This window comes from Ostrea edulis, chromosome 6, assembly GCF_947568905.1.
Source record: "Ostrea edulis chromosome 6, xbOstEdul1.1, whole genome shotgun sequence".
In the NCBI taxonomy this organism is placed as follows: Eukaryota; Metazoa; Mollusca; class Bivalvia; order Ostreida; family Ostreidae; genus Ostrea; species Ostrea edulis.
This window is the reverse complement of record NC_079169.1, coordinates 83,880,376-83,952,464: the sequence shown is the minus strand read 5'-3', so window position 1 is coordinate 83,952,464 and position 72,089 is coordinate 83,880,376. Positions and strand designations below refer to the sequence as shown.

The following is a 72,089-nucleotide window of genomic DNA, read 5'->3' as shown; positions in this document are numbered from 1 at the left end:
GAAAAAGGGAGTATAAGTGTGAACAGGACGAGTGCCGTCAGAAATGACTCCATTGTCTCGAAAATTCCTTTTTACAAAGACCTAGGAATTTCAACTTTCGAAAACTTTTCTTAATTTGTGTAGCTCGTTTTGAACTATTGTAGTGTAGTGTGGGGTCTCCGAAACCACCACAACATTGAGATGGTTCAGAATCGCGAACTTCGTCATTATCACAGATGTTTGGCGAATTCGGATGGAAGAATCCTTAACGCTGACACTGTATAAACTATACGATACTGGAATCGTCTACTATCAATGGACAACATTACTAAACATGTGTGAATCAATATAATAAGTCTAACTGGACATCACAAATGAAGTCATTATCTGAATCTTTAAATTCTAAAGAAAATACATTATAGGTTACTATTGTGTGACACTGGTGATTTCAGAACAAGTTGCTTCATAACTATAAGAAGTAGTGGCTAGTACATGTAAAAGTAAATTAACTATTAAGTTATGTTTATATAAAGATATTAAAACAAATTTTAGAACCGAAAATTAATTTTCCACGAGCATTCCAAAGTATCTAAGATCTTTACTTGCACTATGAAGATGTGGTATACTTTCAATTAGAATAGAAACGGGGCGATACAAAGGAGAAGAATTAGAAGACAGAATATGTACACTGTGTTCTTTAGATTGTGTCCCCATGGGGGAATAAATGGGGCGGCCCTTCGGAAGAGACCTAAAAAATCGAGCCCCCGTGTCACAGCAGATGTGGCATGATTAAGATCCCTCCATGCTCAAAGGCCATAAGCGCCGAGTATATAGGCCTACATTTTGCAGCCCTTCACCGGCAATGGTGATGTCTCCATAATGAGTGAAATATTCTCGAGAGGGACGTTAAACAATATACAATCAATCACTTTTAATAGATTGTGTAGAAGATGAGTCACGTTTTACTACCTTGTACTGCATACTTAAATCTCAGGACAGATTTTTTACTACTTGTACCCCACATTGTGTATGTCAACTTAGATTGTATTATATTTTATTAACAAATTTCCCTCGGCAAACGACCCAGTCTATACATTCCGCTTACATTTACAGATATTCTTTGATTTACAGAAAACACTATGCGTAATTATTATCTTTGTATTGCAATTATTTCTTTATCTCAGTGACATATAGATCCGATGGATCGAGTGTTTTTGAATTCGCATTTATACGATATGATGTATGTCATTATAACTACTGACTTGCTGTAACAATGCGTGGCAGAAGAGTGCTTCAAAAATGTCACCGTGACTACACTAATCCCAACACAATAATTTTTTTAAAGGAAAATTTGGTGTCTAAATCTACAAGTCTTAATCATGAATGATCAAGTCGCGGTCTTCGCTCAACAACACCTACTTTTTACTTCGACAAGAACTGTATATTTTGTGCAAATTTTCCGATAGGGAACGTGGCGTTAATGGCTTTTCTATCCGAACTGTAGATTTCTCAAAGAAACTTATATAGATATTTGTAGACAAAGAAATGAGAAATGGTAAAAAAAACAATACCCTCGTCCCGGCTAATTTGTATGCACCCGATTCAATTTATCACTAAATATGTAACGTGAATTTTCTAACTCGTAAGCAAATCCCAATACCCTAAGCAAGTTTTTGTCGAAGGTCACGAAAAGTAGGTCAATCATTAAGGTCACAATGTCAAAATGTTTGGTACCATCTAAAGGTTTTGTCACAAAGAAGACATATATTAAATATGAAAATACTGTCATTTACCATTCAAATGTTATGGCCAAAGTTTTGCGGACTGACAAACAAACGAACAGAGCAATCACGATTACGGGATCATACACAGGGGCGGATCCAGTAATTGCGGTTAAGCGGGGGGGGGGGGGACGCAAGTTTATGGGGCAAGGGGTCTGGGGGCCGCCTTGAACTCCTGCATGGATTTTACAGATTTTATAGGGCTTGAAATATGTTTCCTAAGTAGTTAGTTTTACTATTTTCTATCATTTAGGATAAAAGTGAAATTAATAAAATGACGTAAATTTTAAAGTTTTTTTTCGGGGGGGGGGGGGTGTTACAAGTTCTCCCAATAAAAGTAATTAAATAAATCAAAACATTTTGTCATTTATTTCTCGGAGAGTGGAAGAAATTATTACTTCTTTTATCATTTACAATTTTCTAAACAAAATACCATGATTTACCTTAATTTTGAAAATTTATGGGGGGGGGGGGGGGGGGGGGGGCTGCGCCACCTTAAATCCGCCACTGATACACTCATGATTTTAAAATCTCAAACTGATAAATAATTTTTATGAATTAATTATCACTTCTTTAACTGTCTCATATAAATAGAATCTCATTTTGTGCCAGAATCAATGTTTACGAGTTTCATATTAACTCTTCTCATTTTCATCGATTTTTCTTCCAAAATAAGGCTTTACGCCTCATAAAGAATTCATTCATTTGAAATTTTGGTATGAATAAAGTAGTTTGTGAATGTTAACACCGTTCCCGATGATTATAGCAATTATGTTTCTTTTATTTCTTTCATGTGTGAAGATAAATGATAAATCCCGGTTTTCGGTGATTTTTTATCAAAATGTACGATTTCCCCCCCAAAATACACGTTTCCCCTTTGTTTTGTGCTCTCGATTTTTTTTTATATACGCTAGAGCATCCCTTGAATCACCGAGGTGATATCAGGTGCCTAGGATGAGTAATCATCCTATTTATTTCTTAGTACATGTAGCTTGCCTCGATTGTTGAAAAAATATATACGCAGATCATTCTCTTGAGAACCGAATAGGTCGGGATACATTAACATCATGGATTTTGCTAATGCTATATTGCTACATAAATAAGAAAAGTTAACGATGGAGACGCTGAAGCAATCTCGTTTATCATAAAGCTAAGTTACTAGTTTGCCGTTAACGCCTATGTTGAATAAACTATCTAAATATGAAGCATATGTGGAAGACTGTGATGTCTTTCATGTACCCAATCCTGACTCATGTCTATCACATGTAACGAAAGTGTGTAATACATAAAAGACCCTTCATGTATCTAAATGTCGAGTGGAAGGCCAGAGCAAGATATTTTGCTTTAAATACAGGGGTGCAGGGGTTTCAACAGTCTCGTTTAAAGTCAGCACTTTGCAAATTCTATGATCGTTATAATGATCTAGTTTGCCAATGCTACCTATCATTGGGTCCAATGCTGTCTGACTGGTTCATATGAATTTTTAGGACGTTCTTGGCACACTAATAACTCCGTTTACCTGATCAAGATATAGGGATCAAGGCGGGTGTGACCGGTCGACAGAGTTGCTTACTCCTCCTAGGCACCTGATCCCACCTCTGGTATATCCATGGGTCCGATTTTGTCCAACTCTCTATTTTGTATTGCTTATACCGTATAAGTTTTACATTATAGGAGTTGTGAGATAGATCACTGATAGTTATCTTCACCTTTCATACATTCTGTCTCATATTGGTGGGTTAGGATTGATTGATTGAATATTGTTTAACGTCCCTCTCGAGAATATTTCACTCATATGGACACGTTAGCACTGCTGGTGAAGGGCTGCAAAATTTCGGCCTATGCTCGGCGTTCATGGCCTTTGAGCAGGGAGGGATCTTTATCGTGCTACACTTTAATTAAAGTTTATGCCCAAGAACACATCCTTGGAGGACGCGAAAAGAAATAACTCATACAGTGGATTTGACAAAGTTAATATATACAAATTGACGCCGTTTTTCTAAGTAAGAATGAATCCATTTGACGAAGTCAATGGATAGATTGACGCCGTTTCTTAAGTAAGAATGGCACCACCTATAATTTCCATTCTGCTATAGTGCGGTCGCCTGAACTGTGTGGTCTAACGTATCTTGTTCTAGACACAAACGGAGGTATATACCTATATATTGATTCAGGCTACTAAATGCACTGGGATGAAATTACCATAGTTAACACTTTGTGATTTCTTATTTGTAAATTTATGAATATCTTTAGTGCGTGATCGAATTTTGATATATCTCATGAACCTGCCTCCAGTTTTCGTTCTTCTTCGCACACGAAAACTTTCTGCATAATCTGTCAGAGGTAGGTCAATTGCTGTTGCAAAACACATCATACGACAACTAAATATCTCTTCGTGTACGAAAAATTCCATGAACGACTACTCAATAAAAACAAGAAAAAGGAAAATCAATAAATATATCTAATTTGCAAAGAGTAGCTACTTATTCATTCCATGTAGTAATTAAGCTTATCTATAAATATATGTTTTTGTCTATTGTAGTACTACCGACAGATATACTAGTATTGAGTATATCTGAGTTTTGGGTTGTCACTATAGGGAGAATAGCAACCCTATCGCATTAAACAAAAATGGTTGATATCTTTTATTATCGACATTTTAAGGTCAAAACGATGTTTTAACTTCCACAAAGGTACAATATTCATCCCTGGGTTTATGTTATCTAGCTTACATCTGATCAATCGCTGAAAAAACTACCCGATATTTAAATGTGTGCACTTGCATATAGACATACCCTATATTGTTCACAAAATATACTCGGCAATATTCATTCACACGAAATATTTTGAAGTTATAATTGATGAAATACGCCGTCCTGCATAATGCTTGAATATATTTATAAACACATCTGTATACCAATGAAAAGAATACAAGATCTGTCCCACTTAATCGCATCCAATGTTCTTTGTTTGCGTTAGTTTGCTTATGAAACAGTATGAAAAACATATTCCAAATACACAGTACAACAGAACCTTTAAAATATACTGGCACGTAAGCCAAACGTACATGTATCCCTCAATTAAAAGCCAATGTGTTTTCCCCTATTTTACATTAAATTGTTATTAAAAGTTTTGAATTGCATGATATCATACACATCCCCAAGATATTCACGGCTGATTGAGACAGTAATGCATACCCCCTGAACACGTGCACGAATTCACGCAACAATAGTTCCTGCCTCTCAAACGTATTTGATGTTTTTCAGATAGTGGGATATCAAAATGCATTTATCGTATTACGTAAAGTATGTCTAGGCTACCTAACCAAGCATGTGATAGTACAGTGCTTTTATTGCAGGATTGAAACATCGAAAGAGCACTGAATGTCCTCAAAAGGCACAATATCTCATCTCTATAAACGCCTTAGACTGACCGGTACAACTGCCGACCAACCTCGAATTAGCCGACCGAAGGTTACAACGCCTCGTCTGGATCGTTTCATGCAGCATTTGAGAATCGGTTTAGAACTATACAAAACAGTGCAAATGAGACTCCTGTGGCACATACGTTAAGAATAAACCGATATTCTGTGCTGAAACATATCCCCTCTTATAACATCAATCCGCGTCGCAATGTGAACGTCTGACTCCAATGATTGCAACGACACATTCCAAATGTTTGCTTTGCAAAGATGCACCCCTCATACAGACGTCAGCATGTTTTTTGACATCGCCGTGAACATCATACCGAGAACTTCGTGGGGTAATATGACAGGTTCGGTTGGGTAGCGTTATGGTGTAGAGCGGAAACTGTAGTGTCCACACAGGCCGCTTGGTCATTATTGAAGGCAATTTGAAAGCTAAGCCGTATATCACATTATTCTGTAACCTCTGTTCGTGCAATTTGTTTGTCAGCACCACTTAATTGTTCAACACGATAATATCCAGTGTTAAGGTAGGTCCCTAGTCCTGTGATTTCTCAAAAATTTGAGTTTAAATACTTAGATTGTTCATTTGAGGGTATGATAAAAACCAAAAAATGGGGGGGGGGGTTGTCAGTATAATGAGTAAATTATGGTATTTTTATTACGTGTACCCCATTTGTCAAACGGCAATATCAGAATTCATTGAAGAAGTCCTAGAATATGTCCATAAAATTTTGTTTGAGGTATGATGCTGCAATTTTTTCCTCAAATATGAAATAAATATGTCTAACTAAATAATTAAAAGTGAAATTTTAACATAGTTTCATGTTTTTTAAGTAATGGTGGTACAAAATTGAACTCAATACAGGCCTTCGGCAGTCAAAAATACGGCACTGCAACACCACTAATATGAATATTTTAAAAATTTGACTTGTGATTTTTCATTCAAACTCACATATTATGTTCATATATGAATGCTTGTTAAAACATTTTTAAAATTCTGCCCTTTCTCAGCATAATATTTTCACAGCATCTCAATGTATATTTACAATTCTTGGCCAAAATAGCCATTTTGAAGATGATTTTCACATAATAGAAGATAACAAATAATATAACAAGATAACAAATATATAACAAGTGCAGAGTTGTTTTAACTAATTCCTCAAGTGCATGATTGCATATCATGAATTTTTTTATTAATTTACTGATAATTTTAACATGTAATACCCCTGTATATCAATTAAACAAATATGTACCTCTGGTTTTATGTGTGAATTAGATGACAAAAAATGGAAAGAAGATTGGAGCCATAGTCTACTTAAATATAAGTGATGAAGTATTATTGTATTCATTTTACTAAATTAAAAAAACATCCAGGTAAATGTAAAAACAGTATAAATCCACCCAATAATAATAGTACATGAACCAATACCGGAGTTCGATCCGGACATGACGTCACGCTACTAGACCCCTACTTTAAGTCATCTTGTAAAATTTGAAACCTTAATTTCATACCATTTTAATTGGCCTGTAGGTTTTACTTCATTATCATTAAGAGTATTATAAAAAATATTTCCATTTTTGTATGAAATTAAAGAAATTAAATGTGTTGGAATAAAAGGTTCTGTTAATTTACTCCGTTCATTAATCTTTTTATGTTTCATTATTTTCTTTACTACTTTGGTCACACTTAGATATTCTAAAAACAAATTGGTTTTTACTTTGTTATATATTGTACACAAAATTGGTACCGTATAACTTTTACACATAAATGTAAACTTCTTGAATTCCATTATTTTTCCATCATTGTCTAATAATGAATTAAGAAACTTAAGAACATTATTTTCACTCTATGTCTTCAAACATATTACTTTATTATTTACCTTTATGTTCTCGTTATACCAAAGAACACTAGACGACAATTGTTCTTGAGTGATGCTATCATCATGCGCAGAACAATTAACACGTTTATTCCAGGATTGAAATACACCAAACCAAAACTGATTCTTAGATTTCTCCACTTTCTGTAAAGCATAAAGTGGCCCTAAAATAATAACTTGACTGATATCAATATCTGCCCCTATAACTGACTGTCATTTGGCAGAACCCTTGAGTAATTTTTTAACCCAGGAGATTGTAATTGTGTTTATGAAATTCTCAATATCAATCATTTTAAGCCCCCCCCCCCCTTTTCATAAATTTGCGTGACTACTTTTTTCTGAATTTTAGAAATAGGACTCTTCCATAGGAATTCAAACAGAATCTAATTTAGTTATTGAACAATATCTTTAGATGGATTGAGTAAAGCAATAAAGAGATTTACAAGTTTAAATATAGCAAGTCACCTAATTACAGTGATACGACCCATGGGGTATGATTTCGTTTTTCACAATGTTTTAATAGAATTCTAACGCTTTTTATCTCTCGGTAAAACTAGTTTTTATCATATCTTGTAATCTAATGTCAAATTCTATGCCCAATACTTTAAAAGACTTATTTCCCCATATAAGATCTGTTTTATTTATCAATATTTATGTGCTTTGTGTTTTACTTTCAATCCATATAACTTGTGATTTAGAATAATTTTCTGATAGTCCTGATATTTGTTTGAACACATTTAATTCATGAATAGTAGTAGCCTTCAAAGATTCCTGGTTCCATTAAAAACAAAAGAGTGTATCATCGCAAATTCACTCGACTTGGCAGCATCAGAAAACTGAGTTACCTGATACAAACCAGTCCGTCTCCATAAGTCCATTTTCTTTTACTCGAAATATCTAGTTTAAACAACAACTAAACACCCTAAAATGTTTCCATATCTGTCAAATAGAGAAGTTATAGATCACGGTAAGAAATTGGCACTCTGACGCCTATGAGGTGGACAGTGCATAGGTAAGGTTAAATGTAGGTCTTGCCCTGGGTATATATGTAGAGTTTCTAATTTACTGCGAGAAACAACGTGGCAGTTCTTTTTATAATAAGTCATATGTTTTAGTGTCGTCTGATATGTTGAATTTCATTTTAATTGCTATTTTGATAATTTTGTCTCTGTTGTATGTCGTTCGAAAGACCAGTCGACAGAGAGGAAAAGCGCTACCTGGACCCAAAGGTTGGCCCGTCTTCCAGATTTTCTTGGAATCTGAACTTCCGACTTTACATTTCAAACTTTATGATTGGACTGAGAAATATGGAGACATTTTTCAATTCGAATTCCTGGGCAAGAAATTCGTCAGTCTAAACTCTTCTGAAGTACTGAGAGAGGCATTTAACAAAGAACCAAATGCAACCATTACCTCGTTTCGGCCGCCGACATTTACAGGAGAGTATCAGCTTGGTAATTATGCCGATGTTGGATTTTCATCTCCAGATCCATTGTGGACAAAACGCAGAAACCTTACTTACCAATTGCTCCGCGCCTACGGAAAAGGGTTATCTATCATTGAATCCCAAGTCAAAGAGAACCTCCAATCCATGAAAAAGGACATTCAATCCATAGAAAACAAAAACGTGGATCCCAGCAGCATTGTGGAAGAATTCATACTTAGTACAGTGGAAATTCTGGTAAAGTTAAAATTTAAGATATCCCTGCATGTTATCGACAATGGTGCAATGTATGAATTACCGAGAATCACAATTATGTTGTAGAGACCATTGAACGAAATTCTGGTAAAGTTGAATTTTACAAATGCCTGCCACGTTGTTGACTCAATTTAATGATACGATGACACATTCTTAATAACACAATTTTCAGAAATTCCTACATGTTAACAACTATTTTACAATGTATGAATTACTGATAATCAGAAATATGTTTTTTTGACCAATGAACGAAATGCTGGTAAAGGTGAAGTTTCGGAAATGACTGCCACTCAATTTAATGATCTTAATAACCCAATTTTCTTTAGACCATAGGACGAAGCTTTGGCAAAAAGGGAGAACTGCAAAAGATATTAAAGAAACTTGATCACATTATCAACATAACAGTCAACCCCGGATATGATATTTTGTATGGATTTTTGCCGTTTCTACGATTTCTTCCTCTCCCGATATCCTTGAAGATGAAAGAGTTTCGTAAGACAAAACAAATTATGATGGACTATCTGGAAACTTTGTCGGTAAAGTAATTCTTCTGTCAATCTCTCGCATTTCATTTTATCATCAATTGTTATGAAATACTAGATTGATAAAAGTAAGAATAAAACAATCTGATATATTTCAGGTCTCAAAAGTCCATGGCCGAATAATAAATTTCCTCTTGGTTGATTGAAACTATCTTCATGTAATGATTATTCTATAAATGTTGCACTGAGAATATCTACCAGAGTGATTAAAAAATAATTTAAAATTCTTACCAACTTTATAAAGATTTTATTTGTATGGTTTTGTCACATATATATATACTTATATATACTTATCACTGTTCGTTATCTTCACCTTACATGGTGATGTCACTAGTTAAAGATGAAGTGTCAAAGTAGGATATTTTAAGAGATAGGGATATCGCTCGTTGTAGTAGGGTTCTTTATTATGACAACACATAGCATGACAACCATCTATTTTGTATTGCTTGTAAGAGTTATGAGATTGATCACTATTCGTTATCTTCATCTTTCATTTAGATATGCGAAACAAACCAAGAAATTAAAGCACGTATCAAAGAAAACCCTCTACCACTATCCCGATTGTCAAGTTTATCTTTTAAAAAATCATCAATAAAAATCACTTCGCGAGGATAACGAAGTGATAACTCTAATAAATCCTATATGCAATACAAAATTGAGAGTAGGACAAACACCAACCTCAGGAAACACCTTATGTGAGACCAGGTGCCTAGAAAAGTAAGCATAATCTGTTAACCGGTCAGACCCGCCTTGAGCCTTTTATCTTGATCAGGGTAACGGAGTAAACCGTAGTCAAAATCGACATATAAAGAACCACCTAATATTTGATCAATCTGATCAAAATGCAGACCTATTTGAGATATATTTGATATGAAACGTGTCAGACAGCATTCGTCTTATATCGTTATATTTGGTTATATTTGCTAATAATAATTTATATTCACAATTTTCCCCACAGAATATAAGAAAAACAATTCTGGTAATTTGCAGCTTGTTTTTGCTGTACATTAAAAATAAAAAGATAAGAAAGAATACCATTGAGTAAATTTGTCATTTATTGAAATATGAAATGACTAACAACTAATATTGCATGTTATATAATCATACATAACAAAGAATTGGCTGGGCTTACATCAGAGAATTGACTAATAACTACAAAATGACTAGATCGTGTTTAAAACAGGCTGACTAGTCACATGACACAAGTAGCCCAGCCAATAAAACATGTACAAATGCTAAAACAATAACTATAGCAGAAATCTGGTGCATGGAAAGGGCCATAAAGCAAGGAAACATGTTGTATGCAGAATAAGCTATCACGTATCGAATCAATTTGGAAACACACATACCATATGCAGATAATAATAAATGTAAGGCAGTGGTAAGACTGTTATTTCAGTAATAGGACCTTTAAGTTTTCAAATATATCATCATCAATGTATAGAGCTCAAAGCTCTTTTTGACCGATCAGTATGGAATACTGTGGTGTTCGTGTGCGCTCTGCTCTTAATTTGTATTCTTTATAGGATTGATGAGATTAATGATTGTTCGTTATTTTCACTTTTTCATAGTCCAGTTGAATGTAATAAAGAGTTTGTAATTATTTATTACTTTTGCAGAAAGAGGAAACCGTGGAAAAAGGAATCTATCACACACTAAAAGACATTATGAAACAAAGGGATGAACACGGCAATCAGTGGTTCACAAAAGAAAATCTGTCGAATCTCTTAGTAAATTTAGTAGCCGGTGGTATGTATTATCTAATCTCACAACACCGACAAATAGGTTGACGTTATGACTTTAGAATCACCAGATTGTTTTCAGTTTGGTTTTTACTTTTTGCTGTATATAATAAATGCAGACACGATTTCAATGTCCCTTTCACATTTAACTTTATGTTTGTCAGACCGTGGTCATTTTAATGTTGTAAAAATAAACTCGTCATATCTCTGAATGCGCTAAATTTATACAGTGACAAAACTGGGCCCTAATCTTCGAGAGTGTCTTAGGAATGAGACTTGTCTTAGAATGGTCTTCGGACATGCTTAAGTCACAATATATGTTTTCGATTGAGTACTACGTTAGGATTGGTGCTAAGATCGGATTCAATCTTAGGACGTCGAGCAACATGTCTTAGGATGATCTTAAGATTGTCACAAAAGATATGATAATGATACTAGTATCTGAGTTCATTCACCGTCCTAACATTTTCTGTGTCGTTTACAGCGTTAATTCTCCAATCTCTCTTTTTAGCGGCGTTTGTTGCGATTTTAGTGAGACGTCTAGAGAATAAAGTCCTATTCTCTTATATGTCATGTAGCAATATCCGCAGCTCCTCGGACGTGAAGCTTTGATTTCGTGGCATGAAATTTTAATAAAACCTAATCTTATTGCTTATTTTTGAAACATTGTTCATTACTTGTCCTTAATATAACAATACACATGTACATTCCAATCATGCGCGTCTTTAATCATATGTAAACGCGCAAATAAAAGTACTGAGCAATTATTAACAAACAATAGTGGTATATTCATTTTTATTTATTTTAGTTTGAAATATTGTTTGTCTTACTTCTCAGTTCACATTGTATAGAACACAAATGTCTTAGATAATCATTCATTTTCACCTTACATATCATATTACAATTGGTCATTTTTATAATACCATGTAATTGAAGTTGATGGATTTTTGAAGTTTGTAAATGGCAAGTTTCAATTTGCTATTTCAAATTTATAATCATGATATTCTTTGATATTTTATACCTGAATGAAATGAAATTCATCTTTTAAGATAATTAGTTTAAACAGTATTTCACTATGTTTAACATAATAGGATTAGGCAGAGCCTATATAAAGTACTTGTAATGTCCACATTATGATAAACGTGAGAGATTACAACATATATGATAATATATAATATCTGAATTTGTATGATGTAAAAAGACAATATATCATACAAACTGCAATGAAAATAATAATATAGGGCATTGATACTTCCTATGCATAATAAATTAAGCAAACAGAAATGAAAAAAAAAATACAAAAAAAGTTATGGGGGCGGGGGTTAATGAGAAAGAAAGATAAACACAAGATTAGAACCGACAAAATCAAATCAAATAAAAGAAGGATGAAATATGAACAAGAGGGGGAGGGTACCGAGTGAACAGGAAAAGGTCAGACATACACGTACATATACACACAGAAATACACACAGAAATACACACAGAAATATAAACATATATATATATATATATATATATATATATATATATATGTAAAACTTATACGGTACAATTTTGATACACCAGACATATATATATATATATATATATAAAGCACAAACAAACAATTATAACACCCAACCTTACGTTTACCCCTAGGATCTAAACGATACATGTGAAAATCAATTAATTAATATATAAAGCACTAAATAATCACAACTAGGTACTGAAAATTTTCGGCCCAGCCCGGGGTCGAACCAGCAACGTACGGCACCCACCGCCTAGCAAGATTGTCAAACCAGTGCGTAAGTATATACATATACACACATACATACATACCCACCCACCCACACATCTCATAGCAACGTAACGCAAGACTACATACACGAAAGTACTATGACGTCACAGTAAGTACTATAAAATTGAAAAGCAACGTCAAAGTTGATATTGCGCGAAAACCATTTGAAAAAAGTAAGAGTCTAATAATAAAATGAACAATACTCACCCGACGTCGTGGACACATCCTAAAATATGACTATGTGTACAATTAAATATTTGGTAAGTAATGTAACAGAATTTTAGAAATGTTTGTTCACAAAACAGTCAACTTCTGGCCTAGGTGAATACAAACAAGAAATATTACAGTAAGTAGTTAATCGTAAATACATCAATATTTTTATAATCAGTTATTATAACACGTTCTTTGTATACAAGACATTAATTATTAAAGACAAAAATGTTCCTTTTAGTTTATTCCGTGTGGTACACAAGTATTCAGTTTATTTCTTCCATAAATTTTCTCTAAAGCACCGATAAATGTCATCTTTGTAAATTATTTCAATTCCTATTATAGAATAATCGTCAATACTATGAGAATCCGTATAGAAATGAATAGCAACAAGGTCATCAGTTTCTCGTCTAATAAATGACAAATTGAAAACATGCCTTTAGTATAAAGTTACCCCAGTTTCTCACACATATACAATTTTGTTGCATTTTTTGCAAAACACTCCATAAACTACATTGTTGGATTTACAATTGATATAATTTTTGATATGATGTTTGTTACCGTTGCAGTCCTCAAATTGATTGGTTTTAATGACATATTGACATAAAGTAAACACACATTATAATGTGTACAATAAGACGCACCTATAGGTGCATTTAGGAAATGCATCTATCAAATGTTTTGCTTTCCGGAATGTACATCTGTGCTATTAGAAAACTTAACATAAACATAATGATATTATAATAAGTATTCGTTATTTTCCTGAATGGAATTATTTGTTTCATCTTGGATCAATATTAGCATAATTTTGAAAACCAGGATACTAGATTATTGAAAAACAACTTTTCACAAAGTTCCCTTTTGCTTTAACAGGTTACCTGACAACACGAGGGACAGTAATGTCCATGATACAAATCCTTGCTAAGAGACCAGAACTTCAGAAAGCTTTACAAAGAGAAGTGGATGATGTGATAGGATTTGACAGAGAACCTTGCCTCTCTGACAGGCATAAATGCCCGCTTACCGATGCCGTCATTCTAGAAACACTCCGTTACATTTCACACCTTCCTCTGTCCGTCTTTCATGCAACGTCCCAGGAAACCACAATCGCTGGTTACACTATAGAGAAGAACACAGTAGTAAGCTAACTTTACATTGATCAAGTTGTTTTCGATTCATGACTACACTGTATATAGTATCTATTTTACAGTTTCTGATTCTAGATTATACCAAACGTGTGGGCAATGCATCTCAGCGAGAAAGAATGGGAAGAACCATTTACTTTTAAACCGGAGCGCTTCTTAGACGCGGATGGGCTTTTATTACCAGCCAATGGCCCCATCAGGAAAAAGTACCACTATTTTGCTAAAGTAGATATAACTGTTCCCACATACTATGCATTTATATGAATGTGTAAATTTGTTTTGCATTTTCAGATTTCTTGCATTTGGAACAGGGAAGAGAAATTGTATTGGTGAAGTGTTTGCAAAATCACGCATATTTCTATTTCTGTCAACTTTAATGCAACAGACAACGATTTTCGAGCCCGATGGAAAATCATTATCGGATCTTCGACAGAGAGAAATGCTTCCTGGTATCGTTTTACAGCCTCAGCCGTACGAAGTTCGTTTTGCTCTTCGACAAAAGTAACATTTTCCATAAACAGCATGTAAAATGAAATTTCAATCACAACGTATTGAATGAATTAAAGAGACATGGATAATTCTAGATATAATAAAAGGAAGTGATATAACTGAAAAAATTAATGGAGTTTATTTCAGCAAGTAGAAAAGATTACATATGGATAAGAAAAGGATGATTTCAGTAAGGTGGATAACCATTACAAACATCTTATGTCTTTGCTCTCGCTCAATCGACTGGAACAACTCTACTTGAGACCACAGTTATACTTATTCTTATACAGTCCATCAGCTTTTCATAAGCAGGTATTTTTAAAACATAAGGATTTTATGATACCGTATAACAGGTTTTTCCCCGCGGGTATCCAGTTTCCACTTTGTTCGCGACGATTTCCGAATCGCGGAAAATAAATCAGCGTAAATTTGATACAAAGTTTTATTTTTGTGATAGAGTTATATAGCATACAGTTAATACAGTTGTAGTGCGGTGAAAGATCAGTGTGCTTTGTTTCTTACAAGCGCCGGGTAACAGGTACATGTATGTAAGCCTCGTTGTTTATTTAATAGATGACAAGCTAATAAAATGGGTCGCGTCCATGGCTTCAATCAATGTATTATCATACCTGAACTAATCATACACGTAAGGTATATGGTTTATGACGGTATCAACTCTGAAAATAATTATCGATAAATATTTTGCGTTAAAGCTACATTAGCTGGAACTTTATTCAGTTGATATATCGTCGGAGTTCACTGCAAAATTGTCTGCAAATCGACTTATTTACGTTACTATGAAAGGTGAAGATAACGAACAAAGATTTACGTTACTATATCGCCGAATTGTACACATTTTCCTGAGTGTAAGGGTATGCAGCACAGGTTTGTTATCAACTGAGCGCGTCCTCCGAAATTGACGAGGTGAAGGTCGATATTTCTCCCATCTGGATGGACACACTTAGAGGGAAATGCTGACAAAGCTCTATACTTACATGCAAAGAAAACCCGAAATCGTCAGAGATGGATTTAAAGAAGGAAGAATATAATCCATATTGAGATTTGATTATAATTGCGGTAGTAACTCAGAAATTGTGTAAATCGTTTCATTGACTGAATTTGTGCATTAAAAATTAAGAGGTGTACGTACAAATGCTGGCTTTTTAAATAATCGTGAATTATATTTTCGCTATGAGTTTGAAATAGTGAAAATGTGATTTGCATAAAGAACTTGACCCACGATATGACATTTTTGGCCTACCAATTTTGGAAAAATTAAAGCACACCTTATACTAAATCTAAAAGGATATTTTTCATCCATAATGTGAACAAAGTTATATTGCGCAATCGTTTCCTGACACCGGATGTCTATCACAATACGATAAATGCTCAAACCAACGGCAGTTTAACGTTTTCCGGGAAAATCGCAACATTTCGCAAACTTTAGTCTTGAAATTCACCTTGGCCGCGTGACTCCGGACTCGATTTTTAAAAATAAAATCAAAATACAGAGTTAGATTAACATTTTTAAAGAACAAAATGAACTCAGGAACAATGCGGCCATGTCCACGGATACTGGAAGTTAATGTAAATATATAGTATGTGCATGTATAAAAAAGGAAGGGTAGGACACTCTTTTTGAGGCAAATTCGGGTTTGGGTTATTGTGGGCGTTTCTCAAACGGCCTGACGCGATAAATCGTTCACATATACCTTACTTTCAATATCTGTACGGTTTCGTTCCGCTCCAATGCCGTTCATTTTAAGAAAAATATGTTTTTACACCTCCAAGTGCTTAAGAATTTCGCTAGACTGTCTTACTTCCCATTTAATCGCACTGAATCGAAAGGTAAGTTCTGATTGGTCAATAATAAAATTAAAGTCTGAATTGACACATGTTATCTAATCCACAAATACATATGTAGAAAAAATAATTCTCAGGATTATTACTTCATGATGGTATTAGAGACTAGTGGTTAAGTACATGAGCCATGTTTGTTTTTATAGTTCAAATATTCTTATCATTACTTCAGAACCAATAAGAATGGCATTATAAACTTACAAGAATAGATATGGGTTACCCCATATCCAAGAAATTCGACTTTTGATTTACTCGTAGCAAATACTGTGACCAGTCTTGCTTCACTAGCAAACAGTGCGCACACCTGTCCTTGACCTTTTAACCTTGAAAAAAATATGTACAATTACATGAACAATACTAAAGAAGGATAATTTAAAATCTTGTTTTTCTATTAGCTGAAAAATACATATATAGAGTAATGCAAAAATCAAAAAGGTGAAAATCACTTTGTAGATATTTACTATGATACCCCCCTCCCCACCTAATTTTATTTCCTAGAAAATAAATTGCCCAATTAGGTTATTTCTTTTTTAATTGAAAAAATGCCCACCCCAAAATCAAATGTGTGTCCCCTTTCTTGATAAAAAAAAATATAGTAGAAATATGTCATTTCCAAACCTTTAATCCACCCCTCCTATTTTTTATTTTTTAAAAATTCTCTCTGTTATGGTTACATTTGTATTTTCTAAACCTTATGAATTCATAAATTTTGTACATGAGGATCACAACCTATGCACTTATTCAACAAGAAATGTATACATTGCCTTAATAAATTTTATTTATATATTGGAAAAAAAACAACAACATGGGAATCATTTTGAATTGAAGGGAATTTCGTAAACGAGAGACTTACATAAACTTTTCTGCGTAAACTTTTCTTCCATGCAAAAGACCTAGTACCTCATCTACGCAATACCGAGCTGTCTTGGAGTGAATATTGCAGATGTAATTTTTTTCACACGTGTTTCTTTACTTTGTTCACTGACAACAAGCAGAAATCACATAAATTGCAATATGAATGTTGATAAGTTGAGTACCTTTAAAAAAGAAAAACAAAACTTCGTCACTCATACATTTCTTACATGTGTTATATTTTTAGAAGTTGGAAAAACCCACATATATGTATTACTTTAAAGGACACATTTCATGTTTTCAAAGTATACAATATTACATGCATTTTGTCTTCTTTATGCTTATAGTAATTAATTCTAATAGTTCGTTCGCCGAAATTTTGCGATAATTAACCACAATACAGACTTAAATCTAAGCCCCGATTTCAAAAAGTCAAGTTAATTAGGTAGGTAGTCACGTGGTACAGTAACGTCACATGCGCCCTTCGGATTGTTTGCAAAATCGCGCATATTTCTATTTCTGTCGATTTTAATGCAACAGACAACGATTTCCGAGCCCGATGGAAAATCCTTAACGGATCTTCGACAGAGAGAAATGCTTCCTGGCCTCGTTTTACAGCCCCAGCCGTACGAAGTTCGTTTTGTTCTTCGGAGAATATAACTTTTTCCTTAAGGTCACAAACTACCAGGAAATGGAGGAAAATTCGCCTTCAGAAGCCCATGTTTTAATTTTCAGATTTTATTACCATGGCAACCAATTTTCAAAAATAATGTATATGGTTCTTGAAAGCACACATGTGAAAGATCTTAAAGGTCCATCTTGACATCTGATGCTAGCCTGGAAATGGGTCGAGATACACTCAGGCACCTGCCATCCTGGAAGTAAAAAAGCAACAAAAATGAGGAAAATATACCCATTTTCAACCCCTCCTAATTAAAAAAAAAAATTCCCAGTATAATGACAGATATCAACTTTCAGCAAAATTCCAAACCTTTCCAACAAGGCCAAATTTGCAATAGGGTCATTGAGTCCTTTTCGAGATATTTTACATCAAAGATGCAGCATGCTCTTTTCAACTTACCGTTTAAAGTGAAAGTAGAATTGCCCGCCTAGAAGTCAAACTCTCATACATCTCACAGTCACAGTTTCGAATCCCATAAAAAGGCACTGGATCAATGTAGAATGGTCACCTCCCTATATTAATACAGATATCAATAACAATGAAACTATTTAAATTCTATAAAATACTCTTTTAACATATTTACATTTTAACCTGGTCACTTTAGCTTCGTATTGGCAATTCGCCAGGTATATTGAGACTTAAACAGTATACAAAAAGAAAGGACTGAGCCACAAATACAGCTGTAGCCAAAAATGACCCTTAGTCAGCGCTTGATATTATTTTCAGGGACAGAAGTCCCGAATATATGTTTTTCAAATATGCTATCCTTTTCCCGATATCGTTTATATTGATAATATGAATATCCTTTATTTATACATGATAGCACAATTAGTTTAAAACCTAGTTTATATTGTGGTTCTGAAAACATATACAGACAGCAGTATTATACAGATACAATATATATTAGTACATGAAGGTATGTTATATACATACCCTAGCTACATACATAAAACTGAAACAAAGAAAAACAAATCTATATGTTTTTAATTTCCATGATGAAAAAAACTAAGATAAGCGGATTTAAAAGTTTCAATGTTGGGTAATGTTTTAAATATTCTGGCATTTTATTCCATAACTGTGAACCGTAAATTGTAAAACATCTTTTTTTTTTAAAATATTGTGTCTTTGCCCTCTAGATATATAATGAGTTACTTTGACTGCTAATTTCGTGAACATACTGAAAAACATCTAAATAATTGGGAGTTAAACCATGTAAAACTTTGAAGACAGAATTGATAGTTGTATATACAAAATAGTCCGACAAAGACGCCCATCTAAGTTGCTGTATCATTTCTTTTGAAAGTGTATAAAAATTTCTATTCAAAATCACCCAAGCAGCTCGCTTTGGAAGTTTGCATAATCTATAAAGACCGTCCTTGTTTTTCATATTGCCCAAACAGTACTACATTAATTAGATTGAGGAATAGACAATTGTATCAATTTTTTCAATTATATTTCGGAACAAGAATGACTGTAATCTAAATAACAAACCTATTTTGCTTTCAAGTTTTTTAAAATAATATTTCAGACCACTTGAGACATCTGTCAATAAAAACACCAAGTAGTTTTGCACATGATACATTTTCAATGGCGATATTGTCCACTTTTATCGATAGTTTTCTACAATGTCTTAATCTTTGTTCTGCACCCATTATCATGCAATGTGTTTTCTTGAGATTGATTGTAAGTTGTTTCCCTATCCATTCCCAAGTATTCTAAAGATCACTATGAAAGGTGAAGATAACAAACAGTGATCAATCTCATAACTCCTACAAGCAATACACAATAGATAGGTGGGCAAACACGGACCCCTGAACACACCAGAGGTGGGATCAGGTGCCTAGGAGGAGCAAGCATCCCCTGTTGACCGGTCACACCCACCGTGAGCCCTATATCCTGTTCAGGTAATTTGTTTCCTATAACATCTATACTTTTATCTGAGACATCTTGATTTGTATCATCCGAATACATATAGGCTGCAGAGTGTTGTAAGCAATCTGGATAATCATTTTCATAAAGAATAAAAAACAAAGGACCAAGTATTTATTCTTGAAGTACTCCTGTTGTAATTTCTAATTTGTCTGGCATTCCATTCCAGTACATCTAACATATTGTGATCGATTTGTCAAATAAGATTTAAACCAATTGTATGAATTTTCACAAATTCCAAACAACGGTAGTTTGTGAAGTAATACTTTATTTACTGTGTCAAAAGCTTTACTTAAATGTCATAATGTATTAGTTTGAAGTGTTTTAAAACTTAAAATAATCTAAATTTAAGTATTGGTTACCAATTACATACTTGTAAATAAATAATACAAACTAAATACTCATATAAAATACATGTACACATTACTAACCAGCACTGCACGTTTCTATTACTGAAGTATAACCAGAGTTACCTCACCAGTTAGAATGCCTCCTACATATCTGTAATGCAGCAGAAATCGCAGAATCGCTCCAAAACGATTTTAAATTCACCAATGCATTAATTTAAGCTGAAAGTGAATACCACTAACATTATCGATAATTCGTAAGTCCTTAACACTGTAAAAAAAAAACCAACCTAAAATAGTATTGTAAACTGAACACTTTGAAATGTCACTTTTTTTTATTCAAATTGACTGCCATTTTACCAGAAGCTGTCATCGGATCACCCTGCTGTTTTCCAAAACGAATGATCAAGGAAAAACCGTTACCATATATTAAAAAACAGTGAAACGTACCTTTCGCAATGAGCTTGAAGACAAAAAGAGTACGCGTACGATTTGCAGTGGACACAGAATTATCCTGTAGGATTGAAAGACGAACAGGCAGAGATAATTTCTGCAGTGCAGTGCAATCTGGTTAATTTTCTTCATTCCGACCTCATGAAAGCAATTTTCATTAAAAGAAGTATAGTAAACCTTCATATGAATTTAAATTTGACGCTACAATGTTGACATAACTTAATATTTCTTAATTTACAGCGTTTATGTGAAACTATAACTTAATTTTCCTGTAAAATAACGACATAGTAAAGATCGTAGCAATATTTTCAGTAAAAAGTCATATCTCCACAATTGGGAGCTGTGTGCCTACGCAATGACAAACTCTGGTAAAATATTAGCTGGGCTGCGTTCAGGATCGTAGCGGCTAGCTCGGTGGCTAGGTATGGTGGCTGATATTTGCCGTCATCTTTTCGTTATTTTGAGACGAAAAGTAGCTAAAATTATTACGTTGTCGTCTTTTCGTTATTTCGGGTCGAAAAGTCTCTTAATATCGTTTTGTTGTCTTTTTATCTCGAAATAACAAAAAGACGATAACGTGAAAAATGGCACAAATCAGCCACCATACCTAGTCCCTAGGCTAGCTGCTACAATTTTGAACGCAATCTGGTAAACAGTGAAATTCGAACTCTTAGGTTTTAATAGTTCTCCTTCTACGCTAATTAAAATGCAATTAATGACGAGTCAGTTGCAAAGGTAAATTTTTGGTTGTATACTAATGATATGTGACGTGATTTTATCAAAACAAAACAAAAATTAAAATACTCGTCTTCAAGGTCAATTCATTTTTTTCTTTATTTTAAAAAGCCGCAATGTCGAGACTAGAATATGAAAGGGAGAGAGAGAGAGAAAGAGCTATATAAATTCATATTGTAATGATTTCTTATGATGTTCTAACATAATTGGGAAGTATTGAAGGTCAAACAATAATCGCAATTTTGGGAATCCTCGTTATGTCTAAATAAAGGAACTAAAGGTTAAATAAAGGAACTCAAGGTCAGAGCCTTGAAACCGGGGAAACGAATTTATATTAATCAAACAAAATTAGATATCTTATCGGGTGAATTTTGGCGATTAGGCTATGGAAACTGATTTTAACTAGGGATTTATCCTGGATTCATTCCACCTGGACGGAATGATTTCAAACGGTGCATCCAGGATTTGTTTGTGCTCTTTCTCTCTGCATCGGTCCATATTGGGTTATGATCAATAACAACCACTTGCATGTCTTGCCAAATGTGAGCTTCTTTGTTGAAATGTTCCCCTACGGGTTCGGTCACAGAGAGAGAGAGAGAGAGAGAGAGAATCTTGAACGTGTTATGGCATGGAATGAGTTGTTACCGGATTTAATATTTCTCGAGCCTTGGCGAGGGAAATATTCAAATCCGGTAACTCATTTCATATGTCATAAGCACGAGTGTTATAAGATTCTATTTATCACACAAGTATCATTAAACGCACATTTTCTGTCTATTTTACAACCTGAATGTCACAGAAAGTATTGGCTTTCAATTCGATTGTGACGTCGTCGCTTAGTCACAGTTTGAAGAGACTTGAAATTATTTACACTTCATAAAAGACATATAGTCCTCTTGGAACAACCTTGGTGACAAAAACAAAAGTTTTTCAAACTCTCTACACCAGCGTCAGTAAACCCGCTTACAACGAAACCCATTTTTCTCATTCAGTACAACAGTGTATCATTCTTGTTAACAATGTAGATTATTGATACTTGTCGTTTTTTCGTGGTGTGTGATATTGGTTTATGTCGTGGCCTTTTCAGTGATATTATATACTAGCGGAAAAAAGAAACTGTGCATTATTTAATATATGAAAAAATAATTTAAAAAATAACAACGAACAAATTTTATTTTTTGTAATACTGCTAACGAATGTATTCGTTACATTTCATAATCCATTAATGTTAACGTCGAATAACGTCAATTTCAGCACACTCGAAAGACAGTGGTATTCGAACTTGAATTAACAAAGTTTTTTTTTTTTTATAATTTATTCTTTTTTCATATTCACATAATCATCTGTAATAGTAATGAAGATACATATTAATCATTTTATACATTCTCACACTCTTTCACACTACTAGTTCAGCATTATTGGTAGAATACTTCTTATTCTAGGTTACAGATCAAAAATAATTTTCCAGTTTTCCCAAAGTCTGTCGAATTTCAAAACTTCACATGATTTAATTGCTACAAATTTTTCAACTTTGTATTTGAAAGAAAGATAATGTATCAGCCCAGTAATATGAGGAATTTTGTTTTGCTTTGAACAATTGAAAACATATTGTTTGGTATACAGAATTATGAAATTAACAACTTTATTACACAAACTGAAAGGTGTTTCACTGAATTAACAAAGTTAATAACGCGTGTGACAACCATTTGCATTCACGCATGCTTGACAACGGTACCTCATTGATGCCACTAAAGTGTTCAGAAATGCTTTAGGGATTTTGTTCCAGATGTTGGTTAAAGTCTGGCCTAAATCAGCCAATGTCACTGGCTGATTTGGTAAACGGCGTAGACGTCGTTCCATTTCATCCCATACGCGCTCGATCGGCGATAAATCGGGGGAAACAGCTGGTCAAGGCAAGACATCGACATTCTGTTGAACAAAAAAGTCCCTGACTACTGCTGTCTCTGTATGAAGAGTATCACATGGCGCTGAATAATTTCGTCTTGATAGCGTACGCCCGTGAGATTTCCATTGACAATTTGTAGAGGGGTCCTTCCACGTGCTGATATTCCACCCCACACCATAACGCAACCTCCACCGAATTGTCGACGTTTCACGAAACAAGCGTCCTGGTACCGCTCCCCAACGCGACGATACACTCTACAACGGCCGTCACTGCTATCCAAATGAAATCTGGATTCATCAGTGAACAGAATATTGGCTCAGTCCTGTATTCTGAATCGCTGATTTCGTCTGCACCACGCTAGTCTAGCGATACGATGACGTTGAAGCAGTATTGGGCGCACCGCTAGACGTCTTGGTCTGATGTTGTGCTTGCGCAGGCGATTACGCAGTTCTCGGACTGATTGGTCGAAGTCCAGGAATGCAACGAGCAGTCAAACTTGCTGTCTGGAAACGATTTCGCAGGTGCACAAGTCTAATGTGGTTGTCCTGTGGACGCGATATTACACGAGGACGCTCAGAACGTGGTCGATCCCGAGTGTTACCAGATTGTTGGAAACGTCTCCATAAAGACTGGATGGTGTTCCGATGAACTTCAAAGTGTCTTGCTACGATATTTTGTGCCATGCCAGCTTGAAGCATCCCAACAGCACGATTACGTTGGTTTTTGCTGAGTCGTGGCATGTCAGAAGGCTAAATGTTGTCAAAACTAAAGTGCTTTCCTTAACGAATAGTGTCCAAACAAACCTTTTACACTTCTTACTTCAAACAGTATTGGCCAGTAAAACTCGTGCGAACGAACACTTCAATAAACAATATGTGTTCACTAACCATGAAAAAGTCCGTGCATCTGAGTCGGGTACTATCCGATATTGTTAAGAAAACATCACCTTTATCGATTGTTTAGATTCTATAAATATAAACAATGAATATAGAAAACTTATACTAAATTTTATAATGCACAGTTTCTTTTTTCCGCTAGTGTATATACAAAGCACTAAAATGGCCAACGACATGAACAACCAGATTGTCAAATTTTCGGGACGACCTGTCCTTTCCCCAGGACGAACGAAAAGAATAAGATAATTAATGTGGCCAGAATAACAAAACAAGAAAAACTACCTATAAATACACCTAGCACTACAATTACACTAAATCTACAAACGTATATACACCTCAGAATACAGGTTTTTGGTTTTTAGTCTTGACAATCAATGATAAGGGTAGAGCGAATTAGGACATGTTTTTTCCCCCAAAGAGCTGCAGGCATGTTCACAAAGCTATCGTGGGACTAAAACATGTCCTAAGTATGTCTTAGGACACGTCTTAGTCTTAAGAGAGGTTTTTGAAGCTTTCCTAAATTTAGAACACGTCCTAAGTTCATCCTAACTTTAGGACAACATATCCCTTGTCCTAAGATCATCCCAAGTTTGTATAAACATGGTGGCAGTCATAACATTGAAGCGAAGAGCTCACAGAAACCATGAAGAAATATTTAAAGACATTGACAACCCACAAGATTACTTAATTGTGAGTAAGTACGGACTTTCGCGGTTGTTATAGCCTCCCGGCGTCACTGGGCCGAGATGCCTTCTTCCTACTGTTACTAGTATAGGAAGTAGGAAACCTTATTCATTTCATATGAAAATAAAGCTTACCTACCAATTTAACATGTTTTATCTAATGTAGAACTATCGGCAGGTATACTAGCGTCAAATCTGATTCTAGATTGTCACTATAGGTCGCAAAGTGACCCTATCACAATTCAAAATTTGTTTTTATCCTGTATTAGTATTATACAATTATCGATTTGTTTAAGGTCAAAACGGTGCTTTGACGACCTGAAAAGTACACCATTTACCCACGGGCGTCATTCTACAAAAATCCAGTTTTTATTGAAATCATTAAAAACATTTTTATTTTATTTGCACTCTTTACATTCACTGAAATAGTATCCGTTTGCATGTATACGTGATTATTTGTAATCTTTACATGAACAGTCATGGTCTAGTTTTCATATTATCTTGCTTGCATCTTACCACTCGCTTCGCATTAATTTTCATCCTAACACGCCGCCATTTGGAAACGTGTAAAACGAATTCACCTTTAAGTGTATATGTATATGTCTACAAGAATGCATAATTCGTAAATTGCTGACTTTCAAAAAATGTTTAATAGCTAAGTTGAAAAAGACTATTTCGACTGAAATCATCGCGACTTCACTAATTTGACTTGGCAGCTTCCGAAAACTAAGTTACCTGACGCATATGAATGAAAGGTGAAGATAACGAATAACGATCAATTTCATAACTCCCATAAGCAATACAAAAGAGAGAGTTGGGCAAACACGAACTTCTGGATATACCAGACAAGTTTCGATAAGTCCATTGTCTTTTTCTCGAAATATCTAATTTAAGAAACAACAAAGTACCCTAAGGTGTTTCCGTATCTGACAAATAGTAGGAATTATCGTGTAGAGTTGTTTTTTTCCGCGGGGAGATAATTTTGACTTATCATAGCGGTAATATGCTTTCCGCCTAAATTTTACTCGCCAAATATGCATCCAATTGCGACTAAAGTATCTGCAAGAGAGATAAGTCTTCCTTGTGCTCCAAAATGTATTCCGTTAAAATTATTAGTATACTTTTGAGTCAGCAAATCGCCAAATTTTAGACTCGTGGAAAAAACACTGTACGGTATATATCAAGATATGGAATCCGTACTATGACACCCATGAGGTGTACAGTGCATAGATAACGTTCAATATAGGTCTTCCCTTGAGTATATCATTTATCTTTATTATTTACTGCGAGAAACAACGTGTCAGTTCTTTCGATAACAAGTCATCTGTTTTAGTGTTGTGTGATATGTTGAATTTCATTTTGATTGCGATTTTGATCATTTTGTCTCTGTACTATGTCGTTCGAAAGACCGGTCGACAGAAAGGAAAAGGGCCACCTGGACCTAAAGGCTGGCCCGTCTTTCAGATTTTCCTGGGGTCTGAACTTCCGACTTTACATTTAAAACTTTATGATTGGACTGAAAAATATGGAGACATTTTTCAATTCGAATTCGTTGGCAAGAAATTCATCAGTCTAAATTCTTCTGAAGTACTGAGAGAGGCATTTACCAAAGAAGAAAATTCAACCATTACCTCCTTTCGGCCGCCGACATTTACAGGAGAGTATCTGCTTGATAATTATGCAGATGTTGGTTTTGCATCTCCAGATCCATTGTGGACCAAACGCAGAAAACTTTATTATCAATTGATCCGTTCCTACGGAGAAGGGTTATCTATCATTGAATCCCAAATAAAAGAGAACCTCCAATCCATGAAAAAGGACATTCGATCAACAGGAAACAGAAATGTGGATCCCAGTAGCATCGTGGAAGAATTCATACTTAATACCGTTGAAGTTCTGGTAACATGTTTGAAATTCCTGTATTTTATGGATTATGTTACAATGTATGCATTACTAATAATTACAATTATGTTGTTGAGACCATTGAACGAAATTCTGGTAAAGTTCAAATTTTACAAATGCCTGCCATACTGTCGACTTTATCTGATATTACAATAAATACTTTTTGATATTACAATGGGTAAATTCTGACGTCTTTGACTCAATTTAATATTACAATGAATAAAGTCTTAATAACCAAAATTTCTTTAGGTCATAGGACGAAGCTTTGGTAGAAAGGGGGAACTGCAAAAGATCTTAAGGAAACTTGACCACCTTGTCAACATAATAACCAACCCTGGATATGACATCTTGTATGGGTTCTTACCATTTCTGCGATTTCTTCCACTTCCCATGTCTTTGAAGATGAATGAGTTTCGTAGGACAAAACAAGTCATGGTGGACTACCTTGAAACTTTGTCGGTAACACAATCCTCCTCTCAATTTCTCACGTTTCATTCATTCTGTAATCAATTTTTATGAAGTACTAGATTGATAAAAATCAGAATGCAAGGTGAAGATAACAAACACTGATCAATCTCATAACTCCTATAAGCAATAAAAAATAGATAGTTGGGCAAACACGGACCCCTGGACACACCAGAGGTGGGATCAGGTGCCTAGGAGGAGTAAGCATCCCCTGTCGACCGAATAAAAGATATTACATTGAAGTTCTGAAATCGCCATGGGCGACTAGTAAATTCCCTATAGGTTAATTTGAAAATATAAGTTTAAACTATCTTCATATAATCAAATATAAAAATAAAACACATGATCCGTTTACCTGATCAAGATATATGGCTCACGGCGGGTGTGACAGGTCGACAGGGGATGCTTACTCCTCCTAGGCATCTGATTCCATTTCTGGTGTATCTAGGGATTCGTGTTTGCCTAACTCTCTGTTTTGTATTGCTTATAGGAGTTATGAGATAGATCACTGTTCGTTATCTTCGCCTTTCATATTATTGATAACAAATATTTTAATGATTATCCTATAAATGTTGTACTGGCAATATCTACCACAGTGATTAAAAAATAAGTGAAAATACCTGACAATTTTTTTAAGTGTTTGGTTGTATGGTTTTTTCACTTTCGAGAATTTTACTTATCTAGAGAGGTCACTAGCTAAAGCCAAAGGGTCAAAAGATGACATTTCAAGACTCAGTGCCGTTGTAGCGAGGTTCTTTATTATGCCAATACCTACATATACCATGACAAGGGAGTTCCCTTTTTGACCGTCATATTCGAAAAACCTGTGACTTTCACTTGTAATGCTGGAAACCTAAGAAAGGTAATACCAATGTTAAACGCCTAAAGGTAATACCAATGTTAAACGCCTAAAGGTAATACCAATGTTAAACGCCTAAAGGTAATACCAATGTTAAACGCCTTAGGTTTGACGCGGCGCCGGGTTTGAGATTCGAACCCGGGATTTCCCGATCGCCCCGACTATGAGGATACCGCGACCAAAAAGTTTGAACTGCATTACCATTACAAGCAATCATGAAAGGTGACGATAACGAACAGAGATCATATCATATCTCATATTTCAATCATATCTCAAATGGACACTTTAAAGTATGTGTATCATTTGGATTTCTTTCCCTCTTTATGGTAAAAAGATATCAGACACTGATCAATCTCATAACTCCCACAAGGAATACAAAATTAAGAGTTGGGCAAACACAAATCCCTGAACATAGCAGAGGTGGAATGATGTGCCTCTGGGGAGTAAATATCGCCTGTCAACCGGTCAAATCCACCGTGAGCTCTATATCTTGATCAGGTAAACGGAGTAATCGGCAGTCAAACTCAAAGTCTAAAGAATTGTTTAACAATGTGTATGAAACACATTAGACAACAATTGCCCAATGACATATTGTATTGGCAAACTAGATCGTTATAACTTCCACTGAATTCGCAAAATGCTGATTTCAAACGATGCAGTTGAACCCTTTAACCTTAACGTATTTGTCAGTAGTCTGTCTCGATTGAAAAACGGACCACACGCAAAACCAACTCTTGCTTATTACATCAGTTAAGAACTTAAGATATATCAACACTATATGCATGGGATAATAAAATATTACTTCATACATATGGGAAGTTGACGATAAAGAAGCTGACGTAATCCTATTTGTCATAAAGCTGAGTTGCTAGGTTGCTGCTAACATCTATGTTCGGTAAAAAAAAAATCTAGGTACGAAGCAGATGCAGAAGACTCTGTGGTGTCTTATTTCGAGTTCACTGGGATATATCAAATAAATATGTGAATGAAAACTGTTATTGTTAAAAAATAACAAGAGACCCACGGACCTTGTCGGTCACCTGAGTACTAGTGAAAAAGTATCACTACTCCAAAGGGCTATGAAATCTAGAAAATTTGTTACTGTTCTGAATATCTAAGTTAAATTCTAAAGTTCAGCAACAGCAAAATTTATACACATGCTCGGCGCTTATTGACATTAAGCAGGGAGGGATCTTTATCGTGACACACCTGCTGTGACAAGGGGCCTTGGTTTTTTGGTCTCATCCGAAGGACCGCCTTATTTAGTCGGCCTGTACGACAACCAAGAGGTACTGAGGACTTATTCTAACCCGGATCCCCACGGGAAACTTGTGCGTACAATCAGAGTCTATTCTACAGTCATATATGTTTAATGGACCGCATTGGTAAAAATCATTTACTTACTAATATAAATTGTATTTCCTATCCTCTTTATTTGCATTGAAATTCATAAATGATGAGGTCTACTGCCAGTTTGTATTCTTTTTGATTGCTCCATCCTATGCCCCAATGAAGCTAACGCAAAACAGATCACCCTTTCTCTATTAGAGAAATATGAATAGGTATCTATAGATTCCGTTTTATCTGAATTGTTGTCATCGTTTTACAGGACATTTACATGCGTTGTTGGGGAATAAGATATATGTAATGCTGTGTACTGGTATTTGTTTATTTGGTATTCATACATGTCTATTTAGCATTTAACATTCACATCAATTGATCGCAGTAGCTGATTGGTAGAGCGTTCGCTTTGTAAGCGGGTGGGCGTGAGCTAGAGGACCGCTCGTGTCATGGCCTAAGATGTAAAGATAGCTTGTGATTGCTCCTTCAACAAACGCTTGGCACTTGCATGTAGAAGTGAGAATCGCGGGTCTTTAAGAAATGACCTTAAAAATGGAGGTCCCGTGCCGCGGTAGGTGTTGTCACGTTAAAGAACCCCCACTTTTGCGGCCCTGAACGCTAAGCATAGGTAAAAAAAACACCGTGGTACTTCATCTACAGTTGTTGACGTCTCATTATGAGTAAAGCATTTTCGATGGTACGTAAAAGAAACAAACAAAAACATTCACACCAAAACGCCACCAGGTGTAGGTTAAATGTCACAAAATTTTACCTACACAGTGGGGTAGAGGAGTCCCGATTAAAGTTACAATAAACATGACAAAATGTACCTCAATCCACATTTTACGACGTTACAATATAAAAGTGTGTCACGACGTACAGGTCTATAATTGTATTGCGGGGAAAATGTCATAATATTTTCGCGCTATTTACTATCAAGTACGTATCAAGTATTCAAGGTGTATATTTGTACATTTGTATGTCAGATGATTTGTTTCCAGTTTTCTTTGATAATATATAAGTCTCATGTGAGTCCTATACCTTCATGTAAACTGAGTAATCCGTAGTCAACCGCTCACGCCGGTAATTGAGAAAGTTCCCCAGTTTACTTTCGGAAGGTCGGTGGTCTCTTCCCAGGTACATTATATCTGGGTTCTCTCTTCCACCAATAAAAACTGGGCGCCACCAAATAACTGAAAAAGTGTTGAGTGTGGCGGAAAACAGCAAAATCAAATAAAATGAATCCGTAGTCAAAATCAGTGTGTCAAGAACGGCCTAACATTCGGTATGAAACACATAGGACAGCATTTCTCCCAATGATATGTTGTAGGAAATGTCATTTCAAATTACTTCATGCATATAGTCTTTGTGACTTAACCTTGGTGGTTCACTGGATACATAGGTGGCCGATATTTTTTATACTTCGGTAGTAGTGTATTTACAACGCCTAGGTGAGGTGCTGAATGGGACTCAATTTGCCCTGGTGGCGGAACAATGAACAGAACCTTAATTGTCGATGAGTCTACAAGCCTTGATGGCGAATGATTTACAGACACCACGGTACATATATTTCTCATGCCTGTACATGAGCATTGATTCATTGCCAAGGAAGTAAGCATGAATTTTTAAAACTTAATCTAAGACTAGTATATGCGTCTAGGCTTAAACCTTGTAATGAAACAGAAATCACACCGGGGTAAGGTTTGGCGTCCATCAGGTAGGCTCTAGCAGTCTTAGTCTTAAGTTTCCGACTGTTAAAGTAACGAGTCCAAGGCTAGTAGCAGTGAGTGTTGGTAATGTTGCCAACATTTATCGCGACACTAGTGTTTTATGGTTACATACAAAAGAACCGTGATTTCACTTTTAAATGGCGAAGAAGTTACTAAATACTTTTACGTCTATGCTTTAAGCAGCCAACATGCGAGGTGATTCGATCCCAAAACATCTATTCACAAAGCGAACGCTCTAGCCAGAAAGCGACTGTTTAAAGTAGATTGAAAGAAATGAAATTCCTCTGTATGAATGAGACAAAATTTTAATTTATTGGTTCTGAAAATTTTACAATCATTTTGAATACGTCAGCATGAAGAATTCTGAAAACATTATTAGTTTTATCGTCAATTAGAAAACGAAATTTACAACTTACATCAATGCTTCTCATGTGCTCCGAAATTGATGAATTCTGATATCATATGAAAAGTGGCATGATATGCATTTAAACTGACAAGCAAAACAATTGCAATCTCCAATTTTCGCTAATATTGTTATTGTCGCATTGCAATATATCGTTTAATTTTCAAACCTAATAAAATACACAGATCTATTCTATTGAATAACACAGTGAATTTAGATTTAATCATCATTTATTTGGCAAAAAAATGCCAATGGTCTAGGATGGAAGCTATTGACATTTTTCTACTTCAATAGCGAAGATGATTACTGTTAGCAATTCTGCGTTGCATAGAGTTTATTACGCCGTTTATTTGTGCCATAAGGATGTTATGCCACTCTTCCAAAAGTGCCTGACGCAAAGCGGGTAGCACATCTGGTGGATTTTGGCGTGTTCGAATGCATCGATCCTACACACGCTCTATTTTAATACATCGGGACTGAAAGGTAACGTGTCAACATTGAATAGGCAAAGATAGGTTACTGCACGTCGCGCCACATGAACCGGGCATTGTCTTATTGAAATGAAGTATTAGTGACAAATAAACGACACGAAGACAGGTTGCAGAACATTGTCAATGTGCAATTCAGCTGTCAAATTAACTTTATCAATGACCAAGCTGGATTTGCGGCCACTACCAATTCCGCCCACACCTTATCGACACGACAACAGTTAGTATGATCGAGTTCAATCACCCATGGATATATTGGGATGTGTATGACATGCCATTCAAAACTGGTAACAAGAAATGTTAACGGTTTACGGGTTGTGTTATCTTAGTGTGTTGGTATATTTGTAGACATTTAGTACGGCGTATTTAAGATTTGTTTTAGATATTATTTCATAAATTAAAAGCAAGAAAAACAAAGCGAAATATTATTGGATGCGTTTTTGTTGGACAGATGTTCTATTCTATCTCCAGAATGTATATACGTATTTAAACAGTATGTACTACACCAATCCATCGTTCAGTTGGTTGCACTGAATTTTGAACAGTTTGTATTCACTTTATACTTTCGCAGAAAGAGGAAACCATGGAAAAGGGAATCTATCACACACTGAAAGACGTTATGAAAGAAAGGGATGAGCACGGCAATCAGTGGTTTACACAAGAAAATCTGTCGAATCTCTTAGTGAATTTAGTAGCCGCTGGTATGTATAACCGAATCTCACTACACTGACAAATAGGTTGACATGAGGAATTTAGAACCACCTGTTTATTTTCATTTTTTTTCTGTTTATTTTCTTTTTTTTTACTTTCTGCTGTATATAATAATGCAGACACGCTCTGATTGTCCCTTTCACATTTGACTTCAGTATTGTCAAACACCGTTGTCATTTTAATGTTGTAAAAATCGTTATATTTCTGAACGCACTTATCTATGCAGTAACAAAACTGAATTGTTGAAAAACAACTTTTCACAAAGTTCCCTTTTGCTTTACCAGGTTACCTGACAACACGAGGGACAGTCATGTCCATGATACAAATCCTTGCAAAAAGACCAGAACTTCAGAAAGCTTTACAAAGAGAAATGGATAATGTGATAGGGTTTGACAGAGAACCTTGCCTCGATGATAGACATAAATGCCCGCTTACCGAAGCTGTAATTCTAGAAACACTCCGTTACATTTCACACGTTCCACTGGCCATCTTTCATGCAACGTCCCAGGAAACTACAATCGCTGGTTACACTATAGAGAAGAATACAGTAGTAAGCTAACTTTACATTTCTCAACTTGTTTTCGATTCATCACGATCTGGTATTTATTTTAGAGTTTCTGGTTTTAGATCATACCAAACCTGTGGACAATGCATCTCCGCGAAAAAGAGTGGGAGCAACCATTTACTTTTAAACCGGAGCGCTTCTTAGACGCGGATGGATTATTATTGCCGGCCAATGATCCCGTCAGGAAAAAGTACTATCATTTTGCTGAATTAGCTAAAATGTTCCCATGAATTACTTGTATACGTATATTCATATGAGTATGTAATTTTTTTGTATTTAGGTTTTGTGCTTTTGGAACAGGGAAGAGAAATTGTATTGGTGAAGTGTTCGCAAAATCACGCATATTTCTATTTCTGTCGACTTTAATGCAACAGACAACGATTTTCGAGCCCGATGGAAAATCGATACCGGATCTTCGACAGAGAGAAATGCTTCCTGGCATCGTTTTACAGCCACAGCCGTACGAAGTTCGTTTTGTTCTTCGACAAAAGTAATTGTTTTTTCTTCAACTGTGTATAGAAATAAAAAAGGATTTTTATAACTGTTTTTCTTAAAGAATATAGAACAAAATTTATTGTGTATCATAACCATATCGAATGAATTAAAGAGACATTGGGACGACTTTAAATATAATAGAAGTGATAAAACTGAAAATTTTCAATGAAGTGGATTTTTTCAAGGAGAAAATGTTACATATATCAATAGATATGAAAAATATAATTTGGGCAAAGTAGATATCGATTACAAACATCTGATGTTTTGCCCTCGCTCAATTGACTGAAACCAATCTACTCAGACCACCTCTATACTGATTCTTATACAGTCTCCCAGTCTTTCATATGCAGGTATTTTTTAAAATAAAGATGTTACAATTTACATGCATATATTTCAGGAAATGGAATACAGTAAGCAATGTAAACGTATCTCAAGGTTCCTATTACACTACAGATGCCTTTTTATAAATTGCACGCATGTATGCATGAAAGGTGAAGATAACGAACGGTGATCAATTTCAAAACTCTTAAAAGGAATAAAAAATAAAGAAGTGGGCAAGCACAGACCCATGGACATACCAAAGGTATGAATGTGCATGTACACACAATGTTTGATGTTTTTTATTGTATCTATTTACTTAACATGGTACTGTTAGCATCGGTGTTGATCAAGGACTGCCCATTAACACTGCAATAGACAAAATCTGGTGTATTGATCAAATATGAGTGAAAAGTGAAGATAAAGAGAACAGTTACCAATCTCATAAATCCTATAAAGAATAAAAATGGAGAATATGACAAGCATGGAGCCCTAGAAACACCAGAGATGAGATCAGGCTCCCAGTTGACCGGTCACACCCGCTATTATTCCTATATTTTGAGCAGGTAAATGAAAAACATCGTAATCGAAATCAGTGTGCATAGACAGTTCTAACAAATCAAGTTAAACAGTATATAATCTATCGACAAGTTATTTAAGGAATGACTTCAATTCTGGGGTATATTATATGAGAATAACCTGGTTTTGGTCAGTTTACGCTTTATAATCCGCGAAACAAAACAGATTATAAAAAAGTGTAAACTGACCCAAACCAGGCTGTACTTGTATAATATGCCCCAGAATTAAAGTCATTCCTTATAATCTAATACAAGAAACAAAGGTACTAACTTTCGTTTATCAAAATGTACATAAATTCGGAAAAATACAGTCAACTGAGCAGCGCAATGATTCACTTAGAAATAACGACGAAACGTCTAGCTGTGAAGACAGTCATCTTTAATCTTAGTTCTACAGAGCCTATTGATCAAAATAGTGTACTATATGTAAAACTATGTAAAATTTCTACTACATGACAACTAACCCTTGCATGCAACGTTGTAGCTAATAGTAAATCCTACACAAGAAAATATGTATAAGGAAGTGACAAATCGCGATCCCCATGTCAATGTGATTGACGTCATGTGATAAAATGTGACGTATGAGTTTCGTTTGCTTTGTTGAAAGGCGGATCAAGCAATGAAACAATTTTCCACCCCTTTTTCCCCAGTGAGAAATGTACTTAGAAATGACCAGGGAAATGTTTACTTGGTAAATCATTAATCCGCATAAAATATCTTTGTTTTAATCTATCATTCAACCATCATACAGAGAAAGTTATTTTACAACAGTGATTTGCGTACAAATAGATGCTAATTGACAACGAGGAAACAATATGTGTATTAATTTGAAATATCTTATTGCACACGTTGACTTTCTAGTCCATACAAGGCTTAAACAGTGCTGCGATGTAAATTTAGAGAAAGAATAGCTTTGGCAGCTGCATGGTTGTCAAAGGGGTGTGTTCCCAAACCAAACCAGGTTATACAATAATAACCTGCGTTCCTCAATTAGAATTTAATCAATCAGAGACTAGAATGCAATAAGAATTAAATTATATCATTATAACGACCATAAACGTTGTGAAATGCTGATTTTAATCGAGACTGTTGAAATATCTGTAACATTATCTTATTTATTAGTAGCCTGTCTCAATTTGAAAAATGATCATACACACAACATTCGCTAAAGAACCGAATCAGTTTGGAGAAATAAACATCATATGCAGGTGATAATGGAAAGTTGATGTTGAAGTTATCCCGTTTGTCATAAAGCTGAGGTGTTAGGTTGACGTCTATGTTCAATGAAATATCCAAATACGAAGCAAATATGGAAGACTATTTGGTATATTTTTATCAAGTTTACTGGGAGATATACAATCAGCATATGGATGGGAGTGTTGTTGAGAGATGAAACTGAAAATAACGAAGAGCGATCAATCCCACAACTCCCACAAGGAATATAAAATCAAGAGCTAAGCAAACACGGACATATGGACACATCAGACATAAGACCAGGTGTCCAGGAGGAGCAAGCGTTCCCAGGCGACGGATTACAACCACTATCAACTCTATAGCTCGATCAGGCAAACTGAGCAGTATGTAGGCAAAACTAGTATAATGTCCTTCTTGTCGAGTTGAAGGCCACAGAAAAATATGTTTTCTTCTCATGGTGAAGGTTCGGATACATCCTGTGTCATAGTAGTATGCTAGAAAGTCCATAAGTACATAAAGGTACCATTTATTATACATGTAACTTATGGAAATCCATATGTATATACGATATTACTTAATTACCATGCATTTAAAATCCATCATATAAAAGATAAATTGAAATTTACTAACAAAGGAATATTAGTCGTTAACATAAGCAACAATGCCATTAATAAAACAGTCCAGTCTTATATCTCATCATACCAAGTCTACACTCTGTACTTTCTACTGATATTTACTCCGTTGACCTGATCAGGATATAGGGCTCACGATGGGTGTGACCGGTTGACAGGGGATGCTTACTCCTCCTAGGCACCTGATCCCAACTCTGGTGTGTCAAGGGGTCCATGTTTGCCCAATTATCTATTTCGTATTGCTTGTAAGAATTATGAGATTGATCACTGTTCGTTATCTTCACTTTCACCGACAACAATAGAAACCCAACTAAAAATAATTGTTAGCAATGTTTAATTGCATGATATCATACACATTCTCAAGATATTAACGAGTGATTGAAATGGATCACACTATGCATTCTTGTGTCCAAGAGACTCGATTAGCACGAACACGCGACCGCATTTTGTGTTTCTCAAACCTATTTATTGTTCAGATATATGGTAAGGATAATCAGCTATTGAAATAAATGAATCATACTGCGTAAAGGATACTTAGTTTACCTAAAGATGAGCGCAACAGAGCAGTGCCGTTACTGTTGAACCCAAAAGCTGTGTAAAGATATTCTTATGTCTTTTATAAAAACCACAATGTGTCAAACACTTTAGACTGATTGGTACAATTGCCCACCACCCTCAAACTGACTGACTGGATCATAAGACAGCCTTGTCAAGATCATTTCATGGAGTTGCAGCACTTGTGCCACCAATTTAGAATTGCACAAAATACTGTCAATGAGAAACCAGTGACACATAATCCAGGAATAACCTGCCAATCTGTTCTAAGGAGTATTCGCTCCTATAGCATCAAAATGAGTCTTGTTACAATAGAAATGTCCCTTAATCACGCGGGTACGCTAAGGTAGGTTATGAATATCTTTGCTAAGATAAAATCCGCGAAACAATGTGACTTTATCATTGTAATAAGTACATCACTAAGTAATGCATTTGATTCCGTTAATGACAAACGTTCAAACGACGTTGTCTAACAATCTACTGCAAACCGAACGCGCAGAAATTTGAGGCATATGCTAATTTTTACCATATCACGCGTTGTCAAGTAATGTTACCCGTTGGTAGATAATTCACTCTGGAGAGTTTGCTTTCTATTCTCAGAGGGAAATGCTATGTTTTAGATGCTTTTCGACCAATCAGATTCAAGTATTTTACACGAAAGTATAATAATAAAAGATATTACATAAAATTGGAGTATAAAGGCGAAGATATCGAACAATGATCAATCTTATAACTCCTATAAGCAATACAAAACGTTGGGCAAACACAGACCCCTGCATATACCAGAGGTGGGATCAGGTGCCTAGGAGGAGTAAGCATCTCCTATGCGTTTAGTTTGCGTGTCAGTATAATTGTACTACTACATCCATACTGTTTAATTACAAACAAAACTTTACAGTGCCTATATATAGACTTATACAGAATCCTCCTACATGTTCTGCTTTCAATACACACATCATAACTGGTGACGTACTAACTGACGTCACTAATTTCAAACGTACAGTAATAGTGAACTAACGAAATACTTGTTGCAAAGTGTCCACTGTATGAAGGCTTTCTGAGGAGATGTTTCACTATGCGGATAGTAATGTTATTGTAGTCAATGTGCTAGTTTGAGAGATCACAGTATTTCCGCGATTTTGGCTCTGAAAGATAGTAAAAATGAAATAAATTATGTATTAAGGTAATAAGAAAATTGAAACGAGAGAAAAAAGATGAATGAACGTACCGGATCCAAAATAATGCATAAAATTTACTTGTTTTGGTTGAATTTTCAAAATTATGAGACTAATTTGAAAGTAACAAATTCAAAATATTATCATAAAATTGGTTTCAGTATGAGTGAGCAATGACAGGTGAAGATAACAAACAGTGATCAATATCATAACTCCTACAAGCAACACAAAATAGATAGTTGGGCAAACACGGACCCCTGGAGTCGTATGCATGAAAATTCTAAGAATTTTCTTAAGTATATACTTAAATTTCTTAAGTATATACTTAGTTAAGTAAGATTCTTAAGTTCCGTTGCATAAAACCTCTAAGCAACATGCTTAGTTGTTTTTAGCTAAGTACATCGCAATATGCTTAAGTTTATCGTTGCTATGCCAAACGTCATTTCCGCTTTGACTTTACCGTAAACACAGATTGCATGGAGTTGAACATTTTCTTGATAAGTCTCTCTTGTATCGCTAATAAATGATGAAATACTATAATTTTTTGTGTTATGCAAGGTTAATAAAATAAATAGACCAAAACTCAAATGCCGTTTTATATGACGTTATATCCGATTTTATCGTCTGCATCTGCATTGATCCTTGAAAATATGGCAGAAAGAGAAGGTGTTGAGAGTCAGTCATTACAGACAACTAAGAAAAGAAAACCGAATTGGACAGCAGATGAATGCTTGTTTTTTCTTTTTTTTAATATATTATTTTTGTACTCTATGTTAGTCCCTAAGCCATGTTTTTTCTAAAGTTTTAAAGATACACGCATGTCAGCAACAAAAATTCGACTTGTATCTTTCGTAATAGTTAACATGAATGATATCTATGTTTGTTATGCAGAATGGGGCGAGCGAATTTAAACTGGGTCGAAATGCCTCGGTACCGTTTACCGAAAGCAGCAACCCCAACAATTTGGATGAACAGCAGTGTCCTCATCATGATGGGCGTGCTGCTAGAGAATATGAGAATATTTCTCGTAATATAAGCGATAAGTGTTTATTTTTCAAAGTGCTCCGATATATATTAGGCCCTAATTTCCTTACCTGTTGTACCGTGACTGTGGACCAGCTTGTGGATTTAAAAAAGGTGTCAGCAGCCAGTCTTTCCCAGGATAACCGCTATCACCGAGAAGATGGCATTTCACGGGCAATAAACGTCGTTGAAAGAGCTGAAATAGACCACTCTCCCTCAGTATTCTGGCATCGTGAGTCGCTCCCGGCCAGCTTGCCACGATGTCTAAAATCTTATAACTGGCATCACATACAATCTGTACATTTGTACTGTGAAAGTTTTTCCGGTTGACATACTCCACTTCGTGTTCACTGGGAGCTATAATTCTCACATGAGTTCCATCAATCGCCCCAACCACGCCAGGGAAACCAGCAATGGCAAAAAAGTCAACCTGGTGCTTTCGAATAGTTCCTGGGTCCATTGGAAAGGAAACGAATCGCTTGACAATATTTGGTTGAACAAGAGCGGTAGTAACTCTTTGAATTATTCTTGAAACCGTTGACTGGTGAAGACCAAAGTTGTCACCACTACATAGCTGCATCTTACCTGTAGCATAGTATCTCAAGGCAACCATGACTTGCACAATTGCAGGTACACTGTGATTTCTGTTGGTCAAAGGCATAATGTCATTTTGAATTAAATCTGTTATAAATTCAATTCCTTCCTGATCAAATCTAAATTTGTGCTGTAGTTCTGCTGTTGTCATTGATTCTAAGGGATTAATTCGTGGTTTGAATGTTCTCTGTTTTCTGTCAGCCATTTTGTTCTTGCTAAGCAATATGCTTAAGAACTTAAGACAAGTAAAGACCATGCTTAACTTTAAGCATATACTAAGCATATACTTAAGAGTTAAGAAGTTTTATGCAATCTGCTAAGCAATATGCTAAGTAAAATCTCAACCTGCTAAGCAAGAAATTCATACTTAAGTATATGCTTAAGGACTTAAGAATGTTTATGCATACGACTCCTGGACACACCATATAATCAATCCTAATTTACGACCCGGAAGAGTTCCGTAAAGGTACTTTTTTGGTGTTGGGAGAATTTTGTTTAACACCCATTTATTTAGACAGGCTATTTCCACGTTCTGTAATGATATACCACGCTATTTTCATGAATACGAGTGAAGATATTAGAATAATGAAAGTAAAGCCATTATATCGGCACAGATGTTCCATTAGTATAATTGTATCAAAATCTTTGAATAAAAGTAGCTTAATAGTCAATTTTGAACAGTCTTTTACATCGTAAAACAAACTAGCATAATCTTTTATAAATAATGTCCTCGATAAACTAGATATGCACTTAAAAAGCATTGGTTTTGGTTAAAAATTCAAATGACGTTGGTCCAGTGTAGGGTTGTTAATCACATCAAATTTCTACTGTTTTCCAATTGTTGTAAGATAGATAGACAGATAGATATAGATATATACATACATTTAAAACACACACACACACACACACACACACATTCCAATTGAAAAATAAGTTTATCTATTACTATAACTTGTTTTTATCTATTGTAGAAGTATCGGCAGATACACTGGTATCAAATTTAATTTTTAATTGTCGCTGTAGGTTGAAAAGTGATACTATTGCAATTCAGGAAATTGTTGATATCCTTTATCGTTAATATAAAAATTATCGAAATTTTTAGGTCAAAGTAATGCTTTAACTACATGAGAGGTGCAACATTCAACCTCAGGCTTATATCATCTTGCTCCCATCTTTTCAATCGCTGCAAATTTAACCGATATTCAAATGTGTGCATTCGCATAAATATAAACATGCACTATATTGGTCATGAAATGTACTCTGCAATATTCATCCACATGAGATATTTTGAAGTAATAATTTATTAAAATACCGTCCTGCATTTCTGAATACAGGTATATACATATTTGTATAGTGGATATAAGAATATAACATCTGTCCAACATAAAGGCATCCAATGTTTCGTGTTTGTAATGTTGTGATATCATACATATTTCCAAAATATTCACAGTTGATTGAACTCGGAAATATTACGCCTTCTCGTGTCCACGAGCCATCAATACATATCCCCATTAGCACATGCACCAACACACGCAACAACAGTTCATGTGCCTCAGACTTATTCGTTGTCCTTCAGAGAGGAATAGATGCCGTCAATATAAGCAACATTCTTCGTCATAAAAGAGTTCAGTCGTGTATTCCAACTTATTTCAAATTCAAATCTGCATCCATATTTCCTTCAAATATACTTCTATGATTGCGTCCAAACTTTTTTACTATAAACCCTTTGTCGTGCCTAGATATACATTATTTGTCAAAATGCGCATCTGGTGCATCAGAATTGGCACCGTATAAGTTTTACATAGACCATCTTATACTTAATCCACCTACGTGTACTTGTTCTTCGTCTTCTTTCAACTATAGTCCAGCTGGACATGTCGTTACTGGGGATGGGTTTTTTTTACTTGCAAATTTTAGTATCTGATTATAACATTCATACATACATTCACATACATAGTCTAATTATAATAACATATCAAGGTTGACAGTACCCAAGTAAAGAGTAGAAAGGAATTCTTTCAACTATAGTCCAGCTGGACATGTCATTACTGGTGATGTTGATATAGTTGAAAATGAGGACCTCAAATCACTTATTCTAAAAGGTCCTAAATACAGAGAACCTCGGTCTTTTAATTGGCGACAGAACTTCATCTCTAATATGAATTCTGTCGAAGATTATGCAAGATGAAAGGCTAAATATGAAAAGAAAAACTTGATACAATGTCAGAATGGGTTAAAAGCTTAAAGGGAATATTAAAATTCCACATTAGACATAAGAAAACAAAAGTACGCACCATCTATCCTTTTGTGTTTAGTAAACCAAAAGTGATAAAAGAATTAGATAGGTTACATGGGGAATATGTTTTGGTTCCAGCTGACAAAGCTAGTAACAACATTGTCTTTGTTTGTAAGGCTCATTATTACAACTGTATTTTAAACGAACTTGGCATTAATTCCACTTTTGGTAATCGTACTTATACTCCAACTGCCCTTTCAAAAGATGAAATTTTTCAAACCATGCTTCCGTTTTAGACACATTTAATATCCCAGTCAATGGATCGAATGAATATGAGTTACCGTAACTATACCGGATTCCTAAACTACATAATACTCTCACAAACAAAGATACATTGCTGGATCCAGTAAGAGCTCTTCCAAGCCCCTATCTTTGCTCCTCACGAACATATTACCAGCTGTGAAGGAGAAACTTCAAACTTACTGTGCGACTACATATGCCAGAAGCGATGTCATTATGACCAAACCCATCGGGTATCTGCACATAACCAACAATATCATATGGGGTATACGTAACTACTACATAAACAGCCGCGACAAACCTAAGTCGTTAAAACAAGTAGTGGCAGTTCGATCTCCAAACGCTCGGCATCAGGTGTGAATGTCACGGGTCTTCAGAGATGACCTTAAAAACGGATGACCCGTGTCACAGTAGGTGTGGCACGCTAAAGAACCCTCACTGCTCAATGGCCGTAAGCACCGAGCATAGGTCTAAATTTGAAGCCCTTCATCGGTCTTGGTGACGTTTCCGTAAGAGTGAAAAATTCTCGAACGAGACTTAAGCAAGATACAATCAATCAATCAATATCAATATATATAACTTGTTTTTATCTATTGTAAAAGCATCGGAAGATACACTGGTATCAAATTTGACTTTGAATGGTCACTGTAGGTCGAAAAGTGACCCTATTGCAATTCAGAAAAATGTTGATATCCTTTATCGTTAATATAAAATTATCGACATTTTTAGATCAAAGCAATGCTTTAACTATATGAGAGGTGCAACACTCAACCCCAGCCTTATATTATCTTCCTCCCATCTTTTCACTCGCTGCAAAATTAACCGATATTCAAATGTGTGCATTCGCATACATATATACATGCACTATATTGGTCATGAAATATACTCTGCAATATTTATCCACACGAGATATTTTGAAGTCATAACTTATTAAAATACCGTCCTGCATTTCTGAATACAGGTATATACACATTTGTATAGTGGATATAAGAATATAACATCTGTCCAACAGAAAGACATCCAATGTTTCGTGTTTGTAATGTTGTGATATCATACATATTTCCAAAATATTCACAGTTGATCGAACTCGGAAATATTACGCCTTCTCGTGTCCGCGAGCCATCAATACATACCGCCATTAACACATGCACCAATACACGTAACAACAGTTCATGTGCCTCAGACCTATATGTTGCCCTTCTGAAAGGAATAGATACCGTCATCATAAGCAACATTGTTCGTCATAAAGTAGTTCAGTCGTGTATTCCAACTGATCTCAAGTTCCAGTCTACACCCGGTATATTCTACAAATACATTCATATCCTTCTACGAGTGCACTCAGACTAATACAGAACAGTTATTAATACAAACTTAAAAGAAGTGAATTGCGCTGATATTTTCCTTGATAATATTCCAGATAATTCTCGCTTAGTAGAAATGGAGTGGTGGATCAATCATCATGCTTTTAAGAAAAAAGAATGATGAAATGAATAGATGCATAAGAAAACATAGATATAAAATGTTATAGATATGCAGTATGAAAACATTATCATGAGGTAATTTATCATATTTTCATAAATATTTAAATCTTTTCAAAAAAGCAGACTAAGAATGCACAGGAAGAAAGGACAAGGGACGTTATTGGCTATATACCGCCGAGAATTTCTTTATTTTTTCAACTTTCATACCATGCTTAATTACTTGTTTTATTTACTCATCTAGGACGTAATCATTATCCCACTTACATGAAAATGACGTAATATTTTATTATGACGTCATGATTGTGCGCTAAAGTTGGGTCGTTTAGCGGAATCTGTTGATTTTTGATAAGATATGAATAAACTTTATTAAAAACAAACACTTTTGCATGCAACAACCAGATTTATATTTTGCATGTTTGATTATCCATTAATAATCTTCTTTCATTATCAATATGGTGTCGGTTGTTGGCTGCAAACAATATGAATTTTGAAAAAGACTGAATGCGGAAATCGGCAGTTTTCCAGTATGAATCTGTGTTATATAGTATTTTCCTTGGAAAGGAAATATTGCGGTGATGCAAAGTGCGACATTATAGAGAAAATCCACGGAGATACACTGTGTCCTCCGTGTGGGTAGGTCGCTACAAGCTACAAGGCTAAATCCTTAACTTTCAAGCTTTTAAATTACACACTCTCCGATTCTACGTGCTTGTAATCAATATTTAAGGATGTAAATCCTCGGTGTCAAATACAACTAGTTCATGAAAAAAAAAAAGACTAATATCAATATAAACAGAAATAACTTAACGATTATTTGCTTTTATTCATATACGCTATCGATTATTAAAATCTTTAATTTAATCTTTAGATGCATAAGATAATGAAAGCAACACACCACACACACACACACACACACACACACACACACACACACAGAGAGAGAGAGAGAGAGAGAGAGAGAGAGAGAGAGAGAGAGAATCTTGAAAGGACAATATCTTTCTGATTAATTATCCATCTCCTTTCATTCTGATATATATTTTTTTTTTATTTCCCATGTTGCTTTCTTTACATGTTAAATTTTTCGGCTCGTCCGGGTTAGGACTAATGAATTAGTCTCTCCCCCCCCCCCCCCCCCCCCCCCCCCCCTCTAAAACGATGTTACGTGCTTAGCTGTCTATCTCTTTCTCAGTCAAAAATAAAATAAATACATGCTATATATACTGCAACATCATTGGATTTACTGGATAATTCTTCGATTTCACCTTCATAATACATGTTAATGCAAGCGGACTATCTAGGCATTTTTTTCCATCTTCGCTAGCCAAGATTATTTGTACACAAAGGCACAGTTGACCCAAAACCCATTACTAGTGGAGATGAGATGAATTTTACCCCCGTATTATGTTTTAACTGACCAAAACCTAGTACGTTTGTTTTACAACTTTCATTCAAAAGACGCGCAAGTTTGTGAGTCACTGAATAAACGAGAAAACGTCTGCATTTTTATTTCAATCGTTGTCAACTCTATACTTTGTGATATTTCAAGACTACGGTACATGTACTGAATTCAATTTATTGGATCTCATCACCATTATGCAGTGGTATACAAAAATATAAAGACCAAAAGCTGTTTGATATACATTTAGTAAATAATACATGTGTGTAATAAAGTATTTATCAATTTAGGGAAGAAAAAAAACGTGTTATTTCGATAGAATAAAGCAACAATGTTTTGGCAGTTTTTGTCATGGCTTTACTTTGAGATAAATTGAGAAATTAATAATAATACAATGCATACAAGTATCAATGACTGTTCAGTGGTACAATGCAATGAATATATACAATGATCAATGACTGTTCAATGGTTCAATACTGTATAGGAATAAAATTGTCAACATGCAGTTGAGACGCAAATATCAATGATCATCAACGAGTTCACACACAATGGATTTGCGCATGCTTCGTGGCAACCAGGGTTGCGGAAAGTGACGACATTTACCGAAGCGAAACTAATAGGAATGCATACGAGTTATCCTTCTTGGTCTTGCTCAATTCATCTCAATAACATGACTTGACTCATAAGCGAGTTAAGTCGGATTATTATGAATGTGAAGTATGGGCATTCTAGGTAGGGGACCACATTTTATTTTATTATTTTCTTAATGAAAGTTTTCTAAAGGTTTGTTAAAAGGAAAGATATTTTTTATTTTTATTTGTTTAGGTGATAAAAATTTGATTCTTTGCTCACATTGCTTCACAGATGAATACATAATGAAATTCATTTCCAATGTAAACATGTACATGTATATAGCTGACCTTAATCACCTATTCCTAATTACACTGAAAACCTTATGTTAAAATTAAACCATTGCTTATGGTACACATTTCTATGAACTGCTATTTATCAATTTGAAATTACTGGCATGTGATTGTCGTTGTTCATGACCCTTCTTTTATTTGGTGAAATTGTGCTGCACGTGCCATGAAACAATGTATCGACGAGTGGTAGGAATAACACAGGTGTTTATATACAGGATGTCGAGAATTTGGGCGTTTCATAAAAAGATGTGAACGTCTGCAGGGAAGTCTACATACGGATATATGTGTACCGAAAACACCAACGTATCATTAAACAACAATTATATTTTACATATAAATCGCATCTTTTTCATGTACATTGAATCTGTAGGTTAATGACATTATGATACCATTCAATCAAAACTTGAAATAAATTTATACGTATAAGCTGATGTAATCTCGCCCAGGATGATTGGCGTTAATGTAAGTGCATTCGTGTCAGTTTTTATTGTGTATATATATATATATATATATATATATATATATATATATATATATATATATATAGATAGATAGATATATATATATAACTTTTAGAAAGATATTTCATGAGATTCAGAGGAATGAATATCCCAACGTTGATGACGTTGTACCGAAAAAGCGATCGTCTGAAGACGGCGTCAGAGTTAACAATGCAATATTTGAACGCTGTTTTCGCAAATTCAATAAAAAAGAAATGGTACATGTTATATATGAATGAAACGAGAAAATTGTCGGTTTTCTACCTGCAAAATATTGTTAGTTTTTGAAACGCGGCCATATTTGGCCAATAACGTCCCTTGTCCTTTATACATTTCTGCAACATCATCATTAAACGCATCCCACAAATTGTGTACAGTTGTGAATCAGAGAATGTAGTAGGCCATATGTTTTATTTGTTATATTAATTTTTCAGGTATGTAGCATTCCCCTCCTTTCTGATAACGTACGTTTGCTGCTATTTTTACATGCACAGTCCTTTATCTTTACATGCACAGTCCGTTACCTTTATATGTAAAGTCCATTGTTTTAACATGCAAAGTATGACCCCCTTGCCTGCTTTTAATATCATAGGACTAGTGATTGATGGTTGATATGTAAGCTTCAACAGATGGATTGAATCCGTATATCGTATTGATAAAGGATGAAACTTTGCTCCCCTCATCACACAATTTAGGATTTTAGGTTCGGACAGAATAACTTATTTAAAGGGTGTGTGTATATATTATCATTTTTGTTTTGTTCTCGCTTGTTAAGTATTTGCAGACGATTGTGGTGTTAACTTATCCGACTCCCCATGTACTCCTAACTTTGATAAATGTCTGCATTGAGTCTGCTTTCTACAACCCAACCACCGTTTTTCTCTTTAACATTTTCCTAACTAGATTTAGTATATATGTAAGACTCTAAAGTGCGATGGTCGTTCCAAAGTGCGATGGTCACGCCAAAGTGCAATGGTCTGCGCCAAAGTGCGATGGTTTGTTAACGTTACAGATGCCAAAGTGCGATGGCCACGCCAAAGTCCATATGGTGCGGAGTTCAGTAGCGTTTGTGACGTCACGTCATTGTGACGTCATTCTTAACGTCTTTCAAAATGAAACCGAAGAAATGCAACTCGGACGACAGCAACGGCAAGGTATACGAGGTTGAGGATAGTGAGAACGGCAAAGTACATTTGTTGTCGAACTATCTTCTTCGCCCAAACATTCTTTAATTCATGATCATTTATTACTTGTGACGTACACGTAGATCTAAAAAAATAAAAAAATAAAAAAATAAAAATCCTGGGAACATGCTATAATGCAAAACATTCTATACGATTTCGCGTTGGAAAGTTTTGTGTTTAATAACACGACAACGAAATGGTAATGAAATAAGTTGAACTTCTTATTTTTTATGCATGGATTTTGCACTGATATTTTAGTGAAACAACACACGGTTGGTACAGTATGTACCACAACACTGTGTCGTTTACAAACCAATGGATTTCGGCGTGTCACACCATCGCACTTTGGCGTGTCAGACCATCGCACTTTGGCGCATGAGTGTGCACCATCGCACTTTGGAGTCCCATCGCACTTTAGAGTCTTACATATATATATACTAATTCTTTTACATCTTCAAAACTCCTTGTAGCAAAATACTTGTAGCAAAGTGTCCACTGTATGAAAAGCTTTCTGACGAGATTTTTCACTTGAGAAATCCCAGTATATCCCCGACCTTGGCTCTCAAACGTAGTGAAATTGAAATAAATTGTGTATTGAGGTAATAAGAGAATTGAAATGGGAGAAAAAAGATGAATGAACATACAGGATCCAGAACAACGCGTAAAATTTATGTGTTTTGGTTGAATTTTCAAAATTATGAAACTAATTTGAAGGAAACAAATTCAAAATGTTATCATAAAATTGGTTTCAGTATGAATGAGCAATATTATCAATTCTAATCTATGGATAATATCGACAGAATAACCCGGAAGAGATACATAAAGGTACAAACTGGTGTAGGGAGAATTTTCGTTTTCTTTAACCTCCATTTTATTTAGCAAAGCTATTTTCCGCGTTCTGTAATAATGTTCAACGCTATTTCCATGAATACCAGTGAATATATTAGAATAATGAAAGTAAAGGCATAATATAGGCACGGATGGAACATTTAGTAAAATTGCATGAAAATCTATAAAGTAGCTTAATAGTGAATCTTGAACAGTCTTTCACACCGTAAAACAAACTAGCTTAATCTTTCATCCATAGTGTCCCCGATAAATTAGAAGTCCACTTACGAAGCACTGTTTTGGTTAAAAATTCGAATGACGTATGTGGGGTTGTTAATCACATCCATTGTTGTAATATAATATATATTCCGCTGTTTGTGACGTAACGTCGCTATGTTACTAAATGTAAAGCTTCTGAATATTTGAAATGAAAGCGCTAAAGCTTAACTAAACGTCTTCGTGTATCTTTTTTATTTTTTACCTATACTTTTACCGATCATTGCGAAAAGTAACTATTGGTATATATATTTAAGTCGTTGTAGCCGAGTGGACTTACGCACTGGTTTGACAATCTTGCTAGGCGGTGGGTGCCGTACGTCGCCGGTTCGACCCCGGGCTGGGGCGAAAATTTTCAGTACCTAGTTGTGATTATTTAGTGCTTTATATATATATATATATATATATATATATTATACAATAAGTGCATTTATCTCATCAGTTGCGATGCCAGAAGCAGTACATAGGAGAAACAACAGACCTTCGCAGAAGGGTCAACAACCACCGGTCCTCTATCAGAACCAAAAAAAAAAGATTTGCCAGTAGCGACACATTTCAATGGCAATAACCACTGATGGGAGGACATGACAGTAGTGGTTATTGATCATGACCCAAGTTGGTCAAATGCCGAAAGAAAGCAGAAGGCAAAATTCTGGATGCACAGGTTGAAGTCATTCGAACTGCATGGTATCAACAAACCTACTGACTTCACCAGGATGAATACGGGCTAAATCCCTGCTAGATTTTAAGCTTCATCTAGACCTACTCGTCTGATTATGTCCCTAACAGTGGTACTATGACAATGTTTTAACACATGTTTTTCTTTTCAATTCTGTTTACAATCGCCCCCCCCCCCCCTTTAATTACTTTGAGTTTCATTACCGATTGCTTACATGTAAAACCCATTTATCAGTTTCCGTGATTCTATATTTTTTGCACGTCTACCCTAGACATGATCAGTACGGGAAGGTCTGATGTTGATTCCTAGGCTATTTATTCTTTATTGTTTTTTTTGTTTTTGTTTTTTTATTTGATTTTTTTTGTTTTGAGTTGGTCTACTTTGTCTACTTATTCAAACTTGTTATTTACATCATTTCTCTCTCAAATTTATGTTCATTTCCTATTTCATTTTTATAGTGTTCATTCATTTACATAGTTTTTGTTTGTTTTTGTATGTTTTTCTTATTATTATTTTTTATAAATTATTTATTCTTAATGCATAGTTAAAATAGAATCTCTCTGGGTACGAGTTATCTTTACTATTTGTCAACGTAATATGATTAACTTGTTCCACTTGAGATTAAATAAGTCTATTTTTATCACTTCGTACATTTTTGATCAGCTCTTTGAACGAATAAGGCATGTCCTAATTCTCTCCGCTTTTAACATTGATTGGCAAGCCTAAAAACCAAAAAAACATGTACTCTGCGTTGTAAATACGTTTGTAGATTAGTGTAGTTGTAGTGCTAGATGTATTTATATGTAGTTTTTGTTATTATTATTCTCTGTTGATATTGGCCACATTATGTAATACTTTTCGTTTGTCCTGAAGAAGGGACGGGTCGTCCCGAAAATTTGACAATCTGGTTGTTCGTGTTGTTGGTCATTTTAGTGCTTTGTATATATATATATATTTATTTATATTAGAAGTTGATTCGGCACAGTTGTAAATAAATATTGAAAATCAGAATGACACATTCCATAAAAAACAATCATTTACTGCTAACGCTTTCTCCATGTCTACATGGTTCATCAGGCAGTTCAAATGTGTATACAAAAATTGTTTAGTAACGTCTTTGTTATGACGTCAATTAAACGAGTCCTTTATGACGTCATAATAACGTTAACCGGTAGCGTTTGGTAATTGTCTATTTTGTAAAAATAGTATGCTAAATTGTAGTTCAATTATTCAAATAATTATTTTCTATTAAGGCTTGGATTGAAAAGTTTAATAAAATAGTCCTCTTTGGTTTTGCGAGTTATTTCATTTTCAGTCCACATTTTAAAGAACGGGAACACTTTAAATTTACCACCCCCGCATTCCGCAAAATGTTCACTACATGGGGTGTTCCGCACCCTTACTCGCGCATTAAGTTTGTTCGTTTGTCCTATGTAGTTTTCTCCACAAGTTGGGCAAGTGGCACAGTAAATAAGGTTCTCGGATTTACAGTTCATGTTGGCGTTGACTTTCAATATTTTCCCGGATTTAAAAGTAATGGAATCACCCTCTTCTATGTATTCGCACGTCCCGCAGCGTGGGTCACCACATTTTTTGACGTATTTGACCTTATTCAGGGAGAAATTGGCTCGAGTTAGTAGTTTTGTTAGGCATGGTGCCTGACGTCGGCTGTTAATAATTTGAGATGAATTCACCACATTTTTCATATTGTTGGATTGTTCCAAAATTGGAAAAAAGCGTTTAGCTGTATTTAAGATATTGTGATTCCTTGGATTGTGTGTAACGACGAAAGGCACATTGTTGTTCTGTTTGGTATCTTTTTGGCAGGTTTTCCGAAGTTCTGAAATAGGTATTTTTTTCTGCTTGTTGGATTCCAGTATCAATAAGGTTTTCTGGGTAATGCTGTCGTATCAAATGTATCTTTAATTCTTCTAAGCGTTTTTTACGTAATGTTGAATTTGGAATTATGGTGCATATACGTCTGGCCATATTGTATGGGATATTACGTTTAGTGTGTGACGGGTGACACGATCTAAAATCTAGATATTGATGAGTATCCGTTTCTTTGCTGTATAAATCAGTGGTAATGTGATTGCCCTCTTTTATGATAAATAAATCCAGAAATGGTAGATTTTTAGTGCTCGCTTCCATTGTGAATTGGATTGATTCATGTAAATTATTTAAAATTGAATGAAATCTTTGTAAATCCTCATTGCTTCTCGTCCAGAAAATGAAGCAGTCGTCTAAGTAACGTTTCCAGTTTTCATGTATGTAATTTCCAAATTCTGCATCAAATATTTCCGGTAGTGTATGATAAATCCTTTCCTATAAATATCCCATAAAGAGAGTAGCATAAGTAGGAGCTACTTTGGTACCCATTGCAGTTCCCTTAGTCTGGAGGTAAAATTGGTCGTCAAATTGGAAATGGTTATTTTCTAGTATAATTTTTAGACCTTTAATGATAAAGTCCTTTGAGAATCTTTCATTAATTTCTGTAGGGTATTTCTCAATCCAGTACTTTACTGCTTCTATGCCTAAATCGTGTGGAATATTTGTGTATAAACTGGAAACATCGAAACTGACAAGAATGGTTTCTGGTTGCACTGTTTTCGGGATGTAGTTCAAGAAATCCACATCATCCCGAACATAGCTCGGCACTTTCTTACATAGAGGTTTTAAAATAATGTCTAGAAGATTGCTCAGTCTATGTGTGCTACAAGAGGGTCCTGCTATTATCGGGCGTAACTTGAGATCAGTAGGTCTTGGAATTTTGATATACGTTTCTTTACAGTTTTTGATATTTTCTTGGATTTCTGTGGATTTATGAACTTTTGGTAAACCATAGAAGTTGCTGGTTTTAATTTCAAAATTGGTCAGATAGTCTAATTCATTTTTGGTGAAGTTATCATCGATTTTTTTCGTAAGTTTCTCAATCTTTGAAATAGTTCGGTGATCTTCATTTTGTTGAAGTTTCTTGTAGAACTGGTCATTTTGGAGCTGATCTAACACCATTTCTTTGTAATGTTCAATGTCCATGATTATGATAGCTCCTCCTTTATCCGCTTCTTTAATAACAATTGATTGATCCCCTCTCAAACTCTGTATTGATTTTTGTTGATTGATAGAAATATTGGATTTCACATTTTTATCAACTACATTAGAATTGGCCGAATTTTGGAGACATGCAATATAATCCTCCAAGTGTTTATCTCGATTTAATGGTGGTTTAAAACCTTTTCTATTTTTCAATAGAGATTCGTCATCATTGGATTTATTTTTGAAAAATTCTCTAAGGCGTAATTTTCGGCAAAATTCCTCTGTGTCTTTGATTAGATCCACTTTGTCCGACTTTGGCGTCGAAGTAAATTTTAAACCATGTTTCCAGTAATTAAATTTCATCGTTGTTTAAATCCCTTTGAGAAATATTAATGATTTTTGGTTCGTTTAATTTTCTTTCCACCTTTTCTGGTAAGTCGTTCCCCTTTTCTTTCTCTTTTTCTGTGTCCAGCCTTGGCCTTAAAAATGATCCAAAGGCATTTTTTGTGTTCCCGATTGTGAAGGGATGCTATTAAAAGGTGTTGAATTGAATTTTCTGTATCTCCCATAAGATACTCTATTTTCGGAAACTGGGGGTTCCCTGCGTTTCACTTTACGTGGACCATTTGTTCGATTATTCATTGCGGTTCCCTGTTTTACAATTTCTGCGTAAGACTTATGTTGTTTTCTGTGTGGAGTTTCTGATCTAGACCTAGATGATGGTCGTGTTTTAAGGGTGGTAAATTTAAAGTGTTCCCGTTCTTTAAAATGTGGACTGAAAATGAAATAACTCGCAAAACCAAAGAGGACTATTTTATTAAACTTTTCAATCCAAGCCTTAATAGAAAATAATTATTTGAATAATTGAACTACAATTTAGCATAATATTTTTACAAAATAGACAATTGGCGGATCGCCGATTTTCGTGTAAGCCCCGCCCACCATGACGACGGTAACTAGCCCGACATTAAACGCATAAACAACATGGCGCGGATCATGTCGTTAAAGGACATACCAGACGATTTTTCCGCATCATACATGTTACATACACCGCCCCTTCGGCAAAAACAACGGGCTGTCGCGTTTATGAAGGATTCCTATGTTAAATTAGTCAAATTATATGCACAAGAACGCGAAAATATGCTAATAAAAGCCGAAGTATATCGGAGTCAGAGGAAAACGGAGGACCCACACAAGATCAACATTGATGTCAACTTTGATGGGAAGAAATTAGACGATGCACATTGCAGTTGCAAAGCTGGGTGTGTATACGGTTATTTTGAGTTATTGAAATAGTTTTTACTTGTTTATAATTTCAATTTTACGTTTTTGTTTATTTAAATTATTGTTCTTGAAGCGTATAGCTCTACGTACATGCGTGCATCAGCCTCAAGTATAAATAGAGAGCGTTTGTAAACAACCTCACTCGGAAAAGTTTTTTCATATTTCATAAACGTTGCTCAGTGTTATTCTTATTCTTTTTTTCAAATTTCATTTGTTGTATTTTTGTTCCTTTTAGTAACTCGGTGCATTTTACCAATGTTTGTGGTTCCAGTTACTTGCTAACTAAAGGGTGCACATACCAGGTCAGTGTAACTATGATTCAGTATCTTTACCAAATACAGGTACACACCTTTCCCAAAAGCCTGTTTAGATAATTATACTACACATATACATGTAAAATAATTTTGTATTGTGGTACATGTAGTATTATAATGCTATTGTTAATTTGATAAATGTATATTATGCAAATTTGGTGTGGGGATTGGTTTCTATTTTTTGTCATGTTGTCACGGTACATATTACAGGGAGGCAGGTCAATGTGCACATGTCTTAGATGTTATCATGATTCTGGAGCAGTGGAAGATTTCTGGTTTTGTTGAAATTCCCTCAATGCTGTCATCAACTTCCCTACCCCAACAGTGGGATAAGCCAAGAGGTGACAAGATTCAACCAGAACCAGTGTCCCAGATGATCATTTCCAACCCATCAAACCTAAACATAAAAAGAAAGCCAATTGTGGCTTCCTTTGTGGACACACGGTAAAAAAAAGTGTACATCTTTCAATCAATGTTTTCTCTTAATTTTTTTTCTAATTGTTTTGCATGACTGATTGTCATTCTACATTTCACTCACATGGAGACAGTCTTTAAATTATGTTTTGGCCAAATTAAGGCTTTTCAGTAGAAAAGACTCACTTAGTTGTAAAGCACCTACAAGGACACCAGGGGTATGTTTTACAAAAGAACTTCAGACTTACGACAAAATTTTCAACTTTATCGTAAATCATTCTCTCCGAATGCAAATTTTTTTAAAAGAAAATATTGAAAATTTAGCCTTAGAAAAGTTTTAATTCATTCATTTAAAGTAGTAACTGTATAATACAATTCAAGACTTGCCACAAGTTGTTTTGTAAAACGGGCCCCTGACCTCTAACAAGTTTTTACAGGTGTAATAATTAGGTCTCAGCCAAAAGACTCCAAACTACACAGCTGCCAAGTCACGCCCAAGTGTTTGGCACTGAACACTTGCTACAACATAAAGTTCTTTTAAATGGTCATTCAAAATTATTTTCAACAATTTTCAGGAAAACTGAAATCAGTGAAATGGATATGGAAATCCTGAAAAAGTTTAAACAAGCCCCAATTTCCTATCTGGTATCCACAGCAGCAGGACCAACTGTTGACACTCCATTCGGTGCTCATTACATAGGATCTCCTCTCAGCTATCATGTAAGTTACAAACTTTATTCAGACAAAATATATGAATTAAACTTTATTCAGACAAAATATATGAATTAAACTTTTTAAGGAGGTACTCTACAGTATCACAATGACTGACTTCCTTTTAAAACATGGAATGAAATATAAATATCAGCAATATTTGTCTTTTCATTTCAAAAATCATCGTCTAGCTGAGTAACTTAGCATATCGACCGCTGAACTGTAGATCAAGGGTTCGAGTCCTGCAGAGGTTTTAAATTTTTGTTGTTGGTCAGATTGTTTTATACTAAAACTGCATATTGTGACTAAATGAAGTAAATTTTAAAGTTTTCAATTTCAAAATATTGTTGCAAATATCCTCACTTTTCATCCATATCAAATTTCTTTGGTGTAGCATTATACAGTAAATATCAATGATTATTACATTTTCCACATGCAATCGATTCATTTAAAAAAATCCATTTGTAGGAAAACCTCGTTGATATTATAAAAATTTACAACAAAACACATTTAGTGAATGAAGTTTAGCAGTTTTCTTTATCTTGAATTAAATATGGCATAAAATTGGTCAATACACAACAAGTTAACCATATCTGATCAACAATACTAAAAAGAGAAAGACTAATTTTGCCCGACAGTATTTTAAACTGTTTTATACGAGCAATAGCCCGTTCAACATGCACACGATGTTTGGCTATTTTGACAGTTTCTGTTACCTCTGAAGCTTTCATCTGTGTTGCACATGACGCGAAAGGTGGAATGTTTAGTCGAATACCAATAGCTTCGATTTCCTTTTCAATATTAAACCCTTTGTCCACCATAACTCCATCACCATTTTGTAATTTCCCACATTGTTTAAGGTCTGACAATACTTTAAGGAAGCCACTTTCCTTTGTAATAACTTTATCAGATACTGATCCAGAGAATAACATGGAAGAAAATATTACAGACCCCCTTGGATCTATGCCCACAAGTCCTTTCAAAGTTGTGCATGACTTATAGTCAGAATAACATTGACTCTGTCGATTGAGAGAACTGGGCTTTTGTACTTTTAACTCCGTACAGTCAATAATGACGAAAGTGTCTGGAAAATCTTTCTTATAATTTTCAGGCATGTTTTCGATTATTACTTCACGATGAGGCCATATATCTACACTACCTAGTCTAAAAAACATCAAATTAATCCAGTGGGTGAATATTGCACTGCAGTCTTGCACAGATATATCAAACAAATATGAAATATGTTTAAAGTCAAAGATTTGTCTCAGTTTTATCAAAACAAGCAAGAGCTGATCCTTTGTTGACAACGATTTTGCACCTTTAAGAGTTTTACTCCATATAATAGGATCTTCTTCTGTTGGTACTAAAAATGAGTATAAAACATTGAACCGGTCTTTAGAAAACCCTGTATAATACTGATAATCAGTGTCCTTCAGTTTTTTATATCCAAATCGTCCTGAATCTTGTTGTTGCAGTTCAAAATTAATTCGGAGCAGTTTTTCCTTCTCTTCAGTTAATGCAGTATTGTCAGCAATAATGGCCAGTATTTCAAGTGGATTACAACCTGAAATATATTTAGAAAATTTAATATTATTATTTTTTTTTTAGTATTCATGGGTAGTACAATAATGTAAAACATATATGATAAAAATAATCGTGAATGGTTTTTCATTAAACATGATTTATAAATTATATACAACTCAACATGGATCCCGATAGAAAACACACTTTTTCCATGAAAGTCAAATCCGATCACAACTCATTGGAGATCCTAAACATAACCCTCAACATTATATGTCATGTCTATCATTACAATGTATTTATTATCGCAATGTATTTATTATCGCATAATTTCAGGCACCATTGATTTTACCTATTACAAAACCCCGTGCAGCAGAAAACTGTGGAAGTACTGTGTTCCCAAAAGCCCTTCATACCTGCGTTGACCTTGAATGCATTCAAAACCTTACACATGAATGGATTGAGCTGAATTTGACACAGAGTGATGCAATTAATTTGGAAAAATCAACAAGATCTCAGAGTCTGAACCAAATATGGCATACAGAACGAAGTAAGAGAATAACGGCATCCAATTTCGGACTAATCATAAGAAGAAAAAAAGACGTAAACCAGAAATTTTTAAAGAACACATTTCAAAAGAATGATTTCACATCTTCTGCTACATCATATGGTAAAGTGAATGAACACATTGCCAAGCAAATGTACATTAAGAAAACCGGACACCACCTTCATGATATAGGATTGATTGTAAACACAGAACTACCATTTCTAGGTGCTACTCCTGATGGCATAGTGTGTGATAAGTCTGAAAGTGGCTTGATTGAAATTAAATGTCCTTACTCTGTCAGAGACAAGACCATCAGTGAAACATGTGAAACAAGAAATGATTTCTTCCTCCAAAGAAATGGCGACACTTTCAGCTTAAAACATGAGCATTCCCACTGGTATCAAGTCCAAGGACAGCTTCTAGTTACTGGAGCTCCATTTTGTGACTTCATTACATATACCAAACAAGACTTATATGTAGAAAGAGTTTATCCAAACAAGTCTACTATGGATGTGTTAGTTCAGAAACTAGCTAAGTTTTATGTCCAACATTTTAAGCCATTTATCCACAAATGCGATTCTGATCTACATGTATAATGTTGATTTACCACACCAACTATGAAAACAAGAATGTGTTTGTACCTGACATAATATGCCCTCATAACAACAAGGACACAATAAACACTGACTCAGTGTGACAGAAAGATTTGTTTACAGGTCATTAACATCTTTGTATGGAAAATATATGTAGAGAGTCTTGGAGATAAAATTCTGTTTGCTGTCATACACTTAAATTTGTATATAAATGTACTAGATAATTCAAATTCAGTTGAGTGAAGTTCTCTTTACACTTTTAGTGAAGTATTTACTTTTTTTTTATTTTGGTGCATAGATATCATGTCATTTGCAAATACTGCTCCTTGATACTAATATTCAATCATAGAACATAATTACCAGGAAGAATTGGGTTCACATTTTCTGTTGCTGATGCTTGAGAAATTGTAGTTGCAGTCGTTGAAACATGTTGGATTTCAGAAGATGCCTTTAACACATCACTGCCAGCTTCATTGTGCTGATTCCTTTGATATGGATTACAAAGAAACATTTTTCTTACAAATATTTTTTTAAAGATGAATTTTTTGTCAGACTGGGTAAAGGTTTTGCTTAAATATAGTACACTGTACGTGTGTTGTCATTTTTTTTAATGTGAGAATATTTACTTCAAAATGCTTTATCTTGCAGATGTATCATGCAATACTATATATATATAGTTATAATTCAGGGTGTCAAGTCCCTATTTATTCCTATAAACTCAAAGGTTCTTATATATACCCTACCAGTCATTATAAAAATTCCTATAAAGCCCTATATATCCAAAAAAAAAAAAATGACAGTCCTATTTTCAAAAATGATAAAAAAAAAAGAAGAAACAAACAAAAAAGAGAGAGCTGATGCTAGATTGATATTTAGTTAGACTGTTAGACTGTTATGAAGAGAATAACTATGATCATTGTATAAGAACTGTCTGTTGGATGGAAAACTGTCCACATCTGAAAGGATTTTGTCTTTCTTTATGTTTAATATTATTTCTTCTCCAGAAACATACTATGCAGAAACAATAAACTTTTATACAAATTCTTTAATAAAAACCCTATTTATTCCTATAAATCTGCTGTAAAATCCCTATATTTGCCCTATAAACGGCAAATTGTTTTCCTTATAATCCCATATTTTTTAGACCCAAAGTGGCTTAAATTGACACCCTGTTGTATGTACATGCACTACAACTTACATATCAGTAATAGTGTCCATCAAAATCTGTCGCTTAGATGTAGTTCTCGTTTCTGAACTTGACCCTCTTTTGGTGGGTGGTTTTCGAGCTGGTGTCAATCATAACTGACTGCAGACACTGGATCAGGATGAATCTCAGATGGTTGGCCATTGACAAAATGCTGATAATTGAAAAAAGGAACACATTAAAAAACATCCAATTTATCTTTTAAATATTGTAACAATTAAATCATCCAATTTTATAATAATAAAAATGATGACTAAACAATATGATGAAATCAAGAAAGCAGTGGGACATTATACATTAAATAAAGGGTATGTGCATATGTAGCAGGGTTGGGCGGTTAAAACCGCCCCCCGTTTTAACCGTCCCGATCAATACTCCCTAAGTGGTCAATACTGGTCAATTGAGATTTAAACTGTCCATTTTCTTATTTTTGTACATTTTTTGCAAAGATAAATTAAGTCTTTTCATTATAATATATGGATCAATTGGTTATCAATAATTTTCATTAGATAATTAGATGTAATTTCATAAGTTTAATATATTTGGTTTGCTGAAGCTGTGATCATAATATCTTCAGAACTATAAAAGAGGGTCACATGTAGCATAACTAGACAATAGGAGACAGACCTGCTTATACATGTACCTGAACAGATTAAGAATAACAGGTACCTGGACATTAAATAAACACAGTGATTTAATATGAATTGGGTGACAGGTGCTCTAGATAAACAATGTGTTGCAATGTACAGAGCAGGAGATGTACCAGAGCCCAGGAAACAAAGTTGACAGGTGTTAATTAGCATACTCTGGGACCAGAGAGGACCAGTGTACATGTTATTGTTATGAAAACATCACCAACACCCCCCCTCAAATGTTTATTTAACAGTTAAATGAAGATTTGAAACAATAGGTAGTTCTTGATCAACTAAAGAATTTGAACAGAAATAGAAAACACTTCCCCCATCATACTATCCCAATCTAACAGAGTCATTTACATTATTTATTTAATATTATGACTTGCAAGTATATTATAAACTGATAGTGCATGTTATGAATTACAGTATTTACCATAATGATGGCCACTGAAACATTTAAAATAACCAACAACACAGACTATAATGACCAAAGAATTTTCAATCAACCAGTATTGACCATTATTGAGCGGTTTTAACCAGTATTGACCACCGGCCCGGTCAATACTCATATTGACCACTTTTTTGCCAACCCTGATATGTAGTGCAATTTGCTAAAACAGAATTCTGGTTGGCATCATTGTAGAATATGTATACATGTTTCAGTATCCGTGTTATATGATTATAGAATACCTGAATCTACTGTCACAGTGATTGTGTACATGTATAGTACTTAAGTCTTAAAGGGACTGATTCAAGATTTTCCTCATAATTTTATTTTTCACAAGTTTTAGTGATCAAATTCTACTGTCTAATATGTTTAAAAGGTTTCACAAAAAATTCAGGTTATACATGACAGAAGCTTAAAATAAAAACAAAATGAATACCAATAGAATGGTTATTTTGCCAAAATTTTGATCCCCCTGTTAAAATCCTGGATCCTTCCATGCTATATTTAGTCATCAGATCAGGTCGTATTTAACTGCATGAGTTTGCATAAATATGTATAACATAATCACTAATATTTTGATATACCTACCTATTCATTTGCAGTTCATATTACCTAACACTTTACATGTAACTGTGCATGACAAAAAACTTGTATTTACACGAGTCATCATGCACTGATGATGCAGTCGACCTGCACGGGCACCAGATCTGCAGCTAGGCCTATGTCCCCTTTGTACTTTCTATTTACGAGTTTAATAATATTTTAATGAGCGTTACAAGTATCGGTGAGCACATTACCTTTGAACACACATATAAATGTTTCGCTTTCCCTCTTTCTTTGAGTATATCTTCATTTAACTGATAATGGGGACGACCACACAAGCGTATCCACCTCTTCGCTTTTTCCAAGTTTCTTCCAGGTTTTGGAAAAGGAATGAACACTATCCCTCCTTGAAGCCGATCTGGGTATCTGCTATCAGTGTTACAAGTGCCCCAACAGCAACGTTTCACCATAATTGCGTTGTCATAAACCAATGTAAACAATCCGATAAAATGTCGAATTTTCGCTTGTTGTCGGGCAAAATGGCGGCGCGTCCTTAGCTTCAGAAAGCGCGTGTAAATGGAGCTCTCTGATTGGTTAATGCTCCCGTCACTCAAAAATTCGGCGATCCGCCAATTACCAAACGCTACCGGTTAACGTTATTATGACGTCATAAAGGACTCGTTTAATTGACGTCATAACAAAGACGTTACTAAACAATTTTTGTATACATAATTGAACTGCCTGATGAACCATGTAGACATGGAGAAAGCGCTAGCAGTAAATGATTGTTTTTTATGGAATGTGTCATTCTGATTTTCAATATTTATTTACAACTGTAGGTCGAAAAGTGATCCTATTGCAATTCAGAAAAATGTTGATATCCTTTATCGTTATCATAGAATTATCACAATTGTTAAGTCTAAGCGATGCTTTAACTGCCTTAGAGGTGCAACATTCAACACCAGGCTTATATTATCTTTCTCACATCTTATCGATCCCTGCAAAATTAACCGATATTCAAAGTGTACATTCGTATAAATAGAAACATACACTATATTGGTCATGGAATATACTCTGCAATATTCATTCACACGCGATATTTTGAAGTCATATCTTATGAAATATACCATCCTGTATTTCGGAATACAGGTATATACACATTTGTATACTGGATATAAGAATATAACATCTGTCCAACAGAAAGGCATCCAATGTTTCGTGTTTGTAATGTTGTGATATCATACATATTTCCAAAATATTCCCAGTTGATTGAATTCGGACATATTACGTCTTTTCGTGTCCGCGAGCCATGAGATTGATCACTGTTCGTTATCTTCACCTTGCATTTAAAGAAAAGTACTTACAATTTATCCTTCTGTGTTTAATAAGCCAGAGGTGATAAAAGAATTAGATAGCTTACATGAGGAATATGTTTTGGTTCCAGATGACAAAGCTTGTATCAACATTGTCTTTGTTTGTAAAGCTCTTTTCTACAACTGTATTTCAAGCGCACTTGGCATTGATTTCACTTTTGGTAATCGTATTTATACTCAGACTACATTTTCAAAAGATAAAATCCTTGAAAACTATGCTTTAGGTTTAAACATATCTAATATCCCAGTCAATGGGTCGAATGAATATGAGTTACCGTACCTATACTAGATTCTGAAACTACAAAAACACCCTTACAAACAAAGATACATTGCTGGATCCAGTAAGTGATCGACCAAGCCCTTATCTTTGCTCCTCACGAAAATATTAACAGCTGTGAAAGAGAAACTTCAAACTTACTGTGCGACTACATATGCCAGAAGTGGTGTTAATCAAATGTGGATTCTAAAAATCTCTAAAGAACTCTCAGTAAACTTGAAATCGAAAAACTTTTCTTAAATCAATAACATCAAAACGTATGACTTTTCAACACTTTTCACGACCATTCTTCACCATACATTGAAGACTAGACTTTTTGACATCATAGACAGTTGCTTCTTCAACAAAAATGGAAAACGTAAATATTCATATCTAGTGATCAGTCGTTCAAAAATTCCTTTGTTAAACACCACTCTGATTCCATGCAAGAGTACTCGAAATTTGAAATAAAAAATATGCTGGAGTTCCTCATTGGCATTCACCTATGAAGCATAATTTATTCCAACACTTCTATGTAAAAAGAAAAGATCTCTTGCTGTGGCCTGCAATTCCACATTTAAATAGATTGACGACATTTTATCTATTAACAATAATTACTTTCTTTCCTATGTCGATTTGATATATCCCTGTAAACTCGAAATAAAAGACACCACAGAGTAGTCCAGTTCTGCTTCATACTTAAATATTCTATTGAAAGTAGATACTAATGGCAAAATAACAACTCAATTTTATGACAAATGGGACGAGTTAAGCTTTTCCATCGTCAACTGATCATATTTAGGTAGCAATATTCCATTATCACCTGCACATAGTGTTTGTATCTCTCAATTGAATCGATATGCAAGAGCTTGTTCTTCTTCTAATCGAGGCAGGCTACTAACAAATAAGTTGACGATACAGGGATTTCAACAGTCTCGTTTAAAGTCAGGATTTAACAAATCCTATGGTCGTTATAACGATCTGGTTTGCCAATACAACCAATCATTGGGTCAAATGCTGTCTGACATGTTTCATACCGAATGTTAAACTGTTCGTGGCACACTGATTTTGACTACGGATTACTCCGTTTACCTGATCATGGTATAGGGCTCACGATGGGTGTGACCGGTCAACAAGAGCTGCTTACTCTTCCTAGGCACCTGATCCCACCTCTGGTATATCCAGGGGTCTGTGTTTGCCCGACTCTCTATTTTGTATTGGTTATAGGAATTATGAGATAGATCACTGTTCGTTATCTTCACCTTTCATTGTTTATCATGTTACGTAAAGAATTCCTGAGCTACCTAACGATGTAGGGAACAGGACGATGCGGCTACTGTAGAATGGAAACATCCAAAACGCTATGACAATAGCTCTAACTATCCAGAAACGAAATATCTCATCTCTATAAACGCCTTAGACTGAGTGGTTTAACTGCCGACCGCCCTCGATTGAGTATGTTAGCGCTATGCAATGGCAGCTCCATCTCGAACTTAACTATTTATCTAAGGTTCTCTTCAATTACTAAAGTTTTAATTTCAGGATTTGTTGAGCTTTTACGTAAAGACATATTAGATATAACTGCGGAAATTTGTTTCTAAGGAAACTTGCATTTTAAACAATAGTTTAATTAATAGTAATATTCATTGTGTTTACTGATCCATGATCTTTACGTGTATAAATTGTTTTTCTTCTACCTTGACTTGTATTGTGCAGTAGTTCATTGAATTTACGTACACCAAATGTTAGTTACAATGCTGTTGTCATACGGTGTGTTATGCAAGACTGTTACGTGTAGAAATTGTCTTTCCTCTCTCTTGTTTTTATTGAAAAGTCGTTCATTAAATTTTTCGTATACGAAGAGATTTTTACTTAGTTGTAGTACGATGTGTTTTATTTCTCCGACAGGTCGTACGGAACATTTTCGTCTGCGAAAAGGTGTGAAATCTGGACGGAGGTTTATGAGACGTATCAAAATTCTATCACACACTAACGATAGTTATAGATTTTCAAATAAAAAAATCATATGGTGTTAACTATGACAATATAATCCCAGTGCATCTTGATGAGAAGCCAAAATCAACTTATAGGTATATACCTATTCATGTGTCTAGAACAAGAACAGTTAGAACATACAGTTCAGGCGACCGCACTCGAGTTCTTACACAAGTACCATCCTCTCAATTTATGACATTTTGCCTGAACTACAGATCTATCAAAAATAAGACTGTTTCATTACGCGATTTTATTCTCGGTGAAAACGTTGATGTTTTCTTGGTTGGACACAAATATTGATCAATGCACCTACTCTAGCCTGGTGCCAGTTGGCTATAACATTCTACGATGTGATGACAAATTGCCGTTGTTTTTAAGGAAGGAATCAACTTTTCTCCCAATCATTCTTGCTATGCGACTTTTCATCACTTTGAACACATGGAATTCTAAATGAACTACCATAACTTGCATATGAAGAGACATTATTTGTCGAAATGCGCATCTGGTGCATCAAAATTGGTACCGTATAAGTTTTACATTATGACCCCTGGGTCGAGGCCTCTGCTGGTGGACTATTAGTCCCCGAGGGTCTCTACAGCCCAGTAGCTAAGTACTTCGTTACTAGCTTGAAAATACGGATGTTTATTTAATTACTGTTATAAAATTTAGAAATTCATTTCAAAATTAAGGATTATCTCCCTCATGCATAGCTCTTATCCTTGGACGAATTTGGCTCCACTTGTTTGGCACGCTGTATTTAGATCTAAAACTTCATAGTTATTTCGGATTTCAAACATTTCGGTTGAGCATCACTGAAGAGACATTATTTGTCGAAATGCGCATCTGGAGCATCAAAATTGGTACCGTATAAGTTTTACATCTGCAACTTGTATAATCTACAGACCACCACCGTCTCGATCAGATAGACTAAATACAAATGCATTCCTGAATGAATGAGAATACTACCTAGATACATTTGTACATTTATAACATCGAAGGAGATGCTCATCTAAGCTAATTCTAATTTTCATATTGATGACTGACTACCATAATGCATCTAACGTTTTTAAAAACTCCACTTAAAATATTACTTCCCTTGGTCTATAAGCTTCTTATACAGAACAATTTGTTTTTTCAATGACCTTTTTAATGCAAATTTCTAAATCTTCTTAATCTTTTATTTTGTTTATTTCTAATACTTTAAATAGTGCATGACATAAATTCCACCAAAAAAATTAGGTATTGATTTTCATTATAGTGTTTTATTTTGGTAATTTCAGAGATATATTGTGCCATTTAATTTCATTTAATTGTGTTTCATTGTTTAATTCCTCTTCTTACCCTTGTAAAGCGTCTTAGAGTAATTTGTATTATATAGGTCGCTATATAGATTTCCATTTCATTTTCATCATTATCATTCATTACCGAATTAACCGACCGAAGATTATGGCGCCTTATCTGGATCGTTTCATGCAGCAATTGGGAACCGATTTAGAACTTCAAAAACACTACAAATGAGACTCATAATCCAAGAATAAGCTGATATACTGTGCTGAAACGTCTCTCCTCTTATGACATCATGCCGCGTCGCAGTGGGAATGTCCCTTATTCATCATCATACTGTTTCGAAATTTCGCCAATATTGCTTGTGTGTGACTCATTCGAACGCTCCAAATTCCATCAGAAGTTCTACCCGCTTAGTATCAGACACGTGTGTAGAATGGCAAAACATCCCTAAGGCACAAATAAATCCTGTGACGAACTCTATTCATCGCAGAATTCGAGCAGCAACAAATGCTAACGGGGATATATTCGTTATTAAAGTAAAAAAAAAAAACGAAAGTGTATTCACCCTTGACATGTTTAACCAGAGTGATGATAGCTATGTAACTTTAAATTTCCTTGCTGTACATGTACATGCAAAGTGAAGATAACGAACAGCGATCAATCTCACAACTCCCACAAGCAATACAAATTAGATAGTTGGGCAAACACGGACCCCTGGACACACCAGAGGTGGGATCAGGTGCCTAGGAGGAGTAAGCATCCCCTGTTGACCGGTCACACCCGCCGTGAGCCCCATATTCTGATCAGGTAAACGGAGTTATCCGCAGTCAAAATCAGTGTGCCAAGAACGGCTTAACAATCGGTATGAAACACGTCAGACAGCATTTGACCCAATGCGAGGTTGTATTGACGAACTAGATCGTTATAACGACCATAGAATTTGCGAAATGCTGACTTCAATCGAGACTGTTGAAATCCCTGTACCATCAACTTGTTTGTCAGTAGCTTACCTCGATTTAAAAACTGACTATACCCAGAACAAGCTCTTGCATATCGAATCAGTTGAGATATATAAATACATAATTCATCTAACTAGGACAATCTTTTATTTTCCATTACTGGTTGTGTTTGTCTGATTAGTTAATTTCATATTTACATATTGTGTAATTTTAAAGCAACAGGTTGCTGTGTTTCATTTATGTTTATTCACTGTCATCGTATATAGGTCGGTTCGCCTATAAGTCGGTTATATATTTTGTAGTCTATTTTGGAGGGATTTGCCAATGACCCGCTTATAAGTCGGTATAACTTTTTTCAAGAATCGGTTGACAATTTCAATGCTCTAATATTTTCATCTCTGTTTCAAATAATGTTTTGTGATATGCGCTGATATTTATTCATTTTATCAACAAATCAATTTCAGTAATATACACTTAAGATGAATAAATCATTAAAATATGTAAATACTTGTACTTTATGCATATAATCCTAGAATACCTGAAAAATAGAATATGTCCAGTCAACATTAATCATGATAATCGTCGGAGTACAAAGTTGTTCAAAAATACTATACATTACGCTGTCCAGAAAAATGCTAATCTTCTTAGGACTCACCTGTAAGTCGAATATAGAGTTTTGGACCAATTTTAACTCTCTAAAATCCGACTTATAGGCGAGCATATACGGTATGCTGAATAATTTTGCCTTTATAAAGGAATGGGTTTTTTTTATTGTGGGTGGCAGATTTAAAGTTCTTTAGATTATGTGGATGAAAAGGAAACGACTCCTTTAACGGGCACCTGCTTGTCTAAAAAAAATTCAATAGATATGACTGAGTCTATGGAACTCCATAATAACATAAACTACAAAAAGAAAATGTTGATTATTTTGAAAATACCCTTCATTTATTAAATGTGCACAACAATTCATTTCAAGATTTTCAAAATTGATATCTTAAATCCTAAACTTTGAATCAAAATTATCCCCTTTGCAAAACTGATGCTGACATAAACGTAATCATTGTGGGCATTAATTGAATTAATGATATCACTTATTCCATTGAAGAGTTCAGACCGTTTGCAGTGGTAGAGTGTTCACTTAATAAAGGGAGGTCGTGAGTTCGACCCCTCCCTTCCCCCATCGTGCCATGTTCGCGTCAAACCTAAGACGTTAACAAAGGTAGTGGATTCTCCTTCAACAAACGCTCTGTATTTAGAAATGATAATCATAGGTCGGAGGTCATGTGTCATGGCAGGCATTGGCATGTTCAATAACCCTCATTGCAACGATCCTAAGCGCTTAGCATATTTCTAAATTGTTGGCACTTCACGTACAGCTTGTGAGGTCTCAATTTAAGAAAACAAAATACTCGACAAGACGTACAACAAACAATCAATCGATCAAAAATTAATGTTTCTATATCATCCAAACACAATTTAGGGTGGAAATCTTCTTCCGAAAACCTTTGAGTATCTAAGATTTTAGATTATTGAAATCTTTTAGATCTTCCATCCCTGAACAATTTTGGTAATAAAATGATATTCCTTTACAACAACTTTTAGCACAAAGATGCAAGTACATAATTATCACATACAAGTAGGCTTTTGTCAGAAAATCAAATGATTATTTCTGAATTGTAATTATTCAATTCAAATGAGGCAAACCTAGCTTTTTATTTACAAATAAGTCATACAGTCAAATTGAAACTGAATTTTAGGACATTAATTTGTTTGTAGACTTTATCATAAGATTCAACACATAAATACATGCAAGTAGCTAAAATATTTTCTCAATATTGCAAAGAAACAATTCAGACAATTTAGTCCACCTCGCTAAAGAAAAGACATACATATTTAGTGCATTGATCATTGTCCTTTTATCCTATTTCCTCAGCAATGCAAAGAAACAATTCAGTCAATCCTGTTTAACGATAGAAGGATGTTCAAAAAGATATATTTGTGACATTGATCCGAATATATATATCATACATAAATTGATTATCTTGACCTTTTCAATTCAAGATCAATAGCGGTATTTTCTATTACATTATGTATATAGTAGATATGATATATCGTATTATGTGACCTGTCGACAGGGGATGTTTATTCCTCCTAGGCACCTTATTCCACCTCGAGTATATCCAGGGGTCCGTGTTTGCTCAACTCTCTATTTTGTATTGCTTATAGGAGTTATGAGATTGATCTCTGTTCGTTATCTTCACTTTTAATTATAAGGGCATGGACCCGATTTTGGATGGATGGAAATTAAGAGATTTCTGATATAGAAATAAAGATCTTTTATCAATAAGTGTATTGCACATTTTGTATTGCTTATAGGAGTTATGAGATTGATCGTTGTTCGTAACTTCACCTTTCATGATACACTTTGTATTTACATAAAATCCTACCCCCAAAACATGTTTGTCTACGTCTAGAGTTAGAAGAATGCGCTCATTACATAGTCTTGTCATTCACCAATAATTCTAGTATGTGTGTCAAAAGCATGCAATATTTTTATTTTGAAAATTTAGGTTTCTTGCTGTGTTCCACACATATCAAATACTATCATGTCTTTAATTAATCTAGATATTTCATATTCAATATGTAGATATGTATTTACCACAATCGTGTTCATGCTCCTCTTAAATCCAACATAATCAATTCAGGCTGACACAGAAGCTTGAACAGAATGTGTCCATTTAGAGAAATTATCAATTTGTTTCTCACTCTTACTCTAAATTCAAACTCATTCGGAAACACCGTGTCCATTGTTTTGATACATTTCTGGACGAAGAAAATTCCATGTGGTACTGAAATTTCGACAAATGGTTATATTTTAAGGTGTATTCAATTTTAAAAGCCCTTGTAAAATAAGAGTTGAATTTGCGCATACTCAGTTATCTAACTATGTTTCTCGTGTTGTGTAGTGTCTGTTCTACATCACGGAGGATAGGGACGCAAATAATGCGAAGATAACTGATAATTTAGGTTTCCCAATAATATCCTGTTTGATTTTGAACACCAAAGGAAAAAGAAACATTAATGGGTGTCGAAATCATATTTTGCATCGCGTTGTACATTTATGATATAAAATATATGAAAAATCAATCTTCACACTATTTTTTTTCTAACACGCCGCCATTTTTTAAACAAGTGTCAATGTTGCTAAAATGGGGAGTATGTTCTACTTATCCATAAAACTCGAATTCTGGTATAGATTAGTACTATCATTATTACAAACAACATTAACGGTTCCTGTGTTTTTATTATTTGTGGTATGGACCATTACAACTATCATTACAGATAAAATTACCTATTCCTGTGTTTTTGTCGTCGTTCAGATTACAAACAACATCAGGCATGCATTGAAAACTGGGCATTTTCACAAAATCGCCACTTATTTAGAATCATCAACACGCAATTTGAACTTTACATGAGCGATTTGAAAACAAAACAAAAAACACATAAGGGGGCAGACAAAGGAGATTATGACTTATCTAATTTACAACTTAACTGGATTGACAAGCAAGTATTAATAATAATCAAAATAATGTTGTTTTGTCTAAAATTTCTACTCTATTAGGGGGGCAATGAATCGTTATTTTCTCAATTTGTTTTCGATGCTGGGGTGTGGGAGGTTTAGCAATCGCCCTTTGGAACACGTCTTCACTTTTTGTCTTCAAACTTACAATTTTTTAAAACTTTTCACTACCACTATTAAAAAACAGGTATGGGTCATTCCAATAAATACTGATTGAAAAAGCGGGGATAGCCCTACCTCCTGGTTCCACGTGCCTGATTTGCGATGGGGTATCCCCGACAGCTATAAACTGCTTAACGGTACAGTTGTAGGTTTGCAGTTTATAAAATACGATTAGGGATGATGAAGGATGTCCCTATACTATTTGAAACACAAACATTCCATTCATCTGTTGTTGATGACGTAATTGTTTGGTTGGTTTTTTTTCTCTCGCTATAAACAGATAAACATCATATTATTAAGAAACACTCACATCAGCCCATTGTAGTTTCAAGAAGGCCCCTCGGGGTTTGGGTATTTGGAGCTCCCGGGTCTTTGAACAAACCATAGAAATATACAAACGAAGAGGTACATCTAGGCCTGGTATGCATCACTTTTAAGTTGAATCTTTGCTCCCACAAAGCCAGCCGCCGTCTAATTCTCATGATCTCGGTCCAGCTGAAGTTTTCAAAAGTGTCCTGACAACCGACTGATATCTGTAGCATCAAACTTGTGTAGGATTTATGCCATCCTCCGAGCTGCATCCTTTGAGGAACTAAATTGATTAAATCCGCACCATTTCTTCTGAATATTGGTGCAACCGTATGCCGCACAATACACATTAGTCCATTAATTGATGAGTAAATACACAGATAATGCTGTTAAAGCGGTTTTATAGATAAAACAATAGGATTATCACCTAAATCGCCACCGGCTTACTACGTGCTTTCTCATTCTAATTGTCGTATATGACGTCACAGTAATATGGCGCGTAAATTTCCGATCGAAATATGTATATTGCTGTGTTAGAATGTCAACCCGCAATATCTCTGTAAATATGCTCACATCAATTTTTATTGTATTTAGTATCCTTTTTCAACTATATTATAAAGAATATTTTTCATAAAATTATGCAAGTTCTAAAATTACGGTACAAGTCCTTTAATAGTTAGATTAGTCCAGGGGTCCGTGTTTGCCCAACTATCTACTTTGTATTGTTTGTAGGAGTTATGAGATTGATCACTGTTCGTTTTCTTCACCTTGCATTAGTATAGAATATTTCAACTGATATCATCGCAATTTCGTTAATTAGACTTGACAGCTTCCGAAAAATAAGTTATCTGATACATATCATTCTTTTACTCAAAATATATACTTTAAGCATCAACTAAATACCCTTAAATGTTTCCGTATCTGACAAATAGACGCAGTTTTATAACAAGATAAGAAATTCGTATGATAACGCCCAAGAGGTGCACAGTGCAGAGGTAACGTTAAATGTAGGTCATTCCCGAGTATATAGCTAGAGCTTAGCATTTACTGCGATAAACATTGTGCCCGATCTTTAG

At 34.9% G+C, this 72,089-nt stretch overlaps 4 protein-coding genes across 6 annotated transcripts in view; 3 read left to right on the top strand and 1 right to left on the bottom strand.

Moving 5' to 3' along the window:
* LOC125683404 (uncharacterized) overlaps positions 1 to 14,721 on the top strand; it is a 24,593-nt gene extending 9,872 nt beyond the window's left edge. The window contains exons 7-12 of the mRNA XM_048924542.2: positions 8,082 to 8,745; positions 9,090 to 9,299; positions 10,925 to 11,054; positions 13,908 to 14,173; positions 14,258 to 14,385; positions 14,471 to 14,721. Of these exons, the coding sequence (XP_048780499.2) occupies positions 8,082 to 8,745; positions 9,090 to 9,299; positions 10,925 to 11,054; positions 13,908 to 14,173; positions 14,258 to 14,385; positions 14,471 to 14,684 (1,612 nt within the window). The 3' untranslated portion in view covers positions 14,685 to 14,721. The remainder of the gene's footprint in view (positions 1 to 8,081; positions 8,746 to 9,089; positions 9,300 to 10,924; positions 11,055 to 13,907; positions 14,174 to 14,257; positions 14,386 to 14,470) is intronic.
* Positions 14,722 to 17,941: 3,220 nt separating this feature from the next.
* Positions 17,942 to 58,773, bottom strand: LOC125678774 (uncharacterized). Of its 3 annotated transcripts, XM_056141059.1 has the most exons (4): positions 58,623 to 58,773; positions 56,318 to 57,165; positions 18,462 to 18,574; positions 17,942 to 18,255 (listed from the first exon to the last, which is right to left on the bottom strand). In XM_056141059.1, exons 1-3 carry the CDS (start codon positions 58,771 to 58,773, stop codon positions 18,497 to 18,499), a joined length of 1,077 nt encoding a protein of 358 aa, XP_055997034.1. In that variant the 3' UTR covers positions 17,942 to 18,255; positions 18,462 to 18,496. The 3 variants fall into 3 exon arrangements, with proteins under 3 accessions (XP_055997034.1, XP_055997033.1, XP_055997032.1); XM_056141058.1 differs by having other exon boundaries at positions 17,942 to 18,574; XM_056141057.1 differs by lacking the exons at positions 17,942 to 18,255; positions 18,462 to 18,574 and having other exon boundaries at positions 55,610 to 57,165.
* LOC125683403 (cytochrome P450 1A1-like) lies at positions 26,308 to 34,560 on the top strand. Its single transcript, XM_048924541.2, has 7 exons — positions 26,308 to 26,910; positions 27,163 to 27,372; positions 32,771 to 32,900; positions 33,195 to 33,460; positions 33,538 to 33,665; positions 33,756 to 33,965; positions 34,368 to 34,560. Exons 1-7 carry the CDS (start codon positions 26,356 to 26,358, stop codon positions 34,435 to 34,437), a joined length of 1,569 nt encoding a protein of 522 aa, XP_048780498.2. The 5' UTR covers positions 26,308 to 26,355; the 3' UTR covers positions 34,438 to 34,560.
* LOC125653411 (uncharacterized) lies at positions 54,250 to 58,625 on the top strand. The gene is made up of 4 exons (XM_056141060.1): positions 54,250 to 54,464; positions 54,687 to 54,920; positions 55,466 to 55,610; positions 57,459 to 58,625. Exons 2-4 carry the CDS (start codon positions 54,724 to 54,726, stop codon positions 58,263 to 58,265), a joined length of 1,149 nt encoding a protein of 382 aa, XP_055997035.1. The 5' UTR covers positions 54,250 to 54,464; positions 54,687 to 54,723; the 3' UTR covers positions 58,266 to 58,625.
* Positions 58,774 to 72,089: the final 13,316 nt, after the last annotated feature.

Bases quoted from the DNA above. Each gene is read 5' to 3' on its own strand.
- LOC125683403 (XM_048924541.2), top strand. From the start codon at position 26,356: ATGTTGAATTTCATTTTGATTGCGATTTTGATCATTTTGTCTCTGTAC. The intron at 32,901-33,194 runs GTATGTATAACC...TTGCTTTACCAG, and splicing joins AGTGAATTTAGTAGCCGCTG to GTTACCTGACAACACGAGGG. The intron at 33,666-33,755 runs GTACTATCATTT...TTTTGTATTTAG, and splicing joins AATGATCCCGTCAGGAAAAA to GTTTTGTGCTTTTGGAACAG.
- LOC125653411 (XM_056141060.1), top strand. From the start codon at position 54,724: ATGATTCTGGAGCAGTGGAAGATTTCTGGTTTTGTTGAAATTCCCTCA. The intron at 54,921-55,465 runs GTAAAAAAAAGT...AACAATTTTCAG, and splicing joins GCTTCCTTTGTGGACACACG to GAAAACTGAAATCAGTGAAA. The intron at 55,611-57,458 runs GTAAGTTACAAA...GCATAATTTCAG, and splicing joins GATCTCCTCTCAGCTATCAT to GCACCATTGATTTTACCTAT.
- LOC125678774 (XM_056141057.1), bottom strand. From the start codon at position 58,773: ATGTTTCTTTGTAATCCATATCAAAGGAATCAGCACAATGAAGCTGGC. The intron at 57,166-58,622 runs GTAATTATGTTC...AATATATTTCAG, and splicing joins TGTGAACCCAATTCTTCCTG to GTTGTAATCCACTTGAAATA.